The sequence below is a fragment of the Lactuca serriola genome, chromosome 9 (genome assembly GCF_051521515.1).
Source record: "Lactuca serriola cultivar US96UC23 chromosome 9, Lser_US96UC23_V15, whole genome shotgun sequence".
Taxonomy (NCBI): Eukaryota; Viridiplantae; Streptophyta; class Magnoliopsida; order Asterales; family Asteraceae; genus Lactuca; species Lactuca serriola.
This window is the reverse complement of record NC_136416.1, coordinates 37068623-37140711: the sequence shown is the minus strand read 5'-3', so window position 1 is coordinate 37140711 and position 72089 is coordinate 37068623. Positions and strand designations below refer to the sequence as shown.

At 37.5% G+C, this 72089-nt stretch overlaps 3 protein-coding genes across 3 annotated transcripts; 2 read left to right on the top strand and 1 right to left on the bottom strand.

The window, feature by feature from the left end:
* Positions 1-25906: 25906 nt before the first annotated feature.
* Positions 25907-27926, top strand: LOC145076659 (tubulin beta-1 chain-like). The gene is made up of 3 exons (XM_079022468.1): positions 25907-26402; positions 26720-26989; positions 27077-27926. The coding sequence occupies exons 1-3, from the start codon at positions 26009-26011 to the stop codon at positions 27757-27759; spliced, it is 1347 nt and encodes a 448-aa protein (XP_078878594.1). The 5' UTR covers positions 25907-26008; the 3' UTR covers positions 27760-27926.
* An 18824-nt stretch (positions 27927-46750) lies between these two features.
* LOC145074035 (O-fucosyltransferase 19-like) lies at positions 46751-50834 on the bottom strand. The gene is made up of 8 exons (XM_079020480.1): positions 50072-50834; positions 49208-49280; positions 49040-49110; positions 48853-48941; positions 48631-48763; positions 48310-48542; positions 47545-48021; positions 46751-47335 (listed from the first exon to the last, which is right to left on the bottom strand). The coding sequence occupies exons 1-8, from the start codon at positions 50612-50614 to the stop codon at positions 47074-47076; spliced, it is 1881 nt and encodes a 626-aa protein (XP_078876606.1). The 5' UTR covers positions 50615-50834; the 3' UTR covers positions 46751-47073.
* Positions 50835-51006: 172 nt separating this feature from the next.
* On the top strand, positions 51007-52808 carry LOC145075548 (uncharacterized). The gene is made up of 2 exons (XM_079021754.1): positions 51007-51071; positions 52178-52808. Exons 1-2 carry the CDS (start codon positions 51007-51009, stop codon positions 52806-52808), a joined length of 696 nt encoding a protein of 231 aa, XP_078877880.1.
* The last annotated feature ends 19281 nt before the right edge of the window (positions 52809-72089 follow it).

Genomic DNA, 72089 nt, shown 5'->3' with positions numbered 1-72089 from the left:
AAAGAGATTAATTAAATAAAGGGGTATAAACTGTCAATTGTTTGATAGTTAAGCTTTAGACTGTAAATCCATTTGGATATGGTATGGACGAATTCTAAGAGGTTTAGGATAGCTAAAACCGTCCATTAGAGTTATCTAGGAATGGATTTGGATAGCCTTAAGAGAAGATTATCCAATTAGGGTTTAGGTTGTAACCCTTAAGGAGTCTACAGGTATAAATAGCCCCCATGGCATAGGGAATTCGACACTTGACCTAAAGTAAGGAACCTCTGGTCGAAATCCCTCCCTCTCCTCTCTCCTAAATCATTCTTATTGCTATTGGTGTTTGTAAGCCATTAGAGGAGTGACATTTGTGACTCTAGAAGCTCCAAGACCTCAAGATCAACAAGGGACTCAAAGGTATGATTCTAGATCTGTTTCAATGTTGTTATTTAACCTAATTAGTAATTAGAAGTCTTGGATTCAAAGCATGTTTATTAGAAAGCCTAGATCCAAGCATTAGGGTTTTACATGCGCACATAGGAAAGTTCTTATGGCTAAAACCCATCAGGAATGATAACAAGATCAATGTGTTCTATGATCCCAATGTTTAAGTGGATTAAATGATGTCGGTGTATCACAAATTAGTAAGTGTGTGACTCGTGAGGGTGGGACTCAGTAAGGACTAACATTGTTGGAGTAGGGAAGCTCAGTGATCAGCGGGTTGGATCCGTATGACAGATAGGCTAGGGTAGCCTTTATTAGTTAGAATCATGGGCAGAGTCTCATCGTGCGAACGTGTATGAGGTCGTCAGTCTCAACAAATGGGTATGGATTCCGCATCTCGGTTTATTAGAAGGTCAGGGAGGAATCATGAGATCTCAGATAGATAGAATTGAAGGGTTTTGAGCATTCTAACACTCTTATGGTGTACATGCAACCCTATCTACCTTGGATCTATGTTTTCTCTATTATACATGAAAACTTGAACTTTCCAAGGTATTACCCTAACTAGCATACAATCATTGATACTTGGGTAATATAAACAAGCTAGAAGACATACATTTTCATGTAGCTTGATTCCATGGAGCTTAAGAGCCTAGTGCCTCAAGTGTGACACCTTAAATGGTTCACACAACATCACCAACATCTTGGAATAACTTGAGAGAAAAGGTTCCTATGCTCAAATCGGCTAGCCCTCATGTATACACACACTAGTGCCAATTTCTTGAGCCATGGGGTCCTTATATATTGTGGCTATTAGGGTTACACCGTGTAACTCATGTCTTTCCATATTCTTCATGCTCCATGGGTTAAAACCTCCATGGAGTATCCATGGGTTTAGCCCAACATGAAGAATTATGGATCATAAGCCCACATATATAAGAATGAATGATTTACACAATCAATCCCCATATATTTAATTAGTCTCCTTTTGATCACAAAATTAATTCCAAATTAATTCTTGATCAATACTAATTAAATAATATGATTTCATATTAATATATTAGAACTTATAATATATTAACAAATCACAAATATCCTTTTGTTACAATAGTTTATCCAAATTGTTACGATGCCATGCAACCGAAATACTCCATGCCAATCAGGTCAAGTACATACCAGTTATAGTTAGACACCAATCCAACAGTCTCCCACTTGGATAAGTCTAAAACTATTATTGCGTATGACTTCAAAACCCGACTAGCAATCGTAGGTCTTAAAAGCCGTTGTCGAACTCCGAACAAATCAATGACGCGTCAGTTAGATAAGGGATCATATATTCATCCATTCTAGATATCATATGTACTGAGACATGGATTATAATCATTCTCTCTGTCCATTTGTTGTTTCCTGATTTCTGATTTATGACGACCGACTAATTGAACAAATCAAATCAGTCCAGGCTTGGCCAAACACTTCGGGGTGTCAACACTAAATCATCGAGGTGCCCACAGATATCGCTTTTATCCTTCCAAGGGTAAAAGGAATGGATAAACTTCGACTTATATGCTTGTTCTACTACTTGTTGAATCATACACAAAGGCACGTTTTATAACATCGAGTTACCAATGCGTTTTCGTACAATAAATGTATAACCAACTCATAGGCAACAACTCATATCTCTAGGTTTGAAGAATATAAGATATTATCGTCTCATGATCACTCGTGATAAAATCCATGAAGTGAGTCAAATGAGCGTGGGTTTAATCCATTACTCAGAACTTATGAGCACTCATGGTTGTTGCAACAACTCTTGCTATGTCCACTACCTTAGACATCTACAAACCAGCTTCATGACAATCTTGATTCATATCTACTTCCAACATATGACCGGCTGTGGATGGTTTAAATAACTTAGTCCATCAGGAAGAACGACCTAGTTATTCTGGAAGTCAAAACATGGAAAGTGAAACACAAGAATAATCAAATCCAATATGGTCTCAGAACTTATGAATATAAATAAACACCTTTTATTTATCACCATATTGATTACACATTATTCATTGCATACTGTTTCAAACTATCGACTTTATACTTGAATTAAAACAATAGTTGTCTCATGCTCCGAACATGTACACTATGTTTTCTAAACACTAGTTATGCCATACACCAAGTATGCACACTATGTTTTTCCAAACATTAGTTATGCCATACACTAAGTATGCACACTAAGTTTGTCTATAATTGTTACTTTGTGAAATAGTTCGATTGAACATAATTCCAATGACTCTCATTTCACAATCCCAAATCCTTACTGAAAATGCAAGAATTCCAAATTCCAGCCATTTACCGAAATTTGTTAGATTTTAAACTTATATGCACTGATCCTCTTGTAATTGATTATGCACAAAGTCACAAAGACTTGTCAATAGACATTACAGAGTATTCCCACGGAGATCACTCCATGGAAACGAAGTCTCAAATTCACAGTACATTGCTTTGAACATCCTTCATGCATTAAGTTTCCTAATCTTACACATATTTAATAAATAACTTCCACCTATGGGAACATTTCCATATTTCCATTTTGACTATCACTTCTGAAAAAGAGTTGCCTCTTTTCAAAATATGTCAAAATGGTCCTCTCCAATAATTTACACCATACTTCCAACTGTCCCTGAGCAACCAATCTTTGGTAAACCTTAGATTGCCATCGACAATTGCTTAATCATTTTAGTCATATCCAATTCTATACTTTTCCCCTGTTAATGCCCTGAGCATTTGGAAAATGTAGAAAGGATGAATATTATAGCCCATGTAATCGATCCTATATCCGAAGAATATGGGACACGATTCATGATGTCTCACATAAAGACATGATACTAGACCTAGTTTTTTGCTATTATATTTCTATTACTATTTGCCAAGTTCTCATAATTCAGATTATGAAAAAGGATGTCGTAATCATAATCGAATTTTAGAACGCAAATAATGAGAATTTCCTTATGTTGAGCCATTCTAACATAAAATTCATATATACATCCTTGACTAAAGATGATTAAAACCTCAATCTAAGCTTTTAGGATTGAAACGAAGTACAATTTCCTCTCCCTTGATTATAGCAAAACAACTGTTTCCCAATTGAAACTTTTGTTTTCTATAATTAACATTGCTAACTTGCAACACTTATCATAATTATCATGCTCCCACTAACATGAGAATTATTAGCATAACACTTATGCTCCCACTAGCTTTGACATGTACTCAGAAATGACCTGGACTTATAGAAATCAATACTTTATTGACTTTCTTACCAAAGTTCAGACTTCTGATTCAAGATGCTTTGATAAAAACTTTATCAAAATCATACACCTTTCCTTAGATAGCACACATGTGTGTCTAAACAATTTAAGAACTATGAAAAGGGATGTCATAATCATAGTCTCAATTGCTTGGAACTTTGCCATTTCTCACAAGTCCATGTTAGTGTGCCGGTTAACCACACACGCTCCATTAACGACTTTGAGAATGCAACTATCACAATTGTTATCTACTTAAAATCTACTTAGTGAAAGTGTTTTCTCACCATCATTTTCATGAATCGGAGAGAAACCTTATGACACTTAGATTTTATGGTGTATGTGTTCCTATCCATGTGAGTTTGTGGAAACCATCATCACAAGACGAGGTTAGTGACAAATCCAAACTCATATGGATTGAACTTGTGTAGTCTTAACTTCTTGCCACCTGGCAGCACAAGGGCATGCCATTGCTTCCAAGTTGTTATGTAACCAATTGAGAACTCTCAGAACTCATATGTAAAGCCAACTTTAACCGGAATGGACAGAGAAATAGGAATATGTTAACACGATAGGTTATAAACCTCAAGTCATGTGCTGGTGATAAACTACAGGTTTTATACTTGATTAGATCTTGAAATTCTTCCAGGATCTTTAAGACTCCCACTGTACTTTTGCATATAAGACTCGCTTGCCAAATATTCAAGAGATAGTGCAGATTCTTTATCAAGACAAAACACTTCACACAATTGGCCTAAGTTGGTCTTTATTTTATCCAAAACATCACAACTTACCAATTTCAAATGTACAAGAGTAGAAACATAATTTACTCTTACATTTGACAAGTGTTAATAAACCTTATTTAAGATGTGTCACTCAAGTTACAATCTTGGAGTATGACTCTAAGACTTGTCTTGGAACGAAGTATGACTCATCTTCTTGATTTAACCACTTTAACAATTCATGACTCCTCTTCTTAGTTGCACTAAGATGTCCTCAGAGGATGAATTATGATATGGTTTCTTAATCCTTAAGATGATCACAAAACATGATACTAAAGTAATCTCCCATCTTTTCAGATTTGAGAAACTTTTATCTTTCTGCCTAATTTGATTCTTCCCATTCGTTTTGCCATACATCGAAATTTTTCCAATGTTTCAGAATTATACTTAAACTTGTAAGTATAACCATATTTACTAAACTTTAGTAAATCATGACGAATAGTCTTATCGATTTTTTTGTGGTGGACTTGACCAGTGCACAAGAATGTGTACTCGATCCCTTAGTCCTTCACTTGACTCACATATACATGTGAACAAGGAATTAGTCTTAATTTTCCAAAGATAAAAATTCTCATTCATCATACTATACAACTTGCATAATTTCAAGTTTCGGTCCAATTGAAAACTTGGGTGATGAAAATCTTTACTTATTTGGTAAATTTAGACACTACCACAAATGAAAAAATCAAATTCACATTTCCATTATTGCTAGAAACATACAAATATCAATTTTCAATAAAAGCCATTGCAAGGAGATATAAACTAAAATAAAATCAAAATTTTATTTATTTATAAAATGCGGAAAAACTTTTTCCTTACAATGCACCTTCAAATGAAAATTTATGCTATTACATATTTCCTAGCAATCTATAATAACTCCTTAAGTAGTAGCTCAAGAATCCGATCTTCGAACCATGCGATTGAAATCCATCTTCGCAATCAAATTCAGCATAGTCTTCTTTTAAGCTTCCTTCCCTTTGCTTGATCCTGCCATACATCAAAATGTATTAAGAATCTTCAAATAGGATCTTAAGAGAGTTAGATAATGGACTTACCTGAAGCAGAGTCAAACTTTTTGGCTTGACCATCTCTCGGATCTTTCAGGTAGTTAGGGCAGCTTCGCAACCAATGTCCCTTCCTTTGGCAATATAACCATATGGACCCTTTGGGAATTGTACACATGACAATTTCAGACTTAGTCTTTCTCTTTACCATTTGGTCAACCGAGTTGACTATGGCCGATCCCTTTCCATTGGGAAGAGAAAGCTTTTTTGGATATTCAATGTTACCATTGTCAGTGTCCATGGAAGTTTGGGAAGTTGATCTTCTAATCAAATTTGCTCTACCAGTGCTCCAAATCATTGCTGATTCAACAGCACCAAGCAAATAGATAAGATCATTAAGGGTCATGTCATAGTCTTTTACATAGTAGTCCCAAAGGACACTCACTATGAGACTTAGAAAGTGATTGAACAACCAACTTTCTCAAGACTTTGACACCCAACTCTCACAGCTTGTCAATATGTGACTTCATCTCCAAGATGTGATCACCCGTAGACCTTGCTTGCCAATAGGGCTTGAGTGACCATGAACTATTCAAGAACTTGTAGGTTAAGGAGAATAATTGGAGGAGGTGGAGGAATTGAAGTATGATTTCCATGATCCAACCACGGGACATCATCTTCATTAGGAAAGCTTGTTCCAAGAGATTTGGGAAGATCATAGTTGTCTAAACTAGACATCTATAATGGGAGAAATTCAAGTTAGTTGATTTAAAGTCCTTAATATAACACCCAATATGAAATATTAAGGTTAGGACCCAACACAATATTTTATAACTTGGAAGAGGGATGTCGTAATCCAAGCTATAGAATATTTGAAGGTAGGCGAATGACGATTCACCAATTTCCACCATGAAAAACGAAATAATTTATTAGGTTTTAATTGGATTTGAAACTCCTAGATCTTTTGAGATTCATTGAAGTTTTCAATGCCATGTTTCAATCTCGATTGTGCCCTCACAAATTTTGTGACTGGGATGCCGAGGATCACAAAACAAGGTGTGAATAACCATGCAAATATACTTGATACCCTTAATATTTATCACTCAATCGATGTGCCGGTTAACCGCACACGCTCCACCGATACTATGATAAACATTAAGTTACCCTTTGTCTACCTTGTTAAATCAAGTTAGTGTGCAGGTTAACCACACGTGCTCTACTAACGACTTAAGCAAAGTGCAAAGTGTAATTTCATGGGTTAGCACTAATTTCACATTTTCCTAAGTAACTAAGATTAGGAATTCATAATAGTTTAGTTACTTAGTATTTATCATTAATACTTTTAATGAAGGGAGAATTCTAGTCCTTGTCCTACCCGTTTGGCTAACGACCCTCCACCAATCAAGAAAGCAGTGGGTGAGAGTGGACACTTATTAAACTGTCATTTTATAGACAATAACCTTATACCCCCTTATATACCGGCTTCATGAATGATGCCTACTAACGGTAAGACTGACTTTGTTCTTATACATGTACATATTATTAACTTATAATACTATAAGTATAAGGGTTAAATTTTAACTTTTAAAATTATAAGGATTTAACTTGGAATTAAAGTATTCATGAGGGAAAACTTTACAAATTCCAAAACTTGATGGCAAGTTTTGAACTATTCAAAAAAAATTCAATTCCATAACTTATGTGTTTAAAGTAGTTTTAATGAAAAACTCTTCAAGTTCCATAACTTGAGGACAAGTTATGGAAGACTTTAAAACATTTACAAATGAGACTCTCCATTTTTCATAACTTATGGAAATCTTATGAGTTTTAATAATAATAAATATGACTTTTCATATAACTTGAGGACAAGTTACAAAAAAACATATTATGAACAACTTTTAGATTAATTTTGATTGAAAACATATTATCACATAACTTTTCTATTAATCTAAATCAACTCATAAGTACAAGATAATTCAAATCAAACACTTTTCATGTAATTAGCCTAACCATTAAACTAATAAAAAACATGAATCTATTGACAATTATCTATAAAATTGGATTATCATGAACATTACTACATCAAAAACAAGTTTACAAGTTCAAAAACAACTTAGGGTAATGTTCCTAGTCCAATTCCAACCAAAAAACACGAAAAACTGCAAACTGGAAGCCCAACCCGTCAAGTTCCCCAAGGAACTCATCGAGTTCATGCCTTAACACATGAACTCGGCGAGTTTTTGGCCAGAACTCGTTGAGTTTTCCAGTCTGGACAGATTTTGGTTTTGAAAAACCAGTTTGCATCAAGTATAAATGAAAACAAGCCTAGGCTCTGATACCACTGAAGGGTTTTGAGCATTCTAACACTCCTATGGTGTACATGCAACCCTAACTACCTTGGATCTATGTTTTCTCTATTATACATGCAAACTTGAACTTTCCAAGGTATTACCCTAACTAGCATACAATCATTGATACTTGGGTAATATAAACAATCTTGAAGACATACCTTTTCATGTAGCTTGATTCCATGGAGCTTAAAAGCCTAGTGCCTCAAGTGTGACACCTCAAACGGTTCACACAACATTACCAACATCGTGGAATAACTTGAGAGAAAAGGTTTCTATGATCAAAATGGCTATCCCTCATGTATACACACACTAGTGCCAATTTCTTGAGCCATGGGGTCCTTATATATTGTGGCTATTAGGGTTACACCATGTAACTCATGTCTTTCCATATTCTTCATGCTCCATGGGTTAAAACCTCCATGGAGTATCCATGGGTTACTCCATGGGTTTAGCCCAACATGAAGAACTATGGATCATAAACTCACATATATAAGAATGAATGATTTACACAATCAATCCTCATATATTTAATTAGTCTCCTTTTAATCACAAAATTAGTTCCAAATTAATTCTTGATCAATACTAATTAAATAATATGATTTCATATTAATATATTAGAACTTATAATATATTAACAAATCATAAATATCATTTTCTCACAAAAGTCTATCCAAATTGTTCTAATGCCATGCAACCCAAATGGACCATGCCAATCGGGTCAAGTACATACCAATTATAGTTATGGACTTAGACACTAATCCAACAAGAATATGCACATTATTGGTTATCAGGATGTGAGTTATGTAGTAGTTTGGCACTAATGGTTGAGATTTGTGTTGGGAGTCGCCTTTATTTTAAGGTTCAAGGATTATCGGTGAATGGTCAAGGTATATGTTTTCCAGTTATTAGTATGATACTTCAGGGTCGTAGGGATTCTTTTTGTTTGTGTAATGTCCCGAAGATGGTAATAAAAACTTTCATTTAAAAGACCATCAAATCATTCATTAATTGGTCAAAACCAACATCAAGTCATAGTATTCAAAACATCAGAGTACAATTATTTTAAATGTGGAAATCATGAGGGGAGGATGCCGTGTCACCCTCATACCATCATTTTATCGCCATGTCACCCTCGATGAAACTACCTTTCCATTTGAATTCGTATCTCCAAATGAATCTCCCTCTGATTCCTTTTTAAATGACACATCTTACTCGTCTCCGTACTTCAACTCTCACCTTTTCCCGTATAGTGTTACCACATCTACTTAGTGATGTTCACAAATATCCATATCCGTTTATCCTATCCGACAATCCAAAGCAAAATTATCCAAAATTTCGGACATCTGAATTTTTGAATATCCGAAATTCAAATATCCGGTATTTCAGATTCGGATACAGATACTGATTTTCTAAATTTTTGGATATTTTGGATATCCAATATCCGAAATATATAATTCTCCATTTATTTTTATAATTATTTTTAAATCCAATATGAATAAATGGAGAGATTTTGTTACGTTGAGATATTTTGGATATTGGATATCCGAAATATATAATTTTCCGGTACGTTAGGGTATAAAAACGTATTTATACATATTTATATGTAGAAGTTTTTATATGTTTAAATATGTATAAAAACATTTTCATATGTATAAAATGTTATTTTTATATATAAAGATGTTTTTAAAATTTATACAAACGTTATTCATACGTATAAATATGTATTTATGCATATAAAAACGTATAAAATTCATTTATATCTTTATGAATTCATACATACATATTTATACATATATTTATATCTACTAATACATTTTTATACATCATTTATATATATATATATATATATATATATATATATATATATATATATATATATAAACGTTTTTTTATATATGTTTATATGTATAAAAGTAATTCATAAGTTCAAATATATATAAGAATGTCATTTATATGTATAAAAATGTTATTTATATATAAATACATTTTTAAATTTTAAAACGTATAAAATTCATATAAAAGTATACGTATAAATTCATAAAATAATAATAATAATAATAATAATAACATTTTAGATGATAAATACAAGCTTTTAGAAAATTAAAACAAACCCTCTTGGTCTAGTGGTAAAAGTCTTTCTAACTTGGGGAGGTGACCCAAGTTCGATCATTCCGAACTCCACTTACCTTAAAAAATTTCGGGAGCGAAGGAGTCGCTGACGTGGCATCCACGTTCACATTAATTGGGTTAACTGCTATATAGCTACGTAAATGTTAAAATTGAACCAATTTTTCAGTATGTTACACTACCCCCATTATGGGTTTCTTGCGAGCTGGTCGGAAAAAAAAATGAAATATAAAAAAAAATGAAATTGCGGCGATCCTTGGTGAACCGGTTCGTATCCAAGCCTCCGCTCGTAATGGATTGCATAAAAATTTCATGTCTATGTGTCCTCTTGGTTAGAAGAAATGAATTAATTCTTATAACAAAAACTAATATAAATTTTGTTTATGTGTAAACTTTATCTTTAATAAAAAATAAAATAAATATATATTAAAATACTTAATTTATTTTTATCTACAAAAGACCAATATTGATATAATTTTATAAATATAAAATTTTAATATAAAATATGTTGGATTGGGTTGTTAATGGGTAGGGGTGTCAAAAAAACCCGAACCCGACCCGACCAAAACCCGAATAATGTAATTAAGGTCGGGTTTAATATGGTCAAAATTTCTAATCGGGTTATTCGGGTTAACCCGAGAAACCTGAATTGAAGTTAGGGTCGGGTTAGGTTTTAAAAAAAAAAATGGGTTTTGGGTCAATCCGAAAAATCCGTTTAACTAAGAGTTTGTACGGTACAACATTTTATAGCTATTGTTATTCTTTGACTTTATTTCTCTTCATTTAAAAGTTAAATCATAACATTAGACAAAACCCTTCATTTTTTTCTCATCATCGACTGTGGTCGTAGTAAGTAACAAAATAACAAAACATTTTCTCGAAATTTACATTTTCAGTCTTTATATTAATAAGTGATTTATAAAAATGATACAAATTGAATTCATCTTTCTTTGTCCGTATAACCTACACTAACACCTACACTAACAGCATAATGAATTGAAACATTTTTTTTAGCAATTTACATATTGAGTCCTTGTACTATTACTTGATTTGCTCAAATGAAAAAACATTAGTCTGACTTACATTTCAACCCGATTAACCCGACTAACCCGACCCGATTAACCCGAACCCGACTAACTCGTACCTTTATAGGGTCGGGTTTCGGGCGAAATTCTTATTTTTGCAAACCTGACTAACCCGACTCATTTAACCCAAAACCCGATTAACAGCCCTGGCTCCTCCTCGCTGTGTACGAGGGTACGCCCTGCGTACCGAGGTACGCCCAACGTACCAAAGTTACGCCCAAGTTAAAGCGAGGCTTTGGCCACCTATATAAAGGGTGCGAGGTTGCTCGGTTTCTTTTGACAATTTCAAATCTTTTTCACTCCCTACACTCTCTCTTAAGCTACACTACCCCCCCCCCCCCCCCCCCCGCGAAGCCTATGGACCTTCCTAGCACTAGAAGAAAGCCCCATAAAGCCTGAAGTCTCTGAGAAAAAAGTTTTTCTGTTTGAAACCCTGCCCGCGCAGAGCCCGATTTTTGAGCAAACCTCCCGGTTTCATCAAAGAAGATTGTTTTGAGGAACGCAATGTTGTCCAATCACCACCTTATCAGGTGAGTGCATAATTACTTTCATCTTACACATAGATATGAAGTAATTAATATAAATTACGTGCAATGTGTACATATTATTGTGTTCTTGATATCTATGATGGATGAATAAATTTATACATGTTTTAAATGATTAAAATTGTATATGTATTTTATATGTATAAATATGTTGGGTAAAACATGGGTAGATGAATTAGATGATGTGTGATTTATGAGAGGTCTCGATGTTTATGATGATCTAGTCATCTAGTAAAGTATAGACCACGACCACAGATTATTCTGGATAGTCCAGTGGAACGTTAGCAGACTCGTAATCTGTAGGTGTTTTTGAACTAGGTGTTCATTAGGTATTTTTGAACTAAAGGTTCACTATGTGTTTTGAACTAGGTGTTCATTAAGTATTTTTGAACTAAGTGTTCACCAAATATTTTCAAACTATGTGTTTACAAAATGTTTTAAACTATGTGTTCACCAGTTGTAATTTAAGAACCCTGACAGCTATGGACTTAGTGTTTGTTAGATAAACCCGTGCAACGATGGACTTCGTGCCTATTCCTTAGGACAATCCTTAGGAATGATAATGATAGATGATTCTTAGGGTAGAACCTTAAGAAATAAAGGAGATAATGGGGATAAATAATTGAGTTAATTATTTGATGATGAAACATAATAACTTTATTATTGTGGGTTAAAAACCTTATGTACTCACCAAGTTTCCCAACCTGACCCACTCAATTTACTTGTATCACACGTGTCGATACAAAACTCCATTACACTGAGAGATTAAAAGAGATATGGATCATTAGTGTAAACGAATATAAGGTCTGTTTATGCTTATGTTTCTGTATTGACAATGATATCCCAAAGTTTTAATATAAACAAAATACATTCCTTCGGAAATGCTTTGATAATATGTTTATCATGTTTTTTCTGGGAACAAATTCCACAACGCTTTCCTTTAAAAAGATACCCTGATTTTTAAAATAAAGCATAAACAAATTGGTCTTTTCTGGCTATGAAAATGAGGATGTCACACACTCAATATATTCATCATAAATAGTAAGTTAGTCTATTTAAATTCTTTTGCTCATATGAAAAAAATAGGTTGTTTATGGTCCCTATATTGAGTAAAGGAACATAAAAATATTTGTTTTATAGCTATAACAAAATTGAATAATGTAAACATTTTCGGATATCCGAATCCGTATATGAAAATTCGGATATCCGAAATTTTAAATACGGATTCAGATATCAATATCCATTATCTGAATTTTCAGATATTCGGTTTTGAACGCCCCTACCTCTACTAACCATCCTCTTTGAGTCCCCCTTCAGAACCTCCTCACCCCTTTCCCTCTCCTTCCTAAACCGAGAACCCTCCAACTCATACAGAGGTCTCAACTCAAAACAACAACAACCTCCACCTCGAACTCATCCCATGGTCACTAGCTCCCATAGTGGTATAGTCAAACCCATTCATAAGTTAAATCTTCTTACCTATTTGTCTCTCTTATTTCCCAATCACATATACATGCCTTTAAGGACCTTAATTGGCGTCAAACTATGCACGAAAAGTACAATGCTCTTATCTTGAATATGACTTAGACTTGTCCCTTGACCCTAAGGGGTCAATATTATGAGGTTGAGGTGGCTCTTTCGCCACAAATTTAATATAGATGGATATCTCTCACACTACAAAGCAAAAATTGTAACAAATGGTCGTTATTAGTAAAAATGTATAGAATGTGATGAGATCTTCATACCGATTATCAAATCGGCTACCATAAACATGGTTCTCAACATTGTAGTATCTAGACATTGGCTGATCTATAAGCTAGACGTGAAGAATGCATTTCTTTATAGATACTTACATGATCAACCTCTGGGGTTCAGAGACACTTAGTTTCCAGATCACGTGTGCCATCTTCAAAGATCTCTTTACGGTCTCAAACAGACTCCTAGGGCCTGTTATCACTGGTTTGCCCATCACCCCACATCCACCAGGTTTCACCACAGTTGCACAAATCCATCATTATTTATTCTACATTCTCTCAGGGTGACTGTATATTTATTACTTTATGTCGATGATATTATAATAACAACTTATTCTACTACCCTTTTACATAGATCATTGACAAATTCATCCGTGAGTTTTCCATGACAAATCTTGGGCCACTTAACTATTTTTTGCTATTTCTGTTGTTTAATCTTCCACATGTTTTTTTCTCTCTCATCATATGTATGCTTATGACAAGTTGCAACTCTTTTTGAATCTACAACAAAACCAATCCACAAACTAAATACATCTGGGTCTCTGGTGGTTGACCCCATTCTATTTCACAGTCGAGCAGGTGCCCTTATGTATCTCACCTTCATCATACCTGATGTTGATTTCGTTGTTCAACATATTTGCTTATACATGCATGATCCTTGAGAGCCCCACTCACTTACTCTAAAATGGATTCTATGCTATATTCGGGCTACACTTGATCATGGGATCCAACTGATGGGTTTTCCCTAAGAACATCCTATGTGCTCATACAAACCCTAATGCTTGGATCTAGGTTTCTCTATTGTACATGCAAGTTATCCAAGACTATAAACCCTAATTCTAGCATTCAAGTAATCATATTAATATGAGAATAGGTTTAAGATATTACCTTGATTGTTATGTAGCAATAACAATCCCAAATCTCCTTGTATTGACTTTAGAAAGCTTAGAGTCACAATTGTCACTCCTCTAATGGTTCACAAACACCATAAGCAAGAGGATGAAGAGGAGAGAGGATGGAGGTTGCCCAAAACGTGTTCTAACCCTAGAATAAAGCTTCTCCACGTTTTTGGGTCATAAGGGTCTTATATATAGTTAGACAATTAGGGTTATCTAACAAGGAAACCCTAATTTAGATGCTTAAGCCCTAAGCAACCCATAGACTCCTTTAATTAAGGCCTTGGACGATTTCCTTATGGGTTTCCCCATAGAATTCGTCCACCCCTTAATACAAGGCAATCCATGGCCCAAATTGCAATTATCTTATAATTACAATTCCAGTCCCTTAAGTTTAATTAATCTCCTTTAGTCACAAAACTAATTACCAATTAATTATTGACTAATATTAATTAAACAATATGATTTCTCCTTTAATATATTATTCTCATAATATATTAATAAACCATATTTAATCCTTTCTCTCCATAATTCATCCTATCAAGTTGCTTTGGTGAAGGCAACCCAAAAGGACCATGCACCATCGGGTCAAGTACATACCAAAATAGTTATGGACTTAGACACTAATCCAACAGTCTCCCACTTGGATAAGTCTAATAACTCTTATGCGTATGACTTCAGAGCCTGATATGCAATCGTAGCTTTCCAAAGCCGCTGTCAACTCTGATCATATCAGATACGCGTGTCCTTAGATAAGGGATCATATATTCCTCCATTCTAGATATCATATGAGACATGATTTCAAATCATTCTCTTTGTACTATTTCTCGAATTCAGATTTATGACGACTGACTAATTGAACAAATCAAATTAGCCCTAGCCCGGCCGAGCATTTACGTTTGTCATCACTAAATCATCGAGGAGCCCAAAGATATCGCTTTTATCCTACCTTGGATAAAAGGAACGGATAAACTTTGATACAATGCTTGCTTGCACTTACTCACCGAATCACACACAACAATATGTTTTATAACACCATGTTACTAGTGCGTTTACATATTATCAATGTGCAACCGATTTGCAAGATACAACTCACACATCTCGGTTTCAAGAATATAAGATGTTATCGTCTCACCAATCACTCGTGATACAATTGATGGAGTGATCCAAGTGAGCGTGGGTTTAATCCAATGCTCAAATCATATTCATAAGCACTCATTAACGTTGCAGCAAACATTTGCTTATGCCTAATACTCTTTTAGACATTCCACACACCAATTCACGACAGTCTTCATTCATATCTACTTCCAACATATGAACGACTGTGGCCCGTTCGAATAATTCGATTATTCTTAATAAATTCAATTATTCTGGAAGTCAAAACATGCAAAGTGAAACACAAGAATAATACTAATCCCATATGGCCTCAAACCTTTGAGTATAAATAAAACACCTTTTATTTATCACCATATCGATTACTCATTATTTGTTGTTTCGGTTAATCAACTTCTTACTTGAATTACAACACTTGTCCCATGCACCTAGCATGCACACAATGTTTACTTATGGTTCTTACTTTTGTGAAATAGATCAAATTGAACACATTTTCAATCATTCTCATTTTACAACTCCAAATCCTTTTTCATAAGTGTAAGAATATCAAATTCTTGTTACTTATAAAATATGCTAGATTCTAACATTCTATGCAACGATCCTTTCGTAATGTCGCTGCATCAAAGTCACAAAGACTGTTACCAATGATATTACAAAGTCCTCTAACGGAGATTGTTACAAGACAATTCCTTAGATATGATGTCTCTCACTCAAAGTACATTCCTTTGAACATCCTTTTGCATAAAAGTTTCTAATCTAGACATAGATTTTCAATATTCAATTCCCAATATGGACACGCTTCCATATTTTCCATATGACAACTCATTCTTAATAGAATCTTATCTATTCGTAATGATGTCGATATGGTCCATCCAATATGGAAACATTTCCATAATTTCCATATGACAACTTATTCTTAATAGAATCTTTTCTATTCATAATAATGTCGATATGGTCCATCCAATACCATGCTTCCAACTACTCACAAGCGACCAATCTTCGTCAAACTTTGGATTGTCCTTTGATAGTTGTTTAATTATTTTAGTCAAAACCGATTCTAGTCCCTTTTCCCTCTAAATGCGCTTGACATTTGGAAAAATTTAGAATGGTCAAACATCAAAGCATTTGCAATCGATCCTATACCCGAAGCGTATAGGACACGACGCATAATGTTTTATTTGCTATGTTCTCGAAATTCGAATTGTGAAGAGGAATGCCGTAATCATAATCGAAATTTTAAGAACACACTATGTACCCTTGACTAAATTTATTAACATTTCTCAACCTAATCCTTTAGATTTGAAATGAAGCATAATATTCTCTCCCTTAATTATAGCAAAACAACTTTACAACCCTTACAACTTTGCAAGGATATAATTCTTGTTTTCTATAATTAATATTGCCAACTTGCAATACGTGCCTTAATAATCATACAATCATAACATTTATGCTCCCACTATCATGATGATTATTATAAAACATAAAACTTATGCTCCCACTAGCTTTGACATGTATTCAGAAACAACTTAACTTTCAGAAAAACAATGCTTATTGAATTTCTTAAGTTCATGTTTCTAATACTTAGTGCTTTGATAATCTTTTATCAAGGCTTCTTGAACTTATACACATTTGCCTTAGATAGTTCATATGTGTGTGTAAACAATTGCCAAACCTCACAATTCAAATTATGGAAAGGGATACCGTAACCATAATCGAATTCGAGAATGCAATTTTACAATCACTATCTTCTTAAAATCTTTCTTAGTGAAAGCATTTCCTCACAATCATTTTCATGAAGGAGGAAATCTTATGACACTTAGATTTAAAACGGTGTATGTGTTCCTACCCATGTGAATTTGTTAAAACCAAGGTTTACGACAAATTCAAACTCATATGGATCGAACTTTCTTAATCTCGATTTCTTGTCTTATGGTAGCACAGCTGCCCACCATGTCTTCTAAGTAGTTAAGCAGCTCACCTTTTCTTATCAATGTACTTTTCATTGATCAAGGTCCTTGCCTTTTTATGCATTCAAATGAGAACTCATAGGACTCACATGCATAATTAACTCGATTGGATTGGCACAGAAACAAAATAATGTCAACACGATAGGTTGTAAACCTCAACTCGTGTGCTAGTGATGATCGATACGGTTTATTTGATTTGTTCTTGAAACCTTTCAAGATCATTAAGAATCCCACTGACTCCTTGACATATAAGATTCTCTTGTCAAAACATTTCTTGACAAACAAATATTTAAGAGTTAGTGTAGCTTTTATCAAAACTCTTCATAAATTGGTCCTAGTTGGTCATTGTCTTATCCAAGACATCACGACTTTCCCTAAGAACATCCTATGTGCTCATACAAACCCTAATGCTTGGATCTAGGTTTCTCTATTGTACATGCAAGTTATCCAAGACTATAAACCCTAATTCTAGCATTCAAGTAATCATATTAACATGAGAATAGGTTTAAGATATTACCTTGATTGTTATGTAGCAATAACAATCCCAAATCTCCTTGTATTGACTTCAGAAAGCTTAGAGTCACAATTGTCACTCCTCTAATGGTTCACAAACACCATAAGCAAGAGGATGAAGAGGAGAGAGGATGGAGGCTGCCCAAAACGTGTTCTAACCCTAGAATAAAGTTTCTCCACGTTTTTGGGTCATAAGGGTCTTATATATAGTTAGGCAATTAGGGTTATCTAACAAGGAAACCCTAATTTGGATGCTTAAGCCCTAAGCAACCCATAGACTCCTTTAATTAAGGCCTTGGACGATTTCCTTATGGGTTTCCCCATAGAATTCGTCCACCCCTTAATACAAGGCAATCCATGTCCCAAATTGCAATTATCTTATAATTACAATTCCAGTCCCTTAAGTTTAATTAATCTCTTTTAGTCACAAAACTAATTACCAATTAATTATTGACTAATATTAATTAAACAATATGATTTTTCCTTTAATATATTATTCTCATAATATATTAATAAACCATATTTAATCCTTTCTCTCCATAATTTATCCTATCAAGTTGCTTTGGTGAAGGCAACCCAAAAGGACCATGCACCATCGGGTCAAGTACATACCAAAATAGTTATGGACTTAGACACTAATTCAACACCAACTTCACATGTCCCCCACTTCATCTCTTTATGCATACTCTAATGCAGACTTGGGGGATACCCAACCACTATATGCTTCACCTCAGGATATTGTGTATTTCATGGGGACAATCTCATCTCTTGGTCTTCCAAAAGACAAGGCACCATTTCCAGATCTAGTGCCAATGTAGAATACAATGGTGTTGTCAACACCGTCACAAAAATATCATGGATCCGAAACCTTCTACTTGAGGTATGTTGTCCTACGCCTAAAGCAACCAATGCATATTACTACAATGCCAGTACGGTATACATGTCAAGCAATCTGGTTCAACATCAACGGACAAAACACATTGAAATCGACATTCACTTTGTTCGAGGCAAAGTAGCTCTCGACCACATACGTGTTCTTCATGTTCTATCCACCTCAACTAATATGTTTGCTAAAGGGCTATCCACGAGCTTTTTCTCATATTTTCGCTCTAGTTTAAACGCCCATCATTTATCTCCCGATCAAACTGCGGGCGGTGTTAGTATGTATTGTATTCCAATGTATATTAGCCCACGGTTAGCCCTATTATAATAAGACTATAGGCCTTTTTTTGAAACGGCAAATGCATTAATATAGATAAAAAACCAAGCCATTAGCAAAAAGCTAAGGAGAGGAGTACAAGGGTTAAACAAAACAGACAACATTTACAAGTATAAACCAAAACAAAACCAAACAGTCAAGAGAAATGATTGTTAGCCACCAAATGGAGAACAAATCAATCAGTCAAACCCCTTCCAATATTATCCCTGTACTTAAAGCAATCAAAAGTATGTACAATAATAATATCTGTCGTTTTTGTAGGAGAGACATTGCTTTCGTTGATTTTTTTTATTTTTTATTTTAGGCTAACCAAATATTCCAAAGTGACGAGCAAAGAATCATGATAAGTGAAAGTCTTTTCTTTGGACAATTTTCCCATGAAGTAGCAAAATCTACCAATTCCCAAAGGGAAAATGCCGGTAATAGCCAAAAAATATGGGGTAATTTCAAAATTTAGACATGAAAATGGACATTTCTAGGTATAGACATGCATTCCGCGGAGCTACCTCCGCGAAGCTCCGCGGAATGACAAAATCGTAATTAAATCAACGTAAAAAAAAAAAACTCAAGATCCATTCCGCGGAGCTACGGTAGATTCCGCGGAGCTCCGCGGAGGTAGCTCCAAGGAATGGATCTTAAGTTTTTTTTTTTTTTTTTTTTTTTTTGATCGAATCTTCGGAGTTTATATTCATTACCCAACTAATTATTTTCAAAAAAAGATTATCATAGTATGATAATCTTTTTTTGAAAATAATTAGTTGGTGAATAAATATAAACCCCGAATAATCGTTCCCGAAAAAAAAACTCAAGATCCATTCCTCGGAGCTCCGCATAATCTACTGTAACTCCGCGGAATAGATCTTGAGGTTTTTTTTTCTTTTCTTTTACGTTGATTTAATTACGATTTTGTCATTCTACGGAGTTACAGTAGATTCTGCGGATGTAGCTCCACGGAATGCATGTCTATATCCGAAAATGTCCATTTTCATGTCTAAATTTTGAAATTACCACCTATTTTTTGGCTATTGCCGGTATTTTCCGATTCCCAAACGTTTATATGTATTTATATATAAGAATCATATTGATTTCCATTCAATAATAATTTTCAGATATAATTGTTTCACACAAGATCATGCCTCCACCATTGTCTCATATAGTTTAATAATATGCTTAAAAAATTTATTTCCTCAGAATCACAATAGTAAGTAGATCTCCACACCTCTATCATTTTGGTTGTCCTTAACTGAAACTATGGTAAATACTAAATAGATTTGCGAGCCACCTCACCCTCTCCTCCCTAAGACACTCTACCACACTAATAGTAATTTAATCCAAAGTTATGATTTGAAACCATTACATACCGAATTTGTTTTTTTGAATTGCGAAATGTTAGGTGTTAACCACTATGGGAGATTGAGTTTGAGAGAAATTTTTAGATAAAAAATTTAAATTATATGATCCATTTTTTTAAAGTTTTATTAAATAGTTGAGACATTTCTCTTGATATTTCAAGTAGTTATAATGGTCATTTTGTGATAAATAGCTTTTGTGGTGATCCGTTAGAGTGACTTTTATCTCGTATATTATCATGTTATTTTTGTGAGTAACCCACTAACCCGGAAAAAAGAAATACTTTATACTCATTTGTATATCATTATTAATTAAAGTATAAGTAAATAAACTATGTGCGCTGACTGCCTGGGGCCTAGGTTATGTGATTCATTGTTGTTGCCTATTGGTGACATTTGTCACAAAACCATTTAAATAATAACAAGCATCAACCTAATAACATTAAATGGACCATAGGGATAACATGGTTACCTGACACGAACACTTGAAAAAAAAAGTTGATCCAACACTACCATGTTCATTTCCATGTGAAACCTCTTTTCTTTTCCCTTGTTTGCTTATGTTATAAGCATGTGAAGGTGAGTTATGATTTCAAAAATGGATAAACAATGTTAGCTCTCTTTCTTTAAAATATCATATTATATCTTATCACATGACCTTTTGTGGCCGAGAAAAAACACTTTTACAAAAATAGCTACTTTCTTTCTCAAAAACTAAATTCAACATTTTGTTAATATATATGCAAGAATAAATGAGCTTGACTCAATTCAAAGGGTATAGCAATAACTATTTTGAAATAATAAAAAGAGTAAATTACATAAATAGTCTATATAGTTTGGTTTAGTTTTCGTATTTGGTTTCTAACATACATATATATATATATATATATATATATATATATATATATATATATATATATATATATATATATATATATATATATAAGGATCAAATGAAAACACCTAAAAGATTGAGAACGCGATAACAGTTATGGACCAATTATTTTATAAGGGCATCAGAGGCATTTTACAATTTAATTAAATATGGATAAATGGGAAGTAATTAATCAATTCCGAAAATCATGAGATTTTTTTCCCCAATTATTAAGAATACTTAAAATCTTCCGTTTAATTAATAAATTAATAAAAATATCATTTAACATGAATTAAAAAAAACGTTTATTTGTTTTATATTTTTATTTTTACTAACAACATTTGATAATGAATAATTTATCGGTTTACCTCATTTATTTAAAAAAAATATCTTCATAAATAATGATTTATACATTACATTTAAAAATGAATAAAATTGTAAATTATAAATGAATTAACTCAGTTGTATTTATGAATACACTTGTAAAATCATAAATGAATAAAACCCAAAAAAAAAAAATTATAAATCAACTAAAATGGTACTCATATATAAATAAATAAAACACATTTCTATTCATATAAGAATATAATTATAATAGTAAATGAATAAGTTACAATATATATATTTTTTGTCACGGAAACTAGTGCTACAATTAAAATCATAAATGAATAAAACATATTTTTTCTCCTTCCAAAAGAGGTATTGGTGTCGGTGTTTCATTTGTTAAATCTCCCACCTCCCACTATATGCATGTTTATTCATTGTATCTGCAAAAATGTTAATGAAACAATTATGTATAATTATATAGTCATTCACACAAAAATATACTGATATTCACAAATGAAGACTCTGTTATTCATAAATAAATATAGTCATTCACACATAAATATATTGGTTGTGGTTGCTTGCCTTGCTCCTCTCGGACCAGCATCATGGAGTATTCATTGATGATTAACTGCAAAATGAGACATCTAACATTATATTCATATAAGATTACAACTGCAAGCATTCAAGTTCCATTTTTCTGAATTCGGGCATTTCATCGAGCACCTTATATGCATAACTTATCTTCTTCCCCTATTAGCCAATTTTAATGAGTAAAGTACCATACCTGAGAAGCATTTTCAAGAAAAAGAATTACGAAGCTTTTGTGCATACAATAAAATAAACAATAGAAGAGGTTCAAATCAGCATAACATTTGGCTTTCCAATGGATTTTGCAAGAAAAAAAGAATGCACATGTACAAATTTGAACAATATATAGCATTGTAGGGCTCAAATCAAGAGAAGAGGTGGACTTTTACCTGCAACCAAGATTAAGACACTTGTAAAACGCCACTTTCGACCACCACCAAGCTAGCACTCTACTGTAATACGTAAATCGCGCAGAGAAAAGGAAGAATTCTCAGTTCCCTGTATTTTCCCTGTTCTTCGATTTCTATCTGCAACCAAGATTAAGACTGGGTGAGAGACAGGAATGAAAAAGAAAAACTTGATTATCAAGAAAAAGGGCTACGATTCAAATCAGAAAAGAAGAGGAAGTGGGTCTCACCATTTTTTCTCTTGCTCACATACCTGCATCGAGATAATGAAGAACGAAAGTCATCGCTGGGGTCTGCCACTGTTCGCCGCCAACATAACTCCATCACTGCTGCTTCCCCTTCCTCCTTCTCGATATCACTCTGAATCCTCGTGTATTCTCTCATTTGTTTCACATTTTTAGATGCTCTGGTGGTGTATAAATGAGGGAGGCGATGAAGCGTGCCCTAGGTATAGAGAGAGAGAGAGAGACACAAAGAGAGAGAGAGAGAGAGGACAAATTAAAAGGAAATATATCAGTGTGAGAAGTTATAGAAATTAAATAAACATTCAATTAGTATTATACCCTTTTCACCATTTAAAGTTACACTTTAATACCAATAATTTTCAAAATTTACATAAATGGTCCGTCTAATAATAGCCTTAGATTTGAATATTTAGATGGTCTATATTTGTTCTCGCGTTCTCAACCTTTTAGGTGTTCTCATTTGATGCTATATATATATATATATATATATATATATATATATATATATATATATATATATATTAACCATATTACCCTTATTATTATTTTTAGCTATTTTTATTATTCATCAATCTATTTGTTTATATATATAAAGTTAACAAGAGTTTATTAAAGTACAATCAACCATATAGAAACACATTATCACAACACTTGATCTCTTCCTTTTCCCATCCTTGTGTCGTTGCTCTAACTAACAGTCGCCACCCCTTCGCCAACTACTTCGTCTTCTACGACAAGTAATAAAATGAAACCAAAAATAATTCCAAAATCAAACCTAGAGCAACATATTCGATGACACGTATGAGAAATCGACAAGAATCCAAAGTGCAATTTATTGTAAATCGATCACAAGAAAGATTTTTGTTTTGAATGATTCCATACTCGATTTGAAAATCAACACATTGTGTTGGTTACTGACAAGGTTGTAAAAATCGTTCGGCTGTAGCTCGGTGGTCGACTGACGATAAGCGATTAATTAGACTCGGCGGGGATTAATCGACGATTAATCGGGAACCCTAAATTATTAATAAAATTATTTAAAAAATTAATATTTTCTAAAAAATTAAGTATTTGGAAATTTTAAATTTTAAAATTTTGAAAATTTAAAAATTTTAGTATAATATTTTAAATTTTGAAAGCTAAAAAATTTAAAAATTTAAAATTTTGGTGTAATATTTGAAGTTTTTTTTTTTTTTTTGAATTTTTTAAATATTTCCCGTCTATAACAGTCGAGGACCGCCAAGCCCGAGTTTGACTGATTTTGATCAATTTCCGCCAAGCACCCTAATCGTAATCGGTTCGAGGCCGCCAAACGATTAATCGGCCGCCAAGGCCGATTTCTGCAACGCTGGTTACTGGTGACCATCATGGTAATAATCTTCAAGATCGTTTATACTTTATAGTATTCGGCAAAAGTAAAATCCTTCAAACCAACAAATTTGGTGGTAACAACCTTCAAGTTCGTTCATACTATAACTTCTCAAGATTGTTCAAACCTTAAAGGTTGTTCAAGACTTATTTTTTATTTATTTATTATTATTTTTTAAGATTATCAAACCTTCAAGATATTTCCCCTATACACACAACAAAATTTTCAATTTTGGTTCGACCACATTTTTTCCTTATTTAATTGTCGATTCATACACAAATTTGGCTTTTCGATTTATGATTCCCCCCATACAACCCAAATTTACAAACTCGTAAAACATACAAACATCCAATTGAAATTTGATTCAACTGCTATCACCAAACCCAAATTTGAAGAAACCTATAGAATACAAAACAACCTCTAAAATGTTTCTAGTCGACATGGAAAAATCGAGGCTCGATTTTTTGATGTTCAACAACTCTTCAATGGTTGGAGATAAAATGGGCGTTGGTTAGGACTTAAGGCATAATGTCGACGAGTAGAAAAGATGGTTGCGGGAGAGAAAGGGGATTATGGGGGGAGAAGGGGCTATCTTTTTCATAGATAGTGTAAAACTAAATAATAGATAAATAATTAAAAAAATAAGGGGAAAGACCAGGTATAGACATTTTTTGGGGTTGAATTCAAAAATATAAACACAAAAAATTGGATTTTCGGGTATATACATGTATTCCGCGGAGGTAGCTCCGAGGGGCTCTGCGGAATCCACTGTAGCTTCGCGAAATGACAAAATCATAAATAAATCAGGGTATTAAAAAAACAAAAAACTCAAGATCCATTCCGCGAAGCTACCTCCGATGAATGAACTCATTCGGCGGAGGTAGCTCCGATGATTGGATCTTCTGAAAAAAAAATCACCTCAAATTATTCTTTTATGTAAAGATGTCCAATTAAAAGACAATTCTTTTATGTAAAGATGTCCAATTAATACTATCATAATATTTCCTTGAAAATAATTAGTTGGGGAAATGAATATAAACCCCGAACAATCGATGTGATTTTTTGTTTCTGAAGATCTATTCTCAGAGCTACCTCCGCAGAATGAATCTTGAGTTTTTTTTTTTTTTTTTTTTTTTAATACCTTTATTTATTTACGATTTTGTCATTCCGTGTAGCTACAGTGGATTCGACGGAGTCCTCAGAGCTACCTCCGTGGAATCCATATCTATGCCCGAAAATTCAATTTTTTGTGTTTATATTTTGGAATTCAACCCTAAAAAATATCTATAACCGGAATTTTCCCAAAAATAAAGACAAAAATGTCATTTTATATCGACCAAGTTGCGAAACACGTGACAAAACAAGCCAATACGAGTTAAAAAAAGATTAAAGACGAAATACAAATTATCTTAACCATAAGGACAACAACCATAAGGACCGTTTGTGTAACTTGTTAAATTCTTTCATAAGACAGCTGTTCTCCACATATTTTTTAAAATTCAAAAACGGCCCACGCACTTCGAAAAACCGGACCGTTACAACTCACTAACACTCACATTTCAAAATCCCGCTTCGTATTTTTCAAAAACTCAAAATTAAATTTCCTAAAACTCCAATAATTACCGTTAAACCCCTTCCTCACCTGTATAAATCCATATCAACACTCCTCCGCCCCACCACTAACTTTTCTCACTCTTCAAATTCACTCTCAAACAAACCCTAATTCGATAAATTTCTCTATTGATTCTACTTTTTCTTTTTGCAACCGAAAATGCGTGAGATTCTTCACATCCAAGGAGGCCAATGCGGCAACCAGATCGGTGCCAAGTTCTGGGAGGTAGTTTGCGCCGAACACGGCATTGATTCCACCGGCCGTTACCAAGGCGATTCAGATCTGCAACTAGAGAGGATCAATGTTTACTACAACGAAGCTAGTTGTGGGAGATTTGTTCCTAGGGCTGTGCTCATGGATCTTGAGCCTGGTACCATGGATAGTCTCAGATCTGGTCCATATGGTCAGATCTTCCGTCCCGATAACTTTGTTTTTGGTCAATCGGGTGCTGGAAACAATTGGGCTAAGGGTCACTATACTGAAGGTGCTGAGTTGATTGATTCTGTTCTTGATGTTGTCAGGAAGGAAGCCGAAAACTGCGATTGCCTTCAAGGTATTTCTCTTCGACATTTTCACAAACACTTTCTCATCATTCGGTTTTGTTATATGTTTTCTCTAAAACAGTTTTTCATCAGGCTGTTAATGAACATCTTACATGATTTTTTTAGTAGATCAGTATTTTTTTTTTCTTTTAGACATTTTCTCAAACACCTGTTGCTCATGAGAGTTTGGTTACTTGAACTGTGTATCTGTGTCTGTAGCCGATCTCACTTATAGATCTAGATCTATGTATCCCAAATAAGCGTTTTTTGACACGAACACTTGTAAATCAGGGGTTTCTGGTTTTCGATTTACATTCTCCAAATGCAGGGTTCCAGGTTTGCCATTCCTTAGGAGGTGGAACAGGATCCGGTATGGGAACCCTCCTGATTTCGAAGATCCGAGAAGAATACCCAGATCGCACCATGCTGACATTCTCCGTTTTCCCATCACCTAAAGTTTCCGATACCGTTGTCGAACCTTACAACGCCACGTTGTCAGTTCATCAACTTGTTGAAAACGCCGACGAGTGTATGGTTCTTGATAATGAAGCTCTCTACGATATCTGCTTCAGAACCCTCAAACTCACCACTCCTAGCTGTAAGATCTTCACTCCAAACTCATCTCAAATCATCACTTTTCCCAAATTTATGAACTAATTGATTGATTATGTCTATTTTTCAACAGTCGGAGATCTAAACCACTTGATCTCAGCAACAATGTCCGGTGTAACATGCTGTCTCCGATTCCCTGGTCAACTAAACTCCGATCTAAGAAAGCTAGCAGTAAACCTCGTCCCATTTCCCCGTCTCCATTTCTTCATGGTAGGCTTTGCTCCGTTGACCTCCCGTGGGTCCCAACAATACCGAGCCCTAACAGTCCCAGAACTCACCCAACAAATGTGGGACGCCAAGAACATGATGTGTGCAGCGGACCCCAGACACGGGAGATACCTAACAGCATCCGCCATGTTCAGAGGGAAAATGAGCACCAAAGAAGTGGATGAACAGATGATCAATGTCCAGAACAAGAACTCATCATACTTTGTGGAGTGGATTCCCAACAACGTGAAGTCAACTGTTTGTGACATCCCACCAACAGGTCTGAAAATGGCGTCAACATTCATTGGGAATTCGACTTCCATTCAGGAGATGTTTAGGCGTGTGAGTGAACAGTTTACTGCTATGTTTAGAAGGAAGGCTTTCTTGCATTGGTACACAGGTGAAGGTATGGATGAGATGGAGTTTACTGAGGCTGAAAGTAATATGAATGATTTGGTGTCTGAGTATCAGCAGTATCAAGATGCGACTGCTGATGAGGAGGGGGAGTATTATGAGGATGAAGAGGAGGAAGAAGGGCAGGAGATGTGATGGGTTTTGTTATTAGTTATTACTTATGAATCAACAATCCACGGAGTCCCAGTTTGTCGATCTTTGGCAAAGGGAAGAGTGGGTGGTGTTATTATGTTTTTGTGTTAGGATTCTTGAAACTTTATATGTTCGTTCTACTATCGTGCTATGGAGTAGTTTTTGATATATATTCGTGATGGGTTACTCTTTGTTGATGGTTTTAGTACAAAATCTAAATATTCATGTTGGCCCAATTACGTGTCATCACCTCAATGTCGGATGGGCCTTAACTAAGATTGATATAATGAGGCTTTTAAACGACAAGTGGTACGTATATATTTTTTTTGAAGACAAAATTGCAAAAATGGTCCCTGTGGTATGCAAAATTTTGGGGTTTTAGTCCAAACAGTGACTTTTTTGGTTTCGTAGTCCTTTTGGAGTGGTTTGTATGTGAAAATGGTCCCTCCGAAAATTGAAATGACTATAATACCCTTGGGGTATTTATTTTTCATTTTTCTTCCATTTTTTTTAAACTTAATATTTATTTATTTATTTTAACAATTAAAAAAACAATAAAGGACCCACCTCTCTCTCTCTCTCTCTCTCTCTCTCTCTCTCTCTCTCTCTCTCTCGCTCGCTCTCTCTCGTTCTTGGATACCACCACCAAGGGAAGAGGAACTGGTGGCTGCCCTCACCTCTGTAACTCCTTTCCTCCTTCATTTTCTTTCCCGTCGATCAAATAGCCCAAACACCCTGCGTTCACTTCGTGTGCTACCCACCTCCACAGCCGACAACAAAAGGGGAAAGCAGCCGAGAGGAGCAACGGAGCAACCATATTGCCACCTTTGATGCTTCAACCATCTTCGAGCTTGTCACCGCCTTCAGCTCCTGCGCTTCTTCTGTCTCAGAAGGAAGGTGCGAATTGCATTTAGGGTGAGGATATCGTTCTCCAAGCTAATTGTTCCGTAATCTGTTCATGAAATTAGTAATCTTTCTAAACAACATCGCACATATTTGCTTCGAATTTCAGTCAGAATTCGTCTTAGAGAAGCAAGATAAACACGAAAAAATCGTTCCAGAACAACAATGGGAGTAGCAATTGCAGCTTTTTGGAATTAACATTGAAATTAAAGGAGTGAAAACAACTAGGGTTTATTACTCTGTTTCTGTGCTTTTCTTCTACTTCTTCTTTCTTTTGAGCTCAAAGACGTTTTAAATCCTCTGTTTTCAGATCCTTCGTCAAATCGATTCAGCCAACTGGAGGATAAGCTACTGGAGGATAACTGTAAACCTTTGGTGATTACTTACACAATTTTGATCGATGCCACCATTTTTGATGGTGGGATTACTGAAGCAATGAATGTGATTTAGGGATTTTTTATATGAATGTGATTTAGGTACTTTTTGAATGTGATTTAGGAATTTTGATCAGGGCCACCATCTTCAACCCGATATGAATGTGATCTAGGGAATTTTGAAGTGATTTGGCTATGAAGGCGATAGGGATTCTTGGTTGTAAATGAAGAATGAGGAGAGAGAGAGAGAGAGAGAGAGAGAGAGAGGTGGGCCCTCTTATTTTTTTAATAATTAAAATGAATAAATAATTATTAAATTAGAAAAAAATGAATTTAAAAATGGAAAATAAATACCCCAAGGGTATTACAGTCATTTCACTATTCACAGGGACAAAAAACGCAATGAAACTAGCTCAAAAGGACCACCAATCCAAAAAAGTCGTGATTTGGACTAAAACCCCAAAAAAATGCATACCACAGGGACCATTTTTGCAGTTTTGTCTTTTTTGAATGACAAAACATTTATTAAAACCGGACTAAGTAAATAGACGGGTAGGTGAACAAACATTGTTACATAAACAAAGATCACCATACTGCGTAAATTTTTTGAAAACACACACAAAAAAAAAAAAATAATTAATTAAAAACATAGAAATTTAAAACCTAAATTACTAATAAACATAAAAACATAACATATCAAAGCTATGTCACTTGGCAAACTTGTGTAGAAATATTTTTAAGGAAATTATATAATGCTCACTTCTTAAATAATTATTAAAAATTTAACATATATAATCGCATTTGTGTGTGAACACTGCTCAGCAAGGGGCCGATCGGGGAGTATTCGGGATTATGCTCTCCGCAAGGGGGGGGGGGGGTAGCGAGTATTCGGATGAGTAATCGGCCAACTCGGGAGTTTTACAACACTGTTGTAACAAATAAAACATTACACTACTTAATTAAAAAACATAAAAACTTAAAACACAGAAACCATAGACAAATACTACTTGTCGTCGTCACCATCCACATCGCCCTCATCCGCCTCGTCACCGTCTGCATTAGCATCGCCATCATCCTCTTCGTCTTCACCGTCATTTCCCCCTTGGAGTTGTCTTCCCCATATGTGATCGGTCAAATCATGACGTAGATTGTGATGTGTTTCACGATTTTATATTTCCAAAACTCTAGAGAAGTATGCCGAGCTGCCATCTTGTATTACTGCAGTTGGATTAAGTATATCGTTCCCGGTATATGAACAAATAGCCCTGCTTTTTTTTTTCCTATTATCATGATATGTAAAATAACACAAACAGTCAACACCGTCGTCAGTTTTGCCCTATCCCATGTTCGCGCTGTATGTTTGATTATGTGTCACTTTTGTTTTAGGACTCCAAACGCTCGTTCCACATCCTTCCGTGTAGACTCCTGTTGTAACATCCCAAAATTCAAGACTAAAAAATTTCTTTTAATAAAACATTACTTTAAGCAAAGTCACCAATCCAAAACATAATCAAAGTATTATTTTCCAAAACACATGATCGTAATCAGAGTAAACATTCCCAAGCTATCTAATCTATAGTGTGTGCCATGCGATCACCCCGAGCTCTTCCCTCCGCTACCGGAAGTACCTGAAACCAAAACTGAAAACCGTAAGCATGAAGCTTAGTGAGTTCCCCACCCTACCACATACCATGCATAACCTCATACTGCACATATTGGGCCACGCCCGCTATCCTGGGCCTCGCCCCTACCCCGGGCATCGCCCGCTACAACGGCCCCGCCGCTCTAGGCCCCGCCTGGCTTCGAGCCCCGCTCGGATACAGATCTGTTTCACTTAGGCCTCGCCTATCACAGGGCCTCGCCCACTAACATATAATAGCACAAAAACATATCACATCACATTACATAAGCTAAACACATGCTAACGAATCTTGTCTTAAGGCCTTGCCTGTCTCTGGGCTCCGCCCTTGTCCTGCTACTAATGAGTCATGGAACCCCATCCATACTCCTACTGATAGTGAGGTACGAGCCCAACCCACCCTCACTCCTTCCCTATCTTGGGCCTCGCCCCTGATCTGCTGCTAATGAGATGTGGAACACCATCCACACTCTGCTATTGGTGAGTTACGGGACCTCGCCCACACCCACCTTCCTACCAGGCACATACAAGTATCACACAGACAACAAGTATGAACTATCACATAAACCATTCCTTGGGCACCCGCCCGCTATCATTGGACCTCGTCCTGAATATCATACTAGCATACTGTGCCTAGGGCTAACCCCCGAGTCTTCTACTCATACTACATGGGTCGGCATTGTGGCCGTAGGCCCATTCACACAAAAGGGAAACTCACCTGCACTGGCTGAACTTGCTGCTGATCCCACTAGCTGTTGCCCGACAACTCTCTGAACTCCTGCTCCACTAGCTCCCCGAGCTACCAATATCAATGCAATACAGAGTCTAACTGACCCCCGAAAGACAACCAAGTCAACTCTGGTCAAAGTCAAGTCCTGGTCAAGGTCAACCTTCCAGGTCAACCTTACTCGTCGAGTCACCCTACTGACTTGTCGAGTTCATATGTTCAGAGTCCTTCCATTCGCGACTTGACTCGCCGAGTCAGTCCATGACTCGCCGAGTCTACCGATTCCCGAGTCCTAACCTGTCCAACTCACCGAGTCTCCACTCGACTCATCGATTTGAGTCTCAACTCGAAGGGTTTGGGGGTTTCGCGACCTGACTCGCTGAGACCAAGAACAGAGTCGCTGAGTCCAAGACAATCTTCAACAGGCTCGCCGAGTTGTTCTTCCAACTCGCCGAGTTCCTGCCCAACTTCATCCAACTCGACGAGTTGCTCATCCCACTCGTCGAGTTTCTCCTAATCTTCATGCTACTCGTCGAGTCCACTCAAAGGACTCGCCGAGTCCATTCAGATCTTCATACATGCAGAGGACTTTTGAGTCATGCATGGACTCCAAACTGTAGATTTACCCTTCCCAAGCCTATTCCTCACGTAAAGTTGCAAACTTTACATGTAGAGAAGGAGATCTAGGCTAAATACACCATAAACTAGAGTTTAAGGCAAAGAGGCTCCATAATCAACTCAAGGGAAGATACTTTATGCTTCTCAAGACCAAAATATGCTAAGATCCGAAGTAGCAACTTCAGATCTGGCTTCTAACTCAATGGATACTACACATAGCTAAAAAGCCCCAAAACTCACACATAGATCTAGGTGCAAAGGAGTCCAAGAACTAGTTTATTACCTCCAAATGCTCAGAAATATCTTCCCAAGCCCAAATCTATAGCCCCTTCTTGCACCTCCAAGATCCTTCTTCCTTCTCCAAGCTTTAATGCACTCTTCAAGGCAATAATTGGCTCAACAATGGATATGGCGGCTAGGGTTTAGTGTTCTGGGTTAGAGAGGCAGTAAAGGAACCCTAGGGAAGAGAATGAGGCACTTAAATAGGCTCCAAGTCCCGAATTTAGGGTTTTCCTTTTACAGACCAGACTCGCCGAGTCTCCTTGGCCGACTCGCCGAGTCGATCACTTACTCTTCGACCTGGATCCCGCTCGAACTTGCCGAGTTCCTCCTTGGACTCGCCGAGTCGTCCCTTAAAATTAGGGTTTCATTTCCTTTCTTGGCCTTCCTGACTTTGGGTGTTACAACTCTCCCCCACTTAAACTAAACTTCGTCCTCGAAGTTTGCTATGGCCCACCGCCTGCGATCTGCCTCCAATACCCCACCAATTATTCCAATCCCAGCTGCCTACCTTCGCTGGTCTTCCGCCCGGTCATTCTGACTAACATAATCCTCGCAGATAATAACCTCGGGTCATCCCTGACCCTGAACATTCTGGGAACTCAACTTGCACAACCGATAATCCTTCTGGTACTCTCCGAGTACTACACTGAACTCAGAGGGGTTCACCCCTTCTTTCCTTGCGCGATTTCCTTGCCTTCCCCAAGGCAATGCTACATAACCAACTATTTCCTCCGTTACGGTGAAGATCCTATCTTCACCAAATCCATTACTCCCGCTACCTCTTGTGCGGGTCATTATCGCCAGTATCCACTGGGCACTTCTTTCTGCTATAATTTGGTATCGAGCACCCCACGATCAACTAACTGAATTTCATCATACACTGCATACCCGCACTGCTACTGACTGAAAGTTCTGCTATTCCTCATCTGTCTTCCGGATGAACTGAGACCACCCTGGTCCCACCAATCTATCAATATCTGGATTACCGGCTCCCACCGATCGTTGGTCCCAACACAACTACTAGTCGCTCCCAGCGACCTTTGAAGAAACTTCGACCGCCTATAACTGCTCAATCTATTATGCCATTCAGACACTACAATCCTTGGATCCCCGATCCCCTATCTTGACACTAAGGTCCCTATCAGGTCCCACCCGTGCTGCTAAAACTCACGGGCCTCGCCCATGGGTCCCACCCGCATCTATCCTTCTAGTCCCACTTGTCTAACCACTCTCGCTCGGGCCTCGCCCACGGGTCTCACCCAACTATACTACTGAGCAACCCTGCTCTCAGGTCTTACCTACACTGCTAATCTCATACGTGCCTCGCCCACGGGTCTCACCCAACTATATCCTGGAGCGGCCTCTCCCAAGGTCTCACCTCTCTAGGGCTATACGGGCAAACTCCCTATCATTCTCATCCACTACCCATTCCTGATCCCTATCTGATCACTAGGAGATAAGGGCCTCGCCCCAGCTTCGCTAACGAAGCTACCATGGAATGCTACGGCTTACCCGCAGTCTTACATCACTTTCCATCACTGACTGCTAGAACGAAAGCGCCCCATGCTATCAGTTCTTAAGATCCTCCTTCTGGACTCACTCGAGTCCTATAGGTGATCCACCAAATCTGAATTCCCAACCACGTACTAACCATCACCATCGCACGCACTAGTTGATGGGGAGTTTCTCAAACTCCCAACCCTGAACTCCTCAATCCATCAAAAGCTGAACTACTCCTTTTTTTTTCCTTTTCGGAGGTCGCGCACTCATTCTGGGTCTGCGTGCTCCTACCTTTGCACACTCGGAGGATTCTCCCATACTTCGATCTTGCTTACCCCATGCTGCTCAATACTCAAAAGGAAGTCCCAATCCTTGCTACCATTCCATAATCAATCTGCTGAGGAAACCAAGCTTACCATAGCTAGAGATCTAACCAATCCATCTCTAGAACTACACCACTCCGAACTAGCGAGACGTACCAAGTCCTTCCCAAGCATGCTACAGTTACTGCATCCTATGTAACCTTCTCCAATAGAGCACATCCCCTAACTACCATACAAATATCCAAGGTATGCAGATGGCATGTAACATAATCATAAGCAAGCCACACCATAATACTATACTCATACCAAAATTGACGCAGAACCATAACAATATAATCATGCACAAATAAAAGAACTGAAAACGGAATTCGCATACCTGCAACATCCGGCGATGCTCGCGTCTCCAAGGTAGCCATTTGAAAAGCCCTGCCTCCCACCGCATGCCCCTCTGCACGACCCTGACGGCCGTCTGTGATCCTCAAAGTTGCAGGGGCAGGTGCCATCACCTGTCCTGCTGAAAACAAACTGGGGCACTGGGCCTTCTTGTGGCCTCACTGATTATAGTGAAAACATATCGAGTTTGATCCCTGTGTGGTGGCAATAGTACAATCGCTGCTGAAATGACCAGTCCGACCGCACTTGAAGCAGCCAGACTCACCACCGCTACCACTCCTACACGTGCCCCCGTGCGCCCTGCCACACTTCCCGCACTAGCTGCGGTCCTGATAATCCCTCGATCTCGAATCCGATCCCTTGGGCCTTTTGCCCGAACCCGCGGCTACCTGAAACTCATCCGGCTTCCTCTTCCGGATCTACTCCAAATCAATTTCCCTCTCTCTAACCCGAGAAATCATATCTTCAAGCGTCTTACAGCTGGATCTGCTCACGAACTCCCTGATTTTGTCCCTCAACATCTCATGGTATCGGGCCTTCTTCATCTCCACATCCGCGACATACTGCGGTACAAGAAGAGCCTTCTCCCTGAACTTGGCGGTGATCTCCGCCACAGTCTAAGTGGTCTGCGTCAAATCTTGAAACTCCCGTGCCAACTGCTGCACTTTAATAATTGGCGAGGACTCCGCCCTGAACATGGCCGAGAAATCGCTCCAAGTCATTGCGTCCAACGCGACATCATCCCCCAAAGCATGACCAATCTCCTCCCACCAATCCCTCGCTCTGTCCTTCAGAAGACAGGAAGCGAGTCTGACCTTGTCCCCTTCAGGACACCGGCTCGTACGGAATGCGTTGGCAACATCAGCCAACCATCTGCTGCTAGCGATGGGGTCCCTAACCCCATGATAATCTGGTGCCTCGCAAGCCCTGAACTCTCGAAATGTCAAGGTACGTGCTCCCATCAAAGCCATCATCTCCGTACGGAAGGCTCCGAGCCTCTCATCCAAAATCTCCAATATACCCTCCTTGACCGTGCCAAAGATCACATGAGTGTGATCTAGGATACCGTGCGTAACCTCAGCTGATATCAACTCCCTCATTCGCTCCTCAAGCTGCTCGGCTCCCGAACCCGAGCCTGATCCCTCTCCGACGCCTGATCTGCCCAATGGTCTCTCGCGCAACGTTACCATGTTGAAAATATAATACATCCACTATCAGAATACTTATCACTGCTGCGAGACCAAACACACACCCTACCAGGTTCCCGGTCTTGCCTCGGCGTTTCCCGAATTGAGTACGAATCCTCTGCTTTCAGTAGTACGGGCCCATACTACCTTCCACATCTATTCGTATGTTCCTCATGAATTTCTTTGACTCCACCAGGTCCCTTATCCACTACTACTGCTCCTAGCACTACCTCATCCTAGGCTTACGCTAGGGAAGCCTCTGACTCAACTCAAACTAGTCCTCAGTTGCTGAAGGTCTCCTTGTGATGCCAATTAGCCATTACCTGGATACCATCACATGTGACAAGGCTCAGATAATCCTTCGAGTAAAAGACTCGTCCCTACAACGGTTGGACTCATACAAGAGCTGCGAAATAGGGCCAAATCCAGCACTCTAGGATTATTCAACCCTGATCACATGTGACGTGATGTATCCACCTGATAGCTAACTCCCACCACTCGGAATCCTATATTGCACAAAGCAAGCAACATTCAGACAAAGGGAAAATCTAACCACAACATACTCGAGCAATCATATCCACATAGCATGAATCTGAACCAACATGTAACACAAACTCATAAACTCAGGCATAACCTAAACAAGCTATCCTACTACTGTCTAATCAGCACTATCATGCAACTCAAAGCACATATAATAGGCACATAAGGCATCCTCCCTAGATCCTTAGTCCTAATCTAGCATGCTGTTCTACTAACTGATAATCAAATCATAAACTTGTATTGGTATTTTGGGGTACTTACTTGAGCTCGGCTGATTGCATGCACCACACCCTTTTTCTCTTTTCAAAGTTCTTTTCTTTCTGAATTATTTTTGCTTTTTCTAAAACTGTTTTCTTTCTCAAAACTCTCTTTTTACAAAATTGTCTTTTCATTTTGAAAACTTCTATACCAATTCCTCAGTTTGAGATCAGACACGCCCGAGAGCATGTCCGAATCCCTCAAACCAAGGCTCTGATACCAACTTGTAATGTCCCAAAATTCAAGACTAAAAAATTTCTTTTAATAAAACATTATTTTAAGCAAAGTCACCAATCCAAAACATAATCAAAGTATTAATTTCCAAAACACATGATCGTTATCAGAGTAAACATTCCCAGGCTATAAAACATTACATAGAAAACGTTAACAATTAAAACATTGTTTAGTTGAACCACTTCACATTGAAAACCAAATTAAAAAAACCACAACATTCGATCAATCAAAATATCAGAGTATCAATCCCAGAATAAACTCGTAACTGCGGAACCAAGAGAGTGTGTGTGTGTGACATGCTGCTACCGCGCCGACTCCTTTCCCCTAGTTGAGGAGGTACCTGAAACCAAAATTGAAAACCGTAAGCACGAAGCTTAGTGAGTTCCCCCATAATACCTCATAACATGCAAGCATATAACAAACAACGTTCAACTAGGAGTTACGGGCCTCGCCACACTCGGGAAATTAATTAGATTTTATAATTAACTTAATATTTTCTTTATTGTTATTAGTTTAATTTATTAAACTAATTTTATTTTATTTTAATATTAACATTAACTTGATTTTAAAACTACTTTGAGTTGATTTTACAATTAATTTAGTATTTTTTTAATGTTTTTTTTTAAAATTAATTTAATTTTATTCTATAATTAAATTAAAATTACTAGAAGTATGTTGCTATTAATAACCTAATTAAAGCTAAGTTGTAATGACCAACATTAAGTCACTAAAAGTATGTTGCTATTAAGTTGGCCAAACATTAAGTCACTAACTTAAGCACTTTGAAACCATATACAATACATTACTAGAAGTAAGTTGCTATTAATAATCTAATTAAGCCAAATGTATACAACCAATTTGCATATTCCAATTTCATCCAATTTCATACAATTAAGCCAAATGTATACATCCAATTTTATACAATTTGCATATTCCAATTTTATCCAATTTGCATATTCCAATTTCGCCAAAATGTATACATCCAATTTGCATATTGCAATTTCATCCAAGTTCATACAAATGTATACATCTAAATTTCATTTTAAAGCAATGTGGTATAAACATAAATTACAATCCAAAAAATGTATATATTCACGTCCAAAAATTTCGTTTATAAAACATTACATAGAAAACGTTAACAATTAAAACATTGTTTAGTTGAACCACTTCAAATCGAAAACCAAATTAAAAAAACCACAACATTCAATCAATCAAAATATCGGAGTATCAATCCCAAAATAAACTCGTAACTACGGAACCAAGAGAGTGTGTGTGTGTGTGACATGCTGCTACCGCGCCGACTCCTTTCCCCTAGCTGAGGAGGTACCTGAAACCAAAACTGAAAACCGTAAGCACGAAGCTTAGTGAGTTCCCCCATAATACCTCATACCATGCAAGCATATAACAAACAACGTTCAGCTAGGAGTTACGGGCCTCGCCCACACTCGGGAAGATACGGGCCCTGCCCACACTTCGCTAGCCGGGAGGTACGGGCCTCGCCCACACTTGTGAAGATACGGGCACTGCCCACACTTTGCTAGCCGGGAGATACGGGCCTCGCCCACACTCTACTATCTGGGAGATACGGGCCTAGCCCACACTCCAACCTCGGAGAGATACGGGCCCTGCCCACACTCAACCGCTAACCCATAATATCCAAGTATCACACAGACAACAAGTATAAGCAACTCTATCATATTGACACATATATCAATGTAATTCAGGCTGTCATCAACCTGTATATCCTTTAGCGGCACCACCGCTGAATCGTCCACTAGACACTTCCGCAACTGAGAAACATGGAAAGTGTTTTGGATCTGGCTGAGCTCGGCTGGCAGATCCAGCCTATACGCCACCTTGCCCACCCGGGCTACAACCCTAAACGGTCCGATGAATCTCGGGCCCAACTTGCCCCGCTTCCTGAATCGTATGACGCGTTTCCAAGGCGACACCTTCAAGAGAACCATATCCCCAACTTGGAACTCCAAGTCGGATCGACGCTTGTCGGCGTAACTCTTCTATCAACTCTGAGCAGTCTGAAGCCTGCTCCGAACCTGTTGGATCCTCTCGGTCGTCTTGAGCACCACTTCGGTGCTCCCCATGACTCTCTGGCCAACTTCACCCTAGCATATCGGGGTCATGCATCTCCGTCCATAGGGGTGTTCGTTTGGATGGATCGGTTTGATCCAATCCAATCAAGTGAATCCAAATTGATTTCGGTTTTAAAAACATGGATCCGAATAGTCCAAACTAAATTTAAATCCAATCCGATCCGATCCAATTACAATTCGGTTGGATCGGCTTTTATAATTTGGTTTTAAAAAACCGAAACATTTTACGACGAAAAATAATTATAAGATTACTAAACTTTACACAAGAATAAAAAAAATTACTTAGTTGTGATTTGAGATTAATAAACAACTAATAAGAAAATATATTATAGTTAGAAAACTTTTGAGTGAACATGCATATTAATGTTTTTTTATTCGGTGAAACGTTCCTATTTGAAAAAATAAATTACAAAATTAATAAAAAACTATAGATATATATTATAAATAGATAAATAAGAAATGTTTATTCGGTTTTTTTGGACTATTCGGTTCTTATTTTATAAACCAAAACCAATCCGAAATCCAAAATAATAATTCGGTTTTGTTGAAAACCAATCCAAAAATCCGAATATCCGAACCAAATTGTCCAATCCAAATTGTCCAATTGGATAATTCGGTTTTATCCGAATAGTGAACAGTCCTATCCGTCCATACAACATCTCGAATGGAGGGCGGTCGATACTCGCGTGGTAGCTGTTGTTGTAGGAGAACTCGGCCAAGGGAAGATAGGTATCGCAGCTACCACCGAATCCAACACGCCCGCCCGCAACATATCCTCCAAGGTCTGGATGGTCCGCTCGCTCTGACCATCCGTCTGCGGGTGAAAGGCGGTGCTAAAATGCAAACGAGTGCCCAACTCGTCATGAAATCTCTTCCAAAATCTGGGAGTAAAACGTAGATCCCTGTCCTTTCAACTCGCCGAGTTCCTGCCCAACTTCATCCGACTCGACGAGTTGCTCATCCCACTCTTCGAGTTTCTCCTAATCTTCATGCTACTCGTCGAGTCCACTCAAAGGACTCGCCGAGTCCATTCAGATCTTCATACATGTAGAGGACTTTTGAGTCATGCATGGACTCCAAACTGTAGATCTACCCTTCCCAAGCGTATTCCTCACGTAAAGTTGCAAACTTTACGTGTAGAGAAGGAGATCTAGGATAAGTGCACCATAAACTAGGGTTTAAGGCAAAGAGGCTCCATAATCAACTCAAGGGCAGATACTTTATGCTTCTCAAGACCAAAATATGCTTAGATCCGAAGTAGCAACTTCAGATCTGGCTTCTAACTCAATGGATACTACTCATAGCTAAAAAGCCCCAAAACTCACACATAGATCTAGGTGCAAAGGAGTCCAAGAACTAGTTTATTACCTCCAAATGCTCAGAAATATCTTCCCAAGCCCAAATCTATAGCCCCTTCTTGCACCTCCAAGATCCTTCTTCTTTCTCCAAGCTTTAATGCACTCTTCAAGGCAATAATTGGCTCAACAATGGATATGACGGCTAGGGTTTGGTGTTCTGGGTTAGAGAGGCAGTAGAGGAACCCTAAGGAAGAGAATGAGGCACTTAAATAGGCTCCAAGTCCCGAATTTAGGGTTTTCCTTGTACAGACCAAACTCGCCGAGTCTCCTTGGCCGACTCGCCGAGTCGGTCACTTACTCTTCGACCCGGATCCCGCTCGGACTTGCCGAGTTCCTCCTTGGACTCGCCGAGTCGTCCCTTTAAATTAGGGTTTCCTTTCCTTTCTTGGCCTTCCTGACTTTGGGTGTTACACTTGTGCTAACTTGAACAATTTGCTTTTTTCATCGGCTGGAAATAAATATGATTTGACAAAAGTAGCATACTATGGATGTATCCCATTAGTTAGGTAATACCCGTACTTATATTCATTTCCATTCAAAACGTATGACATGTCTGGTGCTTTAACCTGCAAAATATCGTTAAATAACGGAGACGCTTGAAGCACATTCAGGTCATTGTTGGACCCCACCATACCAAAGAATGCATGCCAAAACCATAAGTCTTGTGAAACAACAAACTCTAATATAACAGTCGGGACCCTATGATCACCTCGCGTGAATTGACCACGTCACGTATTGGGGTAATTTGCCCACTCCCAATGTGTACAATCAATACTACCAAGCATCCCTGGAAAACCATGTTTAGCTTGATGCGCGACATACAAATGTTCGACATCACTTTTAGTCGGATGTCGCAAGTATATGTCACGGTAAAGCTCTATAACATAGCCACACAAAAGATATGTACATTCTTGACCCGTCCTCTCAGACATTTTCAAATACTCATCTGAAGTGTCTGCAGTTATGCCATATGCCAATTGTCTAAGAGCGGTCGTACATTTTTGTATTGTAGTAAAACCACGTTTACCTATAGCATCCCATTGTAATTGGAGAACTCATAATTACGTTTCAAATCTCTAGCTATACGTAAGAATAAATTTCTACTAATATGAAAACGTTCTTCAAATCTCAATATGTCATATAAACTATCAGAGGCAAAATAATCACGTAACAAAAGTTTATTTGCCGCCTCTCGATCCCTATTGATCCATTTTCTATGCTTCTTCTCGCCGTGTGAACTTTCACCTCTCGCGCGAACTATGTCTTGTGCCGTAGACAATAGTGTGTGCAATACTAACTCGTCATCCGAATCTCCGTGTGAATCATCCATTTTTTGTTGAATGTGTGTTTTTGATTTGAAAGAGTTTGTGGGTTTTGTTTTGGAAAAAATGTTTAAAGTGGATGTATATATAGAGTGATAGAGTAAATTAAAAATAAAAAACAATTTTTTTATTAAATGCTTCAAACGGTCAAAAAATGACAAACCAATTACCTTTCTCGTCTTCTTCGGTCATGGACTCCACACCACAACCAACCCACCATTAATGGGGGCGGTGTTCATGCGTGGAGAGGAGCTCCACGTAAGCAACTCATGCGTAGAGTCCTCTCCATACCGGGTAGCATAAGATGTTTTAAGAAGTTAGAAATAATGACTTTTTAAATTCTCATTTTCAAAGAGTTAACAAGAAGTTGTTTTAAAAGTTTTTCTTATATACCTAAACACAATTTTTTAATTTATTAACTTTTCAAGAATTCAATAAGTTAATAAATCAATTTTAGATGAAATCCTATAATTTATTAACTTTTCAAGAATTCAATAAGTTAATAAATCAGTTTTAAATGAAATCCTAAACATTGTGTAAGCCGCATATTTAAATTAATCTTAGTAATTCCCTAAAGCTTAAAAGTCAATCCATCACTTCACAAAAGAATCAATATGGTTATCATAAATTACCGACTTACCCCATTTTATAGTAAGGCCAAACGGTATACGTTCGACGAAGAGTTTCGTGGTCGAGCTGGCCACGAACAACGGGCGTGCACACCACCCCGTTGTCTCGTGGTGGCTCGTTTTCGTGGTGGCTCGATATCGGGGCAACGAAGTCGCACGGCCAATGAGATTAAGATGCAAAAATTTGACCGTTGTCTAGCCGTTGAACGGCTAGTTTTGTAAAAAAATAAATAAATAAATAAATAAACAATTTATTTACCTATAAATACCACATTTTTACTCCTTATTTTTTACACCATTCTTTTCTTTCTCTATACACAAACTACACACTACATCTTCACAACCAAAAATCATGGATCCCAACCAAAATACCCCTCCAAACTACCGAAATCGCAAACCCGATAACGCTTTTGCGTTAGATACAACACCTCGACAATTCCCGACTATGGAGTCACCTCAAGGCGGTTTTATCAATCTACTTCAAAGTGGTTCCCCTATCCAACAAACACCACTTTTCCAACAACAGTATCAACCTTTTCCGGCTTTCCAACAACAACAAATGCAATAACAATACCAACAATTTCAACAATTCCAACAACTACAACAACTCCAACAACAATCGTCACAACAACAACCACAAATTTCACAACCACCAAGCTCACAACCACCACTTTCGCCGGATTTTGTTCCGGAAACGCAACCTTCACCACCACCTCAACCAAAAAAGAAAAAAGGAAAAAAACCGGCCCGACCCACTACCACCCAAGAAAGGGTCCCATGGACAAAAGAAGAAGAAGAAAAGTTAGCGGAGGCATGGGTGGCAGCTTCCGAAGATCCAATTGTAGGAGATGGCCAGCCTTACGGAAGTTTTTGGGAAAAAGTCCGAGCCATTTTTTACGAGTTAATGGAAAGTGAAACTCGAAATGCCGATCAAATTACGTCGAAATGGCGAGATATTCGACTAAAATGCACCGAGTTTGGAGGAATCTACAACAACCTCCTAAACATACGCAAAAGCGGCTCGAACGATTTTGATGTTTTCAAGGCGGCCATGGACCAATTTGAAAAAACAACGCCAACACGCAAAGTTTTTCCGTATATGAAACCGTGGCTAAAATTGAAAGACGCCCCAAAATGGAAAGAGCAAACGGAAGGAAGTTCCCAATCTTCCGGTTCAAAGCGTTCGAGAAACCCCGATGGAACTTCTCAACAATCGGACGGCCGAACACACATCGACATCAACGACGATCCGATAGATCTTGAAAACGACCAACCTCTTCGTCGGCCCGTTGGAAGAAATAAAGCAAAAAAAGCGGCGTCAACATCTTCGAATTCTAGTGTTATGGATATGTTTGGCGATAAATTTGATCGATATGTGCAACTTCAAGAAACGAAGGCCGAGGTGATGACTCGGATGGAACAAAAAATGATCGAAGCACAAACATCATTTCAAGAGGCACAAGAGACACTCCAAACAAAAACCGATATGAAAATCTTGAAAATGAAAGCGGACGACCTTGAGGGCGAAGACTTGGAACTTTTCCAAGCAATGAAAGAGTCGGTTCGAGCCCGACGTAGGCGTAGGGGGTAGTTTATTTTATTTATGGTTGGAAATTTTAGTTTTTTTAATGTTTTTTTTTTATTTTTTTTTAAATTTAACTAATGTAATTTTTATTTTGATTGTTATTTTTATTTTATTTTTTAATTTCAATTAATTTAGTTTTTATTTAATGTAATTTGGTATTTTAATTTAATGGAAAAACTAGTATTAAAAAAATGTTTTTAATGTATTTTTGAATTAAATTTAAATAAAAAAATGAGGTGGAGTTGTGTGTTTAGTAGTAAGTATCCCATGTTAGTGATAGTGGAATGTGGTGCTAATGTGGCACCCACCATATATGCGGTATGTGGTGGGTATAACGGATGGTCTAATTAAGGTTAAGTATCAAAATAATAATGTACTTTTAATTGCCAACATTCCTTAATTTTCATCATAGAGAAGTTTCTGTCCTGAATCAACATATTTGTTTATTTATTTACATCCATTTTAATAGTAAAACCGCCGTTAAAATCCTGAAATGTTCATTTTTCACACTGTGGTCAGAGAATGTGTAATCGTAAAGCTGCAAGCGGGGAAGCGCTAATCATTGGCATTTTAGGGATAATGTTGCCTCATTGATACATGAAATATGTGTGCAAATTATAAGAGGGATTCTATGGTTCTTAGGGTTCTTTGTGAGGTACTCAAAGAATTCTTGTGAGGATATTCGATCTCAAGCTCTAGTTTGTTCTCTTGATTTCCATAGATTTCAGACCTACAATAACATGATTACACACCAATGTATGTTTGTTACTTCAAATCCCTTGTGTTAATCTATAGCTAGTCTAGTGCAATTGATGAAATATTGGCGATTATAAGCTTCAATGTTGTTTTGGTTTTTGCTGCATGTTCATAATGGTTATGACTAATTCAAAACCATAAACCATACTTTTCTTGAACCATATTATACCTCTTGATTATCAGAAATTCTCTACACAAATAGTCAGAGCCGGTCCAAACATATATGGGCCCGGGGCGTAAGGAAAAAATGGGCCTTCAAAAACAAATATAATAAAGATTAAAAAAATATCATTTATTATTCAGTATAGACGTTTTCAATTAGCAATAACAAGCAAACAAAATTGTTTATCTTTTGAGATAATTTGAGTTTGAACCAACTTTAGGCCCTAAAAATCATTTAAGTAATAATTTTTTTTTATATATATATACACTACATAGCTTATAAATTTGGGGCCCCTGAAGACGTGGGCCCTGAGCGGTCGCCCAGGTTGCCCACGTCTGGACCGGCACTGCAAATAGTTATGACTAATTCAATCTTGTACAACGATTTTCGCTCTACCATAAAAAGTACTTTTAGTCGATAACATATTGACGTGATTTTGAAAAGGTGGATTTATCAAAGTTTTAGGTGAATTAATTCAAACCATCATGTTCCCTTTTGTTTCTCTGTTCCTTAACTTTTACCTTTATTTCATAAGTATGAATGAGATTGTTTTTTGTTTTTTTTTTGTTATTTAGAAAAAATCAAGTTATGGTTGTTTATTTCTATCAGCCGAATTTTATGGTGTGCAAAAGCTTTCTATTTTTCTGAAAGTGCCAATTGCAACTCCCCAAGATGCACTTACAGACCAAGATTCAATCACTAAGGTTCATTAGGCCATGGGGTATGGGGGAATAATGTTCATATATACTTTTGTTGTTGGAGGTTGTAATTATATATATTTAGTTGTACGTATATATATTATGATTATTATACAAATAATAAATAGAACGATAAAAGTGATATTTATATATATTATTGAAGTATTTTAAAGTTGAACTGTTTTCTTTTCTATTGACTATAAACATACTTTTCGTACAACTTTTTACAACTCATTATCATATATAATTCCAACGATTACCCTTTTTCTATTATGAATTTATGGTATTATCAACAACGACCATATGGGTAAAATATTTTCAAATAGGATAAAAAGAGTAAAATAATAATTTTTGTCATTCCTTATATAATTCACTTTATTATAGTTAGTATGAAACTGATTATCCAAAATTAGTTATCCGTCTCAGAAATAATCATATAAGTATAATCTTAATTACTTTATCTAAACACAAACAACAAAATCAAACAATCATCTTGATACAACAGCCAAACACCCCTTAATGTTACTATAAATAAATAAAAAGTTCTAAAAAATAATAAACCAAGTTAAAATATTCACAAGGTATTTATTTTCGAAGGTATAAATTCTCAGCACTTAGGCCTTATCTAAATTATATACCTCAAGGCCTTATCTAAATTTTATATATGTTATCACTGTATTAAGAAAAATTACGTGTTTTAGAATTTGTCTTATTGAAATTTGTTATTGTCGTGCTTTTGACATTTTGAAAACGCTTGCGTGATAAATTTAGTGACAACTTTTAAAATCTGATATTGGTTTCAAATGAGTTCAAGGTGTAACCGACTTCATTATCTGTATAACATATTTTTATTCCCGTAAACATGTTATACACATTATAAATTCCTTATGTTTCTTTTATTTTTATTTTAATATTCTTGTTGACAAATTCAAATTTTAATTATTGCAAACAATGACTCAATTGAAACAACGTATTTCCACCGACTAATCCCCCCTTTTTCATCATGTTATGTGTCAAACTAAAAGGCCAAGTTTAGCACAACACATACACATCCTTCTTATAAATCGATACATCAACTTCTAAACAAATGTTCATATGATTTGAAGGAGAAAAGAAACCAAAAACTACCAAACCATGTTAACTTGTATCAAAATAATATGTTCAAACAAACTCACCCAATGAATGTTGGTATGTATGGGGTATACATATGTTAGTTATCTAATAATTATATCATTTCATGTAACTTTTGTGTAATCTATATGGAATAGTGGTAAAAGTAGACTACTGTTTAGTAATCTTCAAATCTTTAATCTTTAAAACTCTTCAAAACAATTTAAGCGATCAAGATACAACAACTATAAAATTTAATTATTCTTTAATAAATTTATCAAAAGTACCAAAAATAAAAATATATTTCTTGCTTAAAACACTAAAAAATGTACATGATTTAAATGCACATGATGGGCACGTGACAAACACCCAACATGAAAACATCATCTTTCTTATCACGTGAAATATAATTGCCTACATTCATTTGTATACGTATAAGATGAGAAAAAGTATGGCAAATAACATTTGTATCATTTCAATATATATGCTCCGTTTTCTAAAATCTATAACTTTTACGCCCAAAAATATAAATTTAAAATAAAACCTCCGTGTTTTGTCTCGGTCAAGCAAGACTACGTATGTGTACTATACAATAGTGCAAAAATGCCTATTTCCGTGATGACAACGAATCTCGTGGGGTCTGTCTCTGATCAAACTGTGTGCTGTTAAATCTGTCATTCGAACTGTTACAAATGCATCCTGGAAACGGATTTGCGTAAAAGTTCTCTTCTACCCTTGGAGACTCTCCTACTTTCCTCTCGGATGGTGCACCTAGTCGGTCTTTATGAATATTCTTGACTCGAGAACTAAATACGTCCCATGATATCAATCCATTGTCCAATCGATCTATCATTTTTACAAATTGTTGCCTGAAAATCAAAGAAACCATCATTAAGTTATAATGTATGTTTCTGCAAAACAATTATTCTTCCAGCAAACCCTAGTTGGACAGGTACTATCCAAAAACAGTCATGTCATATGTAAATTAGGTATACAACTAGTGCCCACTGCTCACAAGTAGCCAATCCACATTGGAACTGTAACTTCTACACTGTGACTGTTGAGATTGCAAAATTACCTGTTAGGGCTAATTGTTTTACGGAACCCTTCAAACTTCCGATGCCCTTGTACCACCTTCGCCATATTCCCATCATACGTATATACAAACACATCGCTCTCAAGGGCAACAACGTAATCAACCGCGGCAAGACGGTTTTGATAGTTCTTAAATGTATCCAACTCTTCTTGAGTCATAAGTGTGCTATGTGAAAAGACGTTTTTGTACTCATTTCTAAAGGCATCCATGCTTTTACTACCGTATATTTCTCCCGCGACTATGTAAATACTTGTGTTTGCAGGGTACCCCATGGCTTTAAGGAACAAAGCAGCCTCTCTAGGTGACATGGGGCATCCCCCTTGTTGTCTCTTTTCTTTACTGTTTATTTCCTTTTCTTTCCAATGTTTTACACCATATCTCATTGCTCTTAGCTCTTGTGCTTCATCTGTTGTTAAGTTGTGGCTGCAGCCTGTGAACGCAAGCATATCTTTTTCATATCTGCAAAGGTAAATCAAGAATCAGTTTTGACTTTTAGAGTCGAAGGAACCACATTTCATATGCAAAATTAAAGGTCGAATTTATGGCACTCATAAAGATATGCGATAGAAAGAACTGGTTTTAAAAAAGTGTTATGTTTGTCTCCAATCGCGGATTTCGGAGTCGAAAGGGCCACATTCCATCTTCAAAAATGATATCGAATTTCATGTATCGATGCAATTGGAAAGTAATAAGTTTGACTTTGAAAGTCAAACCCAACAAAACTATCATGATTTGAAAAGTTATTACCTTAAATGTAGAGCGATAAAGGGTTCGCCATTGCTTCTTAGTCTTGAAACCAACTTTTTTCCGAGCTCTTCAATCTCCTCAGAGTAACGAAGGGCCTCATAATTGGCTCGACATCTAAGCTTTTGGAAAGATGATGCGAGTCCATTGTTCACAAGTCTTGAATCCGTATGTGTAAATTGAATTACTTTGTGCTTTTTTAACAAAAAAGACATCTCCCCTCTATAGTAACTTGCCTGTATTGATCAATAGATTGATTAAAGTCACAAGAACAAGAGAAAAAAAAAGGTTTTGGGTTTAAATTAGATGATTATATATACACACTTTTGACCATGAAATAGGAGCCTTGAAATGTGGTTTTTTTGTTGCGAATTCAGGTGGTAAAGACTCTATGATCTCAATATCGTCTCTTAGAACTTCCATGAAATGCCTCCAATCGAAAATGTCCTTAAAATCACTTCATAAGAAGAACATTATTAAGATGTGTGGATATATGACGTTTAAAATGTATTTGTAAAAGAATTAATTAATCATTTTATTTCGTACCTCGGATCGGTCCAAAAAGATTGATGATCAAGTGAAGGAAGGACCAGGGTGGCATTCATAATCTTGGCAATAGCAACCATGTCACATATCTATCATGATAATAAGTTAGAGATTTTCCAAAAATAGAAAGTTTTATTTCGTTACACTAATATGAAAATACATAAGAATCTTTTGATCGACAACTCACCCCGGTTCTCATTTGATTTAATCCACCGTTGGCATGAACAAGAAGATACCCATTTGTCGCAGAGTTTGTTTCTATAAGAAAACGAATAAATAGTTTAGAAAATGACATTAATATTCGATATTGATGGTGAATTATGTGATAAAAACAAGAATAATTTCGACTACTAACTTATACGGTTTTTGGGTCTAACAATGCATTGATGATAGTCATTGCTGTTTGGTTTCATCCAGATTTCTTCAACCTGTGGGATAAAAACAAAGAAATTACACAGGTTAAATCACCCTTCTATATTGCTCCATGTGTCCAAATAAAATTGCGTTTTGTAATTTTTACAATTAAATTAATAATAATCTGTTTTGGAAGTTTATGAGAATCCTGAAAGAAATCTAATTAAAAAAATAGCCTCCTATATTCCATTTTTTTTATTATTTAAAAAAATGCGCTTTTAAAGATTAAATTAATAATCTTTTTTGGCATTTTATGACCTCAAAGAAATCTACTTATCTACCCAAGATAATAAGAACTTTCCATTCTAACGAGGGTAGAAAGGTAATTTCAGGATCTAGTAGTGGAAAGGCCATAAAAGATAATGGGTAGAAACCCAATTTCAATTTTCACCTTAGCTTGACTTATGGTCAATTGCCAAACGTCAAAATTCTATAAAGACTATATTTCATTGTTGATGCCCACTCCCTTGTTCTTGACCAAATCAAATAAAAAAATTATAAATATAATTCCATTAAAATATCCGATGATTTATGATTATAACCCAATAAAAAATTGAACTAAAAATCAATCTCGGTAATTATGATTTTTTCTATATTGGGTTGAGTAGAAACCCAGAAAATATGAAATTTAAAGACTCGATTTTTCAATTTAAATAAACTCGAATCATTAATTAAAATCTAAACCACAAAACCCAGAAGATTTAAGCTCTTAGATCATGATTTTGTATTTCTATAAATCAAAATTCTTCGATTTAAGGATATTTCGAAATAGAAAAAAGGAAATGAGAAAAAGATGTATGCTTACAGAATGCTTCGAGTATTTTTCAAATGCTCTCATGGGCATGGAAGAATCAATGTCTGATAAAACTCTCTGCGCCTTAACGGAATCGCGTTTATAGTCCCTCAAGATGAACATTCCGGCGTTATAACCACCTTCCGCCTCCGCCACGTGACTCCCCGCCATATATGCAGTCTTCAGAAAAACCGTAAAAACCACCAACACAATCAGAAACCCAAACAGGGTACGCCCTAGATTTTTCCCTTGTCTCAAAGACTTCAAAATCCGTTTTTCCGGCGACCCTTTTCGTAGAAAGAAGTAGTTGTTATGGTGGTGGTGGTGGTGGTGGCAAGTGGCGGTACAACACCCTAAACAGTTAACCGTCGTTTCTGAAACATAATCTAAATAACCATTACACTGATACCCATTTGGGGTTTCGGTAGGCGGCGACTCTATCGTCGGAACAACCGGGTCAGGCATTAGTTCCGGTGTACGGCGGCGATGGGTTGACTGTATGCCGATTCTGGGACTGCCGGCGATGGGGTTCGTAGTGGCGCCACCGGTTGACATCCAAAAATAACGATCACACAGAAGAAGAAAAAAGAAGAAATTTAAGGAAATATCGAAACAAACCGCAATGTATCGGATTAAAAACCGGTGATTTGGGCTGTTATGATTTGTGATATTTATAAAATCATTTAGGGTTTATTTTTTTTTTCCTCAGCGTGTGGAATAAAAGTTGAAGAGGGCGGAATACAAGGCTGCCATTTTAGTCCATGTGGCTGCCAAATATGATGTCGTTTGGGTGTATTTATAGTCTCCTCTGTGTCTAACAAAACAGAATATCAGACCAATTCTCTCCAATATTTTTATTTTTTATATAAAAAAAGTTGTTTGTATTATACTTTATTATTTATACCTTGTAAAATTATTTTTTTTATAATAAAAAAGTTGTTAAAGTAATGCCCTACGTGTCCCAGATCATCATTATATCAGGAAAGAAAGTTTTATCTGCCCTTGTGTTAAGGTTGTTATATTTTATTATGGGAACGTTTTATAAAAACATTCTATCTTTAGTGTATATTTAGTTATCATTAGTAATGTTATAAGATATATATGTTTGTTTGGGTGGAAAGTGGAAATTGTGTAACACATATGTTTTTATATGAATTACGGTAAATTTGAAATTGATTTGAATAATTATAAATGCATAATTTTATCTTATATGTTCATATTATAAAGAATATCAGGTTACCGTTAATAACTTATAATAAGGGTAATGATATTTACCGTTTAGTCACCGAATGTATTTTTTTTACCTGATTTATCATTAAACTCTTTTAATATGCTTAAAGAATATATATCAATATAACCATTTATTGTAGGTATAACAAGTTATAGTGACGATTTGAAGAAAAATGGTTAAAAGCTTAATACATGGATACTACACCTCATTTTAAAAGCTTACATGGATATTACGAGAATTCTATTTCATTAGGCTTATTAAATTATGGCACAACTCTACATCCCCTCTACATCCGTCTATGATTTCCTTGTAACAACCAAAAACTTGGATTTGGATGTTTAGAAAGTAAGAAAGAAGTGAACAAGTGAGAAAAATACAAGAAAATTTAATAAGTGACAGTTGGTCAAAAAGCGTAATTTGATCATTTTACATTACCACCAAAGGAAAAAAATTACAATACGATAGTTAGCACTTTTATGTATGTTAATAGAAGTCAACTAATTCATTGGAAATAAATTTTATAGAAATAAGGGCAAATAAGAAGAATTGTGAAAAATAAAATTTCACATAAATGATGAAAGTAGCAACTTTAGAGCTTTGGTAGACTAATCTTGTATCTCTAGATATGTAGACATTCACATCTATCCTATCCTGCTCAAGGTCATCAAGATCAAAATGATTCATTCCTTTGTGACTCACACAACAATAATGACCATAGCACTTAGCTTCCTATTTTTCAATCTCATGCCAAATATATTTTATCCTAATCTATTTTATCATTTCTTAGTCTTGCATGGGATGAATCTTCTCCCGCTTCTGTTTTGTGCAATACATATTGAAATAAATGGATTTTATTTTTTATCTTGTTATTTTGTTTAAATTTATAGTTACAATACGTCCAACATTGCAAAGCTCGAGTTTGCAGCACTTGAAGTTAGTGAGAAAAACTATGTGTCATGGATGATAGATGCAAAAATGCATCTTGAGTCTATGGGAATCTCAAATGCTATATATGAATTTAATAACTTTTTGGCACAAGACAAGGTGAAAGCACAAGTTTTCCTTTGTAAGCATATTGATGAAATGTTGAGATTTGAATATCTTGATATTACTAATCCAAGTATTCTCTGGAATCTATTGAAAGAAAGATTTGATCATCAAAAGGAAGTTATACTTTTAAATGCTAGAGATGCATGGAGAACACTAAGGTTTCAAGACTTCAAGAAAGTAAATGAGTACAACTCAACTTTGTTCATAATATGTTCACAACTCAAGTATTGTGGACAAGAAGTTACTTATGAAGATATATTGGAGAAAACTTACTCCACGTTTCATGCAACAAACATTACCTTGATGCAACAATATCGGTTGCGAAAGTTCACAAGATATTTTGAACTGAATGCATGCCTGCTTGTTGCAGAGCAAAATAATGAGCTCTTGATGAAAAACCATGAATCTCGTCCAACGGGATCAGTAGCACTTCCTGAAGAAAATGCTACAAATACTAATGGTCATTGAAACAATACACGTGAACGAGGGTGTGGTCGTGGTCGAGGACGAGGCCATGACTATTTTAATCGAAACCAAATCCATAATCATAACCACAATTCTGGTTATGGACAAGGTAATAATCGTGGTCGTGACCAGAAAAGGAGTAATTACCAATCTTCACAAAGAAGCAATGTCCATACACAAGACAAGGCCAAAGTAGCAAGGCATGATGCTGGGACATCACAGAAATCTGATGGTTCATGTTATAGATGTGGTAGCACAGGCCATTGGTCAAGGACCTGTCGCACATCTGCACATCTTTGTCAACTAAGAGTCCATTAAAGGAAAAGGAAAAGAAAAAACCTCATTGATAATGTTAAATGCATTCCGCTAACTATTCTGATTTCTACAATGACATGGAAGACATAAACCAAAAATTTCTATTATTGTTCTAGTAAACCTGTTTTTCCATCCTTTGTTTTTCATGTAATGTCTTTCCTACAATAAATGAACTTTCTTTATAATAATTATTTTGATTATGTTTTTTTGGCTTATTAACAACTAGGTGTGACACCCATGTATTACATGGGTTTATTTATAAAAAAAAAAATATATGAAATTTTAATAATTTAAAAAGTTTGAATTTATAAGAAAAATGAGAAATTTTTTGAATTATTAAAATTAATGAGGCTTTAATGTATTGAATACATTACATATATAAACCCTTTCTAATAAATACCTTACATATATATTACCTTACATATTAAATGTGAAATTTGAATTTAATAAAATGAAAAATACAATAAAGTGACAAGTGGAAAATAGAAAATTTAAAAATTCTAGAAAATACCATGTGTTCAAATAAAAGAGAAGAGGACATGTGGCAAAAAATTTTCATTTATTATAGTAGATGATGCGAAGAATAATTGAGAATACGCATGGGCCCCCATTGAAGGACCAGAAGTTCCCTCAATCTAGTAGTATAAGACCATGTAGATCTTGTTCCGTTGGAAAGTTAATTATAAAACATTCTCCAACGAAAGTTGAAAGGGAATCACCTAAATTTCTAGAAAGAATTCAAGGTGATATATATAGACCAATTCATCCACCGTCTGGACCATTTGAATACTTTATGGTCCTAATAGATGCATTCAGTAAATGGTCTCATGTTTGCCTATTATCAACTTGTAATATGGCATTTACAAAGTTTATTACTCAAATTATTAAATTAAGAGCACATTTCCCTCATTAATTATACTATCAAACAGGCGAGACTTGATAACGCTAGTGAATTTACTTTACAAGCATTTAATGGCTATTATATGTCTGTAGGAATTGTTGTTGAACATCCAATTGCTCATGTACACACACAAAGTGGTTTAGCTGAATCACTGATTAAACGTCTCCAGCTAATAGAGAGACTATTGATAATGAGGACCAAACTTTCTGCTTCTGTTTGGGGCCATGCAATCTTACATGCTGGATCATTAATACGCAGGAGACCAAATTCGTATAATGTATATTCTCCCCTACAACTTTCTTTTGGTCAAGAGCCAAATATATCCCATTTGCAAATTTTTGAGTGTGCAGTATATGTCCCCATTACACCACCACAACGGAAAAAAAATGTTTCCTCAAAGAAGGTTGGGAATATATGTTGGTTAGGAGTCAGTCTCTATTATAAGATATCTTGAACCTTTAACATGCAACGTTTTCACAGCACGCCTAGCTGATTGCCAATTTGATGAGGCAAATTTCCCATCATTAGGAGGAGAAATGTAACACCCTTAAAAATACAACCCGGAAATTTCATTTTTAAGTTTAACAATCATAAAATAAACCATATTGTTTTTCCCAAAACCATGTAAACATAAAATAGTTTAGTTGTGCAATCCAACGATACATATAAAATCATCATCAGGGTCATAATTCCAACATCACTAATGCGGAAAATCATGGTGTGATGCGATGCGATCAAGCCGACCCTTTCCACTTTGAGTTGGAAGTACCTGAAACCAAAACTAAAAACCGTAAGCACGAAGCTTAGTGAGTTTCCCCCACCATACCACATACAAATCATAAACATACTGTCAAGCATATCTAGGTGCCTGACCTACCCTGATGAGCATACCTAGGTGCTCAACCTACACATGTCAGACATACCAGGGTGTCCGACCTACCCCTGTCAGGCATACATGGGTGCACGACCTACCCATTGGTTTTATTCCAACTGATTACGGGGTCTATTTCACCCCTACCACTACCACATAAATCATATATATTATACATAAGCATCAAACAATACATACCACCTTAATAATTATCACAAAGACAATTAGTAAGTCATATCAATACTAGTGGGCCGGCATTTGTGCATTCGACCTCACTGTGTATGCCGAAATCGTACTCCTCAGCTGGCTCGTAACTGCTCTCCCTAAAGCATAATAAATTCCTTAGTCACTCATTGGGCCCTAATAGAACTCCCTTATGGCCCAAACTTCTAATTCATGTCCCAAGGTAAGGTTTCCTAATCCTTAGCCTATTGGGCCTCTTTTTCCTGAGGCCTAACTCTTAATTAAATTAAGGCCCAAGTCCATCCATTTAAGCTTCAAGGCCCAATACCATATATCCTAAGTCAAGGCCCAGAAGCCTTACTCCATAGTAGGTCATGAGGCCCAACATGCTAAGGCCCAAATACCCATTTGACCACTCTGCATGCGTACGTGCAACGTTCTTGGTACGTATGCCCACCGTACACTAGTCTTGACCACTAGGGGGTTCCTTAGAACTCCTTTGAGACTTAATCCATTAATTCCTAATGTCCAAAACATAGATCCAGGTCCTATAAGACGTCCTAGACCAAAAGTTACAAACTTTATGTCTTTGCATGCATGGATGGGGGTTAACACATGATTTAAGTCCTTAAACACACTTTGTAACCATCTAGCACTTGATGGGTTGTATCTTAACCATCAAGGCCCAATTTTTTTGCTCTAAATGCTTCCAAGAACTCAAAAGGACAACTCTTATGGGCTGGAACTACCAGAAACAAGACATCTAAACTATGGAGTCAAATGTCACATAAAACACCCCAAAACTACAACTAAGCATGAAATGGTCAAGTTTGAAGCTTGATACCTCAAATGAGCCAGAAAAGATGCTAAAATCCAAGATCTAAAACTCCTCTCACGTTCTTGCTCCTTCTTCTAACTTCCTCTTCTTCAAAACCACCAAAAATCACCTAAAAGTGCACCAAATTAGCTCATAAAGCATGCAAGAGGTTTAGGGTTTGATTTTTACTATTTAGGGACAATGGAGGCTGAGGGAATGAGGTTTGGGATGGAGTTAATGTCTTTATATATGGTGCAAACCCTAAAATTTAGGGTTTACAACTGGACATGTTATGGCCAACATACGCTTAGGTACGCCCAACGTACGCAAGGCTTCCCCCCTGCTTCGCGCCTCAATCGTGTACGCCGTGTGTACACTAGGTAAACCCAGCGTACGACCTTTCTCCAAGTTACAATATATTATACTTAATTAAATCGAAGGGAAATACCTGGTGAATTGGATGTTACAGGAAAAGAAGATTATAGAAAATGATGTTTCATGACATGAGTCTTCTTTATCATATCTTGACTCTCGCACAAAGCAATGTGAAATGGAAGTTCAAAAGATAATGCAATTCCAGGTAATGGCAAATCAATTGCATGATGCATTTAATGACACGAAAAGGGTGACTAAATCATATACACCGGTTGTCAATGTTCCAGATCGAAAAGAAATTCCATACGGAAAATGTAATGATAAAGTCACTCAAGAGTCTAAAACACACCTGAAGCGTGGAAGACCATTTGGTTATAAGGATAAGAACCCACTGAAAAGAAGAGGAGTAGAAAATGCACTAGATTATGAGTAAAGTGTTCCTAAAGAAACACGAAATATCAAAATTCCCCCCAGGAAAGGGAGATGTTGCACTAAATTATGGTCAAACAAATAGAATATGTGACCAAAATGAAACTGATAAATATAATTACAATATTTTATTATTCAGTTGCATGTGATATTATGAATGATGATCATGAACCACAATCTGTCATTGAATGTCAATGAAGAAATGATGGGGTAGATGGAAGGAGGCTATACAAGTTGAAATTGTAAGATACAAGGCTAGGCTATAGATGGATCTTTGTATGAAACCATTATGGTATAGATGGATCTTCGTATGAAAAAGAAATAAGAAAGAAGATGAAACATCCCAAAAATGCAAGCCAAAACTTTCATTTTTAAATCATTAATAAAACCATAAATCATCCATCATCATGTAACGCCCGTTTTTCTAGGCTAGGCATTAATGATGATGTTATAGTTTAGGTTAACCTTTGTAACCCGTCTTGAAATAATAAAGATGTATTATTTGAGTATTATATCTTTTGTGCTTAATTGTGTGGCTTAAATGAATTAATGATAAAAATAAGCGTCAAAATAAAATGTTAGATAAACCCGATATCTATTAGGGATATGGTAGTGGTCGTGGCAAGGTTTCCGAATATATAAAGAATGTCGAAATCCGAGTTATAACGAAGAAGTTATGACATGTCGAAATTTCGCGACAGAACCAGCGCGACACTACGTGACGTAAATAGTGAATTTACGATAGAGCGATATTTAGCCTTAGTGATCTAAATGGAAGTCGTAGAATAAGTTAAACTGAGAGTGCGCATAAGAAGAACGTCTAAATCTGACTTCGTATGAGGAAGTTACGATTTTTCGAAGTTTCGACTTAGCAGTATGCATCCCAAATCTCGAAATAGAGATCGAGTAATATTTGGCCGAAACAATCTAAACAAGAATCGAAGATCTCGTCGATAGTAGTCCAACAGTGAAAAGACATACGAAAACGGACGTCGGATGAAGAAGTTATGAATTTCTAACGGAGTTTTCCTGTCCCGGCCTACTAAAAATAATATAATAAAAATAAATTCAAAATTAGTCGGCGGAGTCTAAGCGAAAGTTGTAGAGCTTAGTCTCACCTACGTATGGATATAAAGAACATCGAAAATGGAGCTTGTATGCGAAAGATATAATTTTTTGAAGTTCAGGGCACGAACCCCGACACTGTGTCAGAGTTCACGACGTGAACTCTATATTAATGCCTTATGGAGCCTGACAGACGCAAGTTGCGATGACGCATCTGATGACTACTGAACTCACGATGTGAATTTTGAGATTCACGACGTGAATTCAGTATTTCAGCCCTATAAATAGAAATCGACGGGCAACCGATTTTGGTTGCTATTTTCTTACTCCCTCTCTCCCTATACCCTCTCTGGTCATCTTAAAGCACCCCCAAAGCCCCGGTATCATCCCAAGACACGAAGCAAGTCCCGAAGCCCCGATGATACCGAGAAGTAAAGTTTCCGAGCCGAAACTCTGCCCGCGTGAAGCCCGGTTTTTGAGAAAACATCCCGGTTTCACCGAAGAATACTACTCTTAGAGACTTAGTGTTGTCCGATCATCTTCTGATCAAGTGAGTGTATATTCCTTTTCTTCTAACACATAGATACGAAGTATTCTCTACAAAAAAACGTATTATGTGCTTGTATATTATTTGCTTATCTGAAATAATTATTGAATGAATGATTTGTACAGGTTTTAAGTTGTATATAAATGTATATATTTTTATCTACAAATATGTTGGGTAGAACATGGGTAGATAGTGATGTGTGATGAAATAATAATAACGAGAGGCCTCAATGTGATTGTGATCTAGTCATCCAGCAGAATATGGATGACGACCACAGACTCTTTCTAGACTGTCTTGTGGAATGCTGGCAGACTTATAACCTGTAGGTGTTGGTGAACTTGGGTGTTCATTTGTTGTATTCTATCCCCCTCATGGTTGCCTTAGGATATTCATTGCTGAGGAAACCCCTCTGCAGTAGTGTCCGTCCCGATGAAAATCCTAGATTAGGTCCCTTGTAATAGTTATTGTCAGAGGGTCGTAAAGTGAGGATAACGGGAATGAGTAATCGGGTTATTGATGGTTGGTGAAATTAAATATAATTATTTATTGTGGGTTGAAAACCCTATTTTCTCACTAGGCTCCCAAGCCTGACCCACTCAGTTTCTTTGTATTACAGGTAGTGGCGCGAGAGCATAAGTTGGAGAACTTGTGAAGATATTTTTGTTTATAGACCAGTAGTTGTATATAACTATGTAAGGTCTATGTTTTATTTTTTATGCTTTTGTGTCTGTATCGGAACATGACATCCCGAGTTTTGATATATAATGAAAATACATTTCTTTAAGAAATGCTTTGATAAACCTTATTTTATCATGTATTGTTTTGGGGAAAAATTCCACAACTCTTTTAAATCAATGGATATACTCTGAAATTATTTTAAAAGCATAAATGAAACCGGTCTTTTCTGGCCGTGATTTTGGGGATGTCACAGTTGGTATCATAGCATTAGTTTAAGTGAAGTAGGAATTTGTATGATTTCTAGACTTAAACTTATTATGCTAAGTGAAGATTGTGAGATGAGTGTCTGTCATATTTTAGACACGAGCACTAGTTTATTTTAGGAAAGTTGCCTAAAATGCTTTGATGGGCTAAATGTTATATGTTTGCCATATATGATATTATTTGTTCGGATCTATGGTTTGTTGCCAACCGGATCTGGAAACCTCATGTGTTTAGGATTCTAAGCGTATGATTACAGTATTAGAACTAGCATGTAAACGTTTCAGAGTGATATTGATGATTTAATTATCTATCATGATTGAGGATCTAAATTCACCTTATTCGGTGTGTAGATCAAAAAATGATGAGAACCAGAAGTGGAGTTGGAAATGTGAACGAAGACAGGAATCAACCACCTGTGGTTGAGCGAGTACCTGTTGTAGTAGCAATACCTGAGCCAATAACAATGGCTGGTGTGCAATTGATGATTCAGACGATGTTGGATCGTCAAATGGGTGGAACTAGACGTCTGCTTCGGCAGAATAGTGAAGAACTTTCAATGCCGATTAAACAACTCGAGTTGAATGAAGGGCATTCGGAAGGAGGTAACTTCAGTAGGACTGTTGGTCAAGCCAACCCACCGATTGTTAGGCAAATCAACCAGGATGGAGGAAATGATGGACTTGGATGCAAGTGACTTTTAGACTTGCAAACCATCAACCTTCACTATAAAGGAAGATCTGATCGGAGTTATGGATTGGATCTCGAAAATGGAGCAAGCCTTCATGACGTGTGGCTGCAGAGGCAGGTTGCATACCACTTTCGCAGTACGTTAGTTCAGGGGTGGAGCTGTTCGTTGGTGAAACACTTTGGGGAAGACCCTAAGCCCTAATGAGCCACTACAACTGACATGGACAAAGTTCTTGGTGCAATTAAAGCGCAAGTTCTGCTCGGCCCAAAATCTACTGGAGTTGGAGAACAAGTTTCTGACATTGACTAAAAGCAGCATGTCAGTCGATGATTACACCAATGCCTTTATAGACAAAATGGAGTTTACTTTGCGCATCGTCCCAGATGAGCTGACGGAAGTTGATCGATATGCAAAGGGACTCCCATGGGAGTACGCTGTGCCGGTACGTCAGGAACCTACTCTAGAGGCAGCTATTTGGGCTGCCAAGTCTATTGAGGACATGATCAAGGGAAGAACCGCCAGAATAGTTGAAGTTGGTGAAAAGAGAAAGTTTGAAGGAACTGCAGGTTCCAATAAGAAAAGAAAATTTTCGAAGCCTGATTCGAAAAAGTTTGGAGGAGGAAAAGGTGGCGAATCGAAATGGTGTGAGAAGTGCAAGAAAAAGCACTCTGGGAAATGTAGCGAGGATGTGACCTGCTACAAGTGTGGAAAGACGGGGCATTATGCCAATGAGTGTCCGTCCAACAAAAGAGTGTGCTTTGGGTGTAATGAAGAGGGGCACATTTTGAAAGACTGTCCTAAAAAGAAGGAGGCACCAAGACCCAATATTCCCCCAAAGCCGAAAGTAAGAGCCTTCCAGATGACACTGGAAGCTGCAAAAGATGAGGATGATGTCGCTTCCGGTACCTTTCTCGTAAACAAATTGCCTGTTGGCTTGAGGATGGGGAAAAAAATGTACGGACAAAAATGTCGTACGCCGTCTTGTTGGCTTGAGGATGGGGAAAAGCAGTTAATGGGACCCGAGATAGTCCATCAAACTGCTGAAAAGTTGAAAATAATTAGGGAGAGAATGTTAGCAGCTCAGGATCTTCAAAAGAGTTATGTTGACAACAAGCGAAGACCGATGACTTTTGAAGTTGAAGATTCGGTTTTGCTTAAAATCTTGCCGTGGAAGGGACTTATAAGATTTGGAAAAAGGGGAAAGTTAAGTCCAAGGTTTATTGGACCGTTTAAAGTTCTTCAGAGGGTTGGGAACCAAGCTTACAAGCTCGAATTACCCGAAGAACTGAATATAATTCATAACACTTTCCATGTGTGTTATTTGAGGAAGTTCACGGGAGAAGTTCCCGACATGATTCCACTTTCGACGTTGAGAATTGATGAGAACAAGAGGTTAATTGAAGAACCAGAGACAATCGTTGACCGAAAGACTAAGAAGTTGCGACGCAAGATGGTTGAATTAGTGCTTGTCCGTTGGAATCATACGAATGGGCCAAATCTCACCTAGGAGACGGAGAGTGACATGATGAGTCGCTATCCGCATTTGTTTGTTGATGTGTGATTCCGGGGACGGAATCATCCTAAGGTGGAGAGAATTGTAATGCCCGTGTTTCTAGGCTAGGCATTAATGATGATGTAATAGTCTAGGTTAACCTTTATAACCCGTCTTGAAATAATAAAGATGTATTATTTGAGTATTATGTGTTTTGTGCTTAATTGTGTGACTTAAATGAATTAAGGATAAAAATAAGCGTCAAAAGAAAATGTTAGATAAACCCGATATCTATGATGGATGTGGTAGTGGTCGTGGCAAGGTTTTCGAATATATAGATAATGTCGAAATCCGAGTTATAACAAATAAGTTATGACCTGTCGAAGTTTCGCGACAAAACCGGCGCGACACTGCGTTACGTAAATAGTGAATTTACGATAGAGCGATATTTAGCCTTAGTGATTGAATAAGTTAAACCGAGAGTACGCATAAGAAGAACGTCTAAATCTAACTTCGTATGAGGAAATTATGATTTTTCGAAGTTTCGACTTAGCAGTATGCAACCCAAATCTCGAAATAGAGATCGAGTAATCTTTAGCCGAAACAATTTAAACGAGAATCGAAGATCTCGTCGATAGTAGTCCAACAGTGAAAAGACAGACGAAAACGGACGTCGGATGAAGAAGTTATGAATTTCTAACAGAGTTTTCCTGTCCCGGCCTACTAAAAATAATATAATAAAAATAAAGTCAAAATTAGATGACAGAATCTAAACAAAAGTTGTAGAGCTTAGTCTCACCTACGTGTGGATATAAAGAACATCGAAAATGGAGCTAGTATGGGAAAGATATGAATTTATGAAGTTCGAGGCACGACCCCAACACTGTGTCAGAGTTCACGACATGAACACAGTGTTCACGATGTGAACTCAGTATTGATGCCTTCTGGAGCCTAACAGACGCAAGTTGCATTGACACACCTGATGACTACTGAACTCAAGACGTGAATTTTGAGATTCACGACGTGAATTCAGTATTTTAGCCCTACAAATAGAAATCGAAGGGCAACCGATTTTGGTTGCTATTTTCTTACTCCCTCTCTCCCTATACCCTCTCTAGTCATCTTAAAGCACCCCGAAGCCTCGGTATCATCCCGAGACCCGAAGCAAGTCCCGAAGCCCCGAGGATCCCGAGAAGTAAAGTTTCCGAGCCGAAACTCTACCCGCGTGAAACCCGGTTTTTTAGAAAACATCCCGGTTTCACCGAAGAATACTACTCTTAGAGACCTAGTGCTGTCCGATCATCTTCTGATCAAGTGAGTGTATATTCCTTTTCTTCTAACACATAGATACGAAGTATTCTCTACAAAAAAACGTATTATGTGTTTGTATATTATTTGCTTATCTGAAATAATTATTGAATGAATGATTTGTACAGGTTTTAAGCTGTATATAAATGTATATATTTTTATCTACAAATATGTTGGGTAGAACATGGGTGTATAGTGATGTGTGATGAAATAATAATAACACGAGGTCTCAATGTGATTGTGATCTAGTCATCCAGCAGAATATGGTTGCCGACTACAGACTCTTTCTAGACTGTCCTGTGGAATGCTGGCAGGCTCATAACCTGTAGGTGTTGGTGAACTTGGGTGTTCATTTGTTGTATTCTACCCCCCTCATGGTTGCCTTAGGACATTCATTACTGAGTAAACCCCTCTGCAGTAGTTTCCGTCTCGATGAAATTCCTAGATTAGGTCCCTTGTAATAGTTGTTGTCATAGGGACGTAAAATGAGGATAATGGGAATGGGTAATCGGGTTATTGATGGTTAGTGAAATTAAATATAATTCTTTATTGTGGGTTGAAAACCCTATATGCTCACCAGGCTCCCAAGCCCGACCCACTCAGTTTCTTTGTATTATAGGTAGTGGCACGAGAGCATAAGTTGGAGAACTTGTGAAGATATTTTTGCTTATAGACTAGTAGTTGTATATAACTATGTACGGTCTATGTTTTATTGTTTATGCTTTTGTGTCTGTATCGGAACATGACATCCTGAGTTTTGATATATAATGAAAATACATTTCTTTAAGAAATGCTTTGATAAACCTTATTGTTTATGGCTTGTACGCTATGCGTACTGGGTGGTACATCCAACATACTACCCTGTTAAGCTACTTTTCCCATTAAGCACTTAATACTCAACTCTAGAGGCTATAACTATAGATCCAAGTCCTTTTCAACGTCCTAATCCATAAATTCCACCACTTGGTGGCTTGCAACCCACAAAATGAGCCCAAACATAGAATAATAGCAACTAACTCCATAGAAATGGCTAAATCTCATGCATGGTTCCATAAAAGCCCCAAAGATTGAAACTTTACTGCTAATGGAAAGCTTTGAGCTCCAAGGGTGGCAACCTTATGCTCAAAAACGAAGTTGCATGATAAAGGTCCATCCTTTGGACCTAAAAAGGTCCAAAGCTCCAAAATCTTAGATCTAAGCTCCTAAGAGGAAAGTTAGAAGCTTTATACCTCCTTTGTGTGCCAAAAGATGAAATAGTTCCAGATCCTTGAGCTCAAAATACTCAAGTTCTTCTCCTCCAACTTCTCTTCACTTCTTCGAAACTTTTCTTCACCAAAATGAGCTCAAAAAGGTCAAACACACACAACAATGGAGTATGAGGCGAATTAGGGTTTTCTAAGGGTGAGAGGATGGTAAGGAGGCCAGGGGTGGCTATAATGGGGTATTTATATGTCTTAAACCCTAAAAATTAGGGTTTTGGCATCTGCTCACGTATGCTGTGCGTACATGAGCGCGCCTCCTGCATCCAATGCATGCCTCTACGCCCCGCGTACACCAAGGCTACACTCAGCGTATGTCTTCTGGGCCGCCCAAATCCTTGGCCCATTTGCTTAAGTCCAAACCAAAAGTCCTTCATTAGGGCCTTCCCCTAAAGCCCAACTAAATATTCTAGTCCATAATCATTCTTGGATGGCCCATTATTGGCCCAATTACCAATTACCCAATTGAAAAGCCCAAATCAAGGCCCATGTGACATTAGGGTTTCCTATAAAATGACAATTAGGGTTAAGTGTTTCTTACTTAACCCATTAAGGACTTAACACACTAGGGACTTAATCCATTAAGGACTTAACACACTAGGGACTTAATCCATTAAGTCCATTATTGCTTTGATTAATTTCTGCCAATGATTATTATTATTTATTCACTTATTAAATAATTCTTGTGTGTGTCCTGATAATTTCTCAAATATTAGGATTTTCTCAATTAGCTCATTAAGGACTTAGTCCATTAGGTCCTTTACTCTACTAAATAAATGGCCTGGAATAGTTTGGGCTTAATTCACAATCCAATCCCAATGACCCAAAAATGGGTCCAATAAGTCTAAGGCCCAAATACTAATAATTAGGGTTTTCCACCCAAACATGGCCCAATAGGCCCAAAAATAATCTCTAAGCCCATTAGGGTTTGCTAGCGGGGCACCACCCACTACCACGTTGGGTAGTGGTGGTCAATGGCGGCTCACGGTGGTGGTTTGAGTTTCATTTCATTAATTTTTTTGGAACTTAAAATTATAATGCCTTATCCAAAATAATCCACACACTCACTAACACACACACACTAACTAATTCACATACTAATTTAACACACACACACAGCCACACCATGGTGGCCGACGACGGTGTTTAGCGGCAGCCACCACCTCACGGTGGTGGTGGTGGCTTTCTTGATTTATCCGGCCAACAAAAAAACCAATCATTCGTCATTGAAATAACACACACCCACCCTTAAGCTCGGAAAGTAACACAACCACCACTTGGTGGCGCTCGGCAGTAATAGCGATGGTCTTGGGGTGGCAGTGGTGTTTGGCAGCAGCTCCCGGTGACAGCCACCATGGCTGGCTGCCATGGTGATCCTCTTGCGTTCTCAAACCAAACCTTCACCCACACATCTCTTCGTCGACCACTGAAACACGCACAAAAACGACATTGGCTGAGATTCGAACACACACACAAAACACACATTGCACTGCCACACATCAGGTGGCTTATGGTGACCCGAAAAGGGGTATCATCGGAACGCGATAGCCATCGGGTAGAGATGGAGACGTTCATGAGGGAAAAAGGAAGGAGAACGAGAGAGAGAAGGAAAAGTTTACCAATACTGGAGAACGTAGAGGAACGGAGGCCCCCGACGTCGGCCTTGACTCACGCATCCGACGATAGCGAAACAACAATGATAGTGCTCTGCTTACTCGGTGGCTCAACTGATCGGAAGAATAGCGTAACTGGTGGTGGCGGTTCCTCCGACTCCAACCCTCTTGGCGGCCGCCGGCGTTCACAGCCAAGAACCCCCCGGTCATGCAGAACCCACACAGAAATGACGTAGCTGTAGTCGCCGGTCTCAGTGGCTCTTCCGGCTTCCCTTATGTCACCGGCAACAGCAAGGAGGTGGTGCTCGTCGGCAAGGCAGCAGGCGACGCCTCATTTGGGCGGAAGAAGAAGAAAAGGAGTTGGCGGCCGATGAAAGCATTCGATGGGTAGAAGCGGCTGCATTTTATTCTCTTAGGGTTGAATATGTGATGTGGGGGAAGGGATACGGGTATATCCCGTGTCCATTCAAACTTCCATTCATTTATCCAAGATTAGTCCCCATTATTTCAAAATCTTTACAATTTAAATCGTAATAATTACCAAGCATACCCTTACTTCTAAAATCCTTCTCAAATAAACTCTGTAATTTACTAAACAACCCCCAACTATCAAAATTCTTCACACATTAGTCTGGGACTCACATTTATTAAATTATTTAAATAACTAGGGTGTTACAACTCTCCCCCACTTAAATTAGATTTCGTCCTCGAAATCCTTCCTTACCATCTCTCACATGCCAACATACTCTAGTAAAATGGTCACCATCCTGGGCACACCCTAGCCCTACTAGGGTAGCCATGACCAATCTTCACAAAACCCTAAAACCCGCAGGTGAACGAATTCCTCTCAACAAGATTACATGTACTCCATCTAAATTCTGATGTCTTGAGATGGTTCGAATCCCTGACAGACCACTCTACTGATTCATGATTGCTAAATCTAATCCACTTGTTTCTCAGCTGCCTACTCAACTTCTGGTAACTCAAGGCTCACACTAGAAAATAGAATCACAAATCTACTTATCCCTGTGATTCACTTAGACCTGGCTAACGTCCTGATAATCCTGTTGTGAGTGACTTAGCATATCCCAAGCTATCTGTGACTCTATCCATACATGAAATCTCAAAATACCATTACTGCTTGAGACACTGAAATTTCTGAAACACTGAACTGCCTGAAATACTGAACTGCCTGAACACTTGAACTGCCCGAAACACTAAACTGCCTGAAGCAGTATGTTACCACATGGTTGCTTCCCAAAATCTATCTAGGCCTTCCAGGTCTCAATTGGTTCGTCAATCATCTGAAATACCGGTTTCCAGCCCGATTGCGGACCCAAAGGACTCCCTATTTAGTCACCTCATACGACTTTTGAACATATTCCTTCTCTAGAACTAGCTTCCACTAGTTACCATGCCACTGAGGCTCTAATAACTTCTTGATCTAACTGATCGAGTCCATACGTCAAATCCTGACGTCACCAAACCTAAGGCTAAAAGTGATGGCTACATGACCATCGGTAGCCTCAAGTCATAAATGACCTTAAGCAGTCCACTACTTCCTTGCTCTCATCTCTATAGTGGCGCTTCTACAATCTTATCACTGGCTTAACCAGGTCTAATCCGTCTGGGAAATTCTGAAATCCAATCCGTGGATTTCCATTTCCTCACTGCTACACCCGAACTGGTGGGTACTATTGTTCTTTCCGTGTCTTATCAACGCACTCACGCTATCTACCAACCTATTGAATGCTACGGCTACACCCGCAGAATCACAACATTCTATCACTGTCTGGCTGCTCGTGAATGCTACGGTTACACCTGCAGACTTACAACACCCTAACACTATATGGCTGCTAGTGAATGCTACGGCTACACCCGTAGACTTACAACACTCTAACACTATCTATGCTGGATCTCACACGCGCTTGACCCGCACTCAACTGAACCCATGTCCTGACTGGAATCCCCAACCGAATTCCCTAAGGCTTGCTAGCAACATCCTGATAACGCGATATCATCATCGATAAGATTTTCCGAACTTCCATATCACACTCTCCTCGAACCATACAGCCACATGGGCTGTCTTCCTTTCAAACAAGGATGCAAAACTTATCCTAGTCTCAAAACTGCTCCCGCTTCTAATTCCTTGGGCGATTCTCCCCCACTTTGATTCAGCTAATGCCTTACATCACACAAAACTGGAAGAATTCCTAATTCTTCTCACCACCCATGACCAATCTGCTAGAACTCACGCTTATCCGTGCTAGGGTTTCAACACCAGCTAATCCAAAAGATCACACAACTTTTTAAAAATCCAAATAAATCTCCGGTAATAACCCGCTAGACCCAGGAAGCTCCGAATCTCAATTGGAGACCTTGGAATCTCCCCCTGCATCACGGCCTTTATCTTGGTCGGATCGACTAGAATATTTTTCTGATTGACATGGTGCCCAAGAAATTGCACCCCGCGCAACCAGAACTCACAATTAGAGAACCTTGCTAAAATTTTCTCCCTCATTAAAGTCTCTAGCACCTCCCTCAGGTGCTTCTCATGTTGCTCCTCACTCTTGGAATAAACCAATATGACGCTGTACTTCCCAATCCCGCAATCTGGGGGATTGCTCTATCACTATTCGCTAATGCTTCTCGGTATGCAATTGGCATATGACATCTCTTAAAAATACAATTCAGACACAAACTGAGGATAACTCAGGGTTACACTTACTCAAACCTCTGGAACGAAAGGCTCCCTTGTGCAGTTTCCCGCAAGTGCTACACCGAATCTGGTCTTGCTGATCTCTTGAAAGCTAATCTGAAATCTACGATCCCCTCCTGAGACCCCTCACTATAAGCAACTGATTTGGTTCCCTCTTACCAATGTGCTCCAAGTCCATATCCCGAACTCAAGCTCTAGAATTTATATCATTCAGGGTCTTGCACCCCGAGATACTCACGATCTCCATGCTATCATTCTACCGCATCATCACTCAACTCACCACCAACTTCTTCCTATCAATATCGTGCTCTACCCCGCTAGAGATAGGAGGTAAGTCAGATCTTTTCTCATTTCGAGACAACGTCTGGTACGAAAGCGTTGGTGACATCTGCCAACCATCTGCTGCTAATAATGGGATCCCTAACCCACATGACAATCTAAAGCCTCACAAACTATGAATTTCCCGAAACATCAATGTATGGGTCTCTATCATGACTGTTATCTCAGTGCATAATGCACTCGACCTCTCATCACAATCTCTATAATGCCCTCCTTGATCACACTGAGGATCACAAGAGTCTGGTCAATGATACTACGCGTAATTCTCAGATGGAATGAACTCCCTCATCTGATCATCAATCTGCCCAACTCTAGAGTCCGAGCCTGATCCCTCGTCGACACCAGAACTACCATCTGGTCTACCATGTAGCGTCACTATACTCGGTAATATACCATCACTAACATCACAATACTCATCCAAACTCGAGGGATCTCACACACTACAAGTTCCCTGGTCTTATCTCAGCCTTCCTTGATTCGAGTACGGATCCTTTGCTTTCAGTGGTACGATCCCATACTACCTTCCACATCTATCCGTACTTTCCTCAAGTACTGCCTCGACTCCACCAAGTCACTTCTACTACTACTGATCTCTGCTACTCTCATCCTAGGCTTGCCCTAGGGAAATATCTGACTCAACCAAATCCAGTCCTCAGCTGCTGAAGGCCTCCTTGTAATGCCAATTAGCCATCACCCGAATACCATCACATGTGACGAGGCTCAGATAATCCTTCGAGTAAAAGACTCGTCCCTACAACGGTTAGACTTAAACAAGAGCTGCGTAATAGGGCCAAATCTAGCACTCTGAGATTATTCAACCCTGATCACATATGATGTGACGTATTCACCTAATGGCTAACTCTCGTCACTCTGAGTCCCACAAAGCACAAAGCAAGCAGCATTCAGACACAAGAGACCACTCAAGCAACTCTATCCTCATAACAAGAAACTGCACTAGTATACAATGCTAAGCTCATAATATCAGGTATAACCTAAACAGGCTATCCTACTGCTGTCTACTCAATACTAGCATGCAATTCTCATAAAGCCGAAACACATATAGCAGGCACATAAGGCATCCTCCTAGATCCTTAGTCCTATTCTAGCTTGTTGTTCTACTGAAACTGGAACTGATATACATAACATAATCTTGTATGGGTAATTTGGGAGTACTTACTTGAGCTCGGCTGATTGCATGCACCACACCCTTTTCTGTTTTTAAAATTCTTTTCGCTTTTTCAAAAACTCTTTTCCTTATACCTTTTCTAAAATTGTTTTCTTTTCTTAAAATCTTTTTCTAAACATGGTTTTTCTCTTGAAAACTTTATACCACTTCGTTAGTTTGAGTTCAGACACACCCGAAAGTGTGCCCAAATCCCTCAAACCAAGGCTCTGATACCAACTTGTAACATCCCAAAAACACAGTCTGAAAATTTCGTTTTAAATCAGTAATAAAACCATATTCATCAATGTCATATAAGAATCATAAACAATGTATGTCAAAATATCATAACAACTGTCAAACATATCAGAGTATAAACATCACAGGCTGAACAAATGGTGTGTGCACTGCAATCTTCCCGAGCTCCTCTTTTGAAAACTGAGTACCTGAAACCAAAACTGAAACTGTAAGCACGAAGCTTAGTGAGCTCCCCCAAACTACCACATACCATACAAACATAAAACAACTACTGGGCCTTGCCCACTGCATCGGACCGAAGTCTGGAAACTGCATCGGACCGAAGTCCGGAACTAACCAGGGCCTTATCCTCTGTATCGGACCGAAGTCCGGAACTACTGAGGCCTTGCCTCCTGCATCGGACCAAAATCCGGAACTAACTGCATCGGACCGAAGTCCAGAACTGACTGCATTGGACGGAAGTCCGGAACTACTGAACATAGCATAGTATAAACATATCAACTAACACAACAACACATACTGCATATTGCTTTGGGCCATAACCCGGAACACATAACACGCAAACCTGTCTGAGCCACAAAGGCGTCAAACATACTAACTACTGCATCGGACCGAGGTCCGGAAACTACTGCTAGCTAAACGGGCCGGCATTGTGGCCTTAGACCCGTTCCTACTGGAAGGAAACTCACCTCACACTGCTGAAGTCCCGTAGACACAATCCCACACTGATGAAGTCCCGCAGACTCAACCCCAGCTGCTGGATGACAGATTCCCGAACTGTCAACACCAAAATAACACCCAATTAATAATTGGGTTCTAACACATAACTATAAATACATGCTTTGGATAATTACTACATTACACCTAGCTTGGCTTACCCAAGCCCAAGGCCCAATCCATAGGCCCAAGGTCAACTAGGGATCAAAGCCCAACATATGGCCCAATTTTCCAAATTGGGCACAAACCTCCACATGGACTTCCCTTAAGGCCCAATTGCTCAGTCCGGTCCAACATGTCTCATTGTAAGGGCCCAATATCGTACAACTATCTAGGCCCAAACTATGGCTCATCTATGGCCCAATTTTCCAAATTAGGCCAAATCCTTCATTAGGGCCTTACCCTAAAGCCCAACTAAATATTCTAGTCCATAATCATTCTTGGATGGCCCATTATTGGCCCAATTATCAATTACCCAATTGAAAAGCCCAAATCAAGGCCCATGTGACATTAGGGTTTCCTATAAAATGACAATTAGGGTTAAGTGTTTCTTACTTAACCCATTAAGGACTTAACACACTAGGGACTTAATCCATTAAGGACTTAACACACTAGGGACTTAATCCATTAAGGACTTAATCCATTAAGTCCATTATTGCTTTGATTAATTTCTGCCAATGATTATTATTATTTATTCACTTATTAAATAATTCTTGTGTGTGTCCTGATAATTTCTCAAATATTAGGATTTTCTCAATTAGCTCATTAAGGACTTAGTCCATTAAGTCCTTTACTCTACTAGATAAATGGCCTGGAATAGTTTGGGCTTAATTCACAATCCAATCCCAATGGCCCAAAAATGGGTCCAATAAGTCTAAGGCCCAAATACTAATAATTAGGGTTTTCCACCCAAACATGGCCCAATAGGCCCAAAAATAATCTCTAAGCCCATTAGGGTTTGCTAGCGGGGCACCACCCACTACCACGTTGGGTAGTGGTGGTCAATGGCGGCTCACGGCGGTGGCCACCACCTTATGGTGGTGGTTTAAGTTTCTTTTCATTAATTTTTTTGGAACTTACAATTACAATGCTTTATCCAAAATAATCCACACACTCACTAACACACACACACACACTAACTAATTCACATACTGATTTAACACACACACACACACAGCCACACCATGGTGACCGACGACAGTGTTTAGCGGCAGCCACCACCTCACGGTGGTGGTGGTGGCTTTCTTGATTTATCCAGCCAACAAAAAAACCAATCATTCGTCA

Excerpts from the sequence above, each read along its gene's own strand:
- LOC145075548 (XM_079021754.1), top strand. The coding sequence starts at position 51,007 with ATGCCCTACGTGTCCCAGATCATCATTATATCAGGAAAGAAAGTTTTA. Across the intron at positions 51,072-52,177 it reads TTATCTGCCCTTGTGTTAAG|TTACAATACGTCCAACATTG; the intron begins GTTGTTATATTT and ends TTAAATTTATAG.
- LOC145074035 (XM_079020480.1), bottom strand. The coding sequence starts at position 50,614 with ATGTCAACCGGTGGCGCCACTACGAACCCCATCGCCGGCAGTCCCAGA. Across the intron at positions 49,281-50,071 it reads AAAAATACTCGAAGCATTCT|GTTGAAGAAATCTGGATGAA; the intron begins GTAAGCATACAT and ends TTTATCCCACAG. Across the intron at positions 48,022-48,309 it reads TTTATCGCTCTACATTTAAG|ATATGAAAAAGATATGCTTG; the intron begins GTAATAACTTTT and ends TTACCTTTGCAG.
- LOC145076659 (XM_079022468.1), top strand. The coding sequence starts at position 26,009 with ATGCGTGAGATTCTTCACATCCAAGGAGGCCAATGCGGCAACCAGATC. Across the intron at positions 26,403-26,719 it reads AAACTGCGATTGCCTTCAAG|GGTTCCAGGTTTGCCATTCC; the intron begins GTATTTCTCTTC and ends CTCCAAATGCAG. Across the intron at positions 26,990-27,076 it reads CAAACTCACCACTCCTAGCT|TCGGAGATCTAAACCACTTG; the intron begins GTAAGATCTTCA and ends ATTTTTCAACAG.